General features: G+C 28.8%; 3 long non-coding RNA genes across 3 annotated transcripts; 2 read left to right on the top strand and 1 right to left on the bottom strand.

Moving 5' to 3' along the window:
- Window positions 1-39,808: 39,808 nt before the first annotated feature.
- Window positions 39,809-40,781, top strand: LOC136074718 (uncharacterized). The gene is made up of 3 exons (XR_010635369.1): window positions 39,809-40,003; window positions 40,462-40,486; window positions 40,597-40,781. It is a non-coding gene; the product is annotated as an uncharacterized LOC136074718 (long non-coding RNA).
- Window positions 40,782-41,923: 1,142 nt separating this feature from the next.
- LOC136074717 (uncharacterized) lies at window positions 41,924-42,793 on the bottom strand. Its single transcript, XR_010635368.1, has 2 exons — window positions 42,641-42,793; window positions 41,924-42,504 (listed from the first exon to the last, which is right to left on the bottom strand). It is a non-coding gene; the product is annotated as an uncharacterized LOC136074717 (long non-coding RNA).
- Window positions 42,794-46,412: 3,619 nt separating this feature from the next.
- On the top strand, window positions 46,413-52,700 carry LOC136074716 (uncharacterized). Its single transcript, XR_010635367.1, has 3 exons — window positions 46,413-46,639; window positions 52,374-52,398; window positions 52,508-52,700. It is a non-coding gene; the product is annotated as an uncharacterized LOC136074716 (long non-coding RNA).
- The last annotated feature ends 19,389 nt before the right edge of the window (window positions 52,701-72,089 follow it).

Here is a 72,089-nt window from a genome sequence, read left to right as displayed (position 1 = left end):
ACCTATTTAATATCACTACTGAACATGCGCGATGGCCAGATTATAAGTTGTTGTCCAATAGAATTGATCAAAACATAATGGAAACCACGTGATAGTAACGCTTGCCAAGTTTGTTTACACGTGGTGGCTTGTAAAAATTGCTCTGATTGGTCAAATTTCAAATAAGACAAAGAAACACGAGTACATCATTGAATAGCTAAAGAGGTCAGCTTTCTAACCATACCAAAATGTCAAGGTTATTATTGCGCTAGGCAGTCATGTTTATTACTGAAAGTTTTTTTTTTTTTTCTTTTATACATCTTCGCTTCCAACAAAGCTGCAAGCAGACACTAATTAAAGTTGGAAGTTACTGTAAGAGAAAAGATGAAGATTGTAGAGCAAGATAACGGTTGACGGACAACTTAAAAGATTGCAAGTTATATGAATTAGGAAAACAAGATGAAGGAAGCGAATTCCAAACAACTGATGTTCGAGGAAAAATACTAGACGAATAAGCGCTTTTGGAGCACTTAGGAACAGTCACAGAAAAAGGATGAGACTTAATTGAATGTCGAGTAACACGAGTATGAATTTTAGTAGATGGCACAAGAGACGCTAGCTCTTTAGATTGGTGCCCATTATAGTATTTGTAGAAAAGAGAAAGAGAAGCAACATTACGACGATGTGAAAATGGTTGGAGGTTGGCTGCAAGAGCAGGTCCAACTATGTTTACAATGCGTTTTTGCACCTTGTCTAAAAGAGAAAGAGCATCATTAGAAGATCCGCCCCAGATATGGCAACAATATTCCATACAAGGCCGGATTTAAGATTTATAGAGATAGAGAATAGAATCTAAAGTAAGAAAGTGACGAGCTCGATAAAGAGATGCAATCTTAGCAGATGCTAATTTTGCAAATGATTTGAGATATGGTTTCCTAGAAAGATTGGAAGTAAGAGTTAACCCTAGAAGATGAAGAATAGGTGACTCATCGAGTACATCACCGTTCATAAATATAGGAACCACCTTAACCCTAACCCTTACCTTAGATGTGAGAATATCTGGAAGATCGTTAATGTAAATTAAAAAGAGTAAAGGCCAAGGATAGAACCTTGAGGAACCCCTGAAGTTACATAATAAGAAGAAGAGTGTTGTCCATCGAGGACAACTTTTATGCTACGATTGGAAAAGAAGGATTCGATGATCTTAAAGATGTTGCCGGATACACCATAAGAAGAAAGCTTATGGAGAAGACCAGCATGCCAAACTTTATCAAAAGCTTTTGAAATGTCAAGAGCGATCGCCTTAACCTCTCCACCTTCATCTAATGCACGACAAAACCTGTCAGTTATTACTGTTAGCAAATCAGCTGTAGAACGAGAAGATCGAAATCCATATTGATTGTCAGAAAGTAAGTTATTAGATTCAAGATGAGAAATTAAGTGTTTGTTAATTTAAGATTCAAAAACCTTGCTTATGATAGGAAGAAGACTTATGGGACGGTAGTTAGACAAATCAGATTGCTCTCCAGAATTTTTGAAGATAGGGATAACAGATGCCGCTTTCCAGCAGGCTGGAAAACAAGACTCTGATAAGCACTTGTGGAATAGTTTTGAGAGTATAGACGACAGCTCCGGAGAACACTTCTGCAAGACAATATATTGTCCGGGCCACAAGCTGTAAAAGAGTCTAGGCAGGAAATCAATTTAGATACAGATGCTGGGTTGATATGAATGTCAAGCAATGGATCAACCTGTTTGTTGGCAATATCAGGTAGAACGCAACTAGTGGAATCAAGAGATGATATTGATAAAAAGTTTTTAGCAAACAATTCAGCTTTGTCTTTAGGTGAGGTGACAAAGTCTGAACCATACAAGAGAGGTGGAATTATAGATTTGCCCTTATTATTGATATTATTAAAGATTCTCCAGAAGTCACGAGAGCCTAATTTTTGAGATGAGATACGAGATTTCATGACCTGAGAATAGCGGGTTTTGGCATTAGACAAAACCTTTTTACAATTGTTTTTAGCAATAATAAGCAGACGTCTGTTTTCTGGAGAATTGTTTTGCTGATAAATATGGAAGTAACGGTTTCGATTGGCAATCGCAGCAGCACAGTGTGAAGAAAACCATGGAGGAGAGTGAGACTTGACCTGGAATCGTCGAGAGGGAATAAAAGCAAGCCTGAATCCACGAAGTTATATAAGAAGCACATTTGTCGACAGGAAGATAGAAGATTTCAACCCAAGGGCCATCACGAAGAAAATCACGGAAAGAATCCCAGTCAGCTTTACTGTAGTTTTAAGAGGTTCGATAATAGGGGGATTCAGGTGATGAAGAAGAGTGAGATATAAGTTTTAAAGAGATCAAACTGTGATCAGAAGCACCTAAGGGTGAATGTGGAGAAACTGAGCACTGACTAGGATCATAAACAAGACATAAGTCGAGTAGAGAAGGTAAATGATTCGGGTTGTCAGGAAAGCGAGTTGGAAAATTGACTATTTTAGTTAGGGATTGAGAAAGGCAAAAGTTATGGGCTTTAATGCCTGCCGAATCACTGACACTAGAGCCAAGCCATTAAGAGTGGTGAGCATTAAAGTCACCGACAACAACTATATTAGCTGATGGATAAAAAGAGAGGGCTTAGTCAATATGATCAGAAATAACGTCAAAAAGTGTACAGTCTTGAGATGAAGGAAAGCAATTTAGAACAAAGAGAAAGGCAATAAAGTAAAGTGGTGCTAAACAAAAGCACATGAAAGAATAGTCAGTGGATTCAAACCTAGTTTCACGACAAGTAAGTGAATTGTTACGAATGTAATCGCTGAGGCTAAGCATGTGACTATTAGAGTCTTTACGAATTAGAGGAAGATAACCATCAACACTAAGATCACAAAATAAGACAGCCGAACTCAAATTAGTCTCACAAAGAGCAAGTAGGTCTGGTGAACTTTGCAAGAGATAAGACTCAACAGATGAAAAGTTACTTCGAAGACCACGAATATTAGTGAATGATAGGTTTAGAGAACTTGGTGATGATGATGGTTTTTTGTGTTTTATAGTTTTTGGTACTTTATTCATTTTTAAATTAGATTGAATAACTTGACTTAAAGCATAGATAGTACTCCAAACACTGTTTAATAGCCCAAGCAATTGCCTGATTACTATTAATAAACCCTAAGCCGTAACAAAGGGCTCCAAATGTGGCCTCCGCAATGCACACCTAAAGTACAAACAGGGACACCATCCATGCGCAACATGGCACTGTTAATACTTTGATATTTTTCAGCTGTTGATGGAATCAGCCTCTCTGAGAGCTACCACAGAGTTCGGGAAACCTGACTACCAGCCAGCCTCAGAGCCATAAAACTGAGTTTTAGAGCTGTACCCTCATTAGGAGATAATAGAATGAGTTGCCTAGTCATAAAAACAGAGACACAAGCAAAACCCATGCATTGAGTCAAGAAGATCCAGCATTCAACATCCTAAACTGGAAACAATGTATTAAAAATACATCTGCGTCAGCCTAATAGACGAAAAAAGGGGTGCGAGGTTGGTCAACAGATGGAATCTGTTTACCCCTTAAGTCTTTCCCTAGGAGGCCTTCTACAAGACAGTAGCCGGGTGCATTTAACATCTGCCCAATGAGTATTTTTATCGAGACACCATCTCTAGCCTTTACTCAACCAAGAGCCCCAAGGCAGGGGGTGTTTTAAATCAGAGTTGGCATCTCCTAGCCTTTGCCTAAAAAGGCGTATCCTACAAGGCAGCAGGACATGAAGCAGATTGGACCAATTTAATGAGTATTCACAGAAATTTTAAGACAATAGCCTCACAAAAATCACCAAATTAACCATCAAAAAATTATTTTTTATTAAAAGTTAAGTTTGAATAGCAAAGAAAAGTTAATTATGTAAACAATTATGCAAAAAAATAAATAATGATAAAAATTGAATTTTTGATATGTTTTGATGGTTTTCTCAATATAACATAACGCGACATCCGATTACTCTTTCATTTATTCCGTAATAACTAAGTTACAAAGCAAAATACCATGATTGACAGTATCAAATGCTTTTGATAGATCGATAAAAATTCCTTATTTGAATTGAGATCTTTCAAAAGAATTGGAAATTTCACGTACCAACTAAATAATTGCATGCTCAGATGAGTAGTTCTTTTAAACTGATTGCTTCATAATAAATTATTTAAACTAAAATAATTAAATACTCTATTGAACATAATTCTTTCTAGCATTTTTGAAAATATAGATAAGATAGAGACAGGCCGGTAATTACTAATGTCAGATTTGTCACAACTTTTGAATAATGGAATAACTTTAGCAATTTTAAATTGATCGGGAAAGACTCCTTGTTCGATTGATGATTTAAAGACTTTCAAAAGAATATATTTTATTTGTGTTAAAATTATGTTATCATTGATTTCATTCGGTCCAACTGCTTTATTTTTTATAGTGTTTAAAGTCTTTTTTGAACTCATCAAATAATAACTCTTTATATAACTCTTCCGAGTGAATGCAATTATCCATCGGTACTAGGAAATCTTTAAATGAGGATTCAGTGTTCGGAATTGATATAGATAGTTATATATATATAGATAGGGCCTATTTCAACAAAGAATTTATTAAATTCGTGAGCTATTGTTTGAGAATTATTTATATTACGGTTATCCACTTTGATTATGTGTGGCAGGGAACCTGAGCATGGCATTGATTTACCGGTAGTTTTTTTTATTGTTTCCCAGGAGCGTTTACAATTATTTTTTGCTTTATTGAGAATTTTAGAATAGTAATATTTTTATAAATTTTTTCGAAGTTTTTCAAAAAGATTTTTGTAATATTTGCATATTTTCTAATTGGCAAACGATTTGTTTTTTAGATATTTTATGTATAATTTCTGCTTAACTTTTAATGATTTTTTTAAACCTTTGGTAACCCAGGGAGAATTAATGATTTTTTGATTTATCGTTTTTTATGTAAAAGATAATTGGTCTCATAAACAGAGTAAAATGTATTTAAAAAATTATCTTAAATGTTGTTTGCGTTATCACTAAAGTCGATGTTCTTCCAAAGAAGCAATGATAACTGTGTTTTAAATGCTCAACATTTATTTGGTTGTAGTTGCGTAATCTAATCTTATGATTTGGTTATAGTTGCGTAATCTAACGTTAATGTTAGTTTTAGTCATAATTTTAGAGTTGAAGTTAATAGTTAAAAAGATAGAGAAATGGTCGAATATGTCTATTTTTAAGATACCTTTATTTAAGTCACTGTTAAAAATATCAGTTGTTATCAATTAGAGTAGCTGATTTTGGAGTTACTTTAGTAGGGTGATTTATTAAAGGAATGGCTCCTATTTCGAAAATAGAATCATACAAATATTTACTTTAATGTCCGAAGAGTAATTGGTAGAAATTCATATTGAAATCCCCTACAATAATATTCTTTTTTTTTTAAGGTTGCCTTTTTTGGAAAGGTTTTCTTCAAAATACATGTTCATGTTCTCGGTAACACCGTTCGGAGGCCTGTAGCAACAGCTCAGTAAACTGTTTTTTTGATTGATTGTTAAGAATTTCAATAGTTAAAATTTCTTTGTCGCCGTCAGAAACACTTAAATCATTCCTATCATACTGTGCAATATTTTTCTTTACGTAAATAAGAATTCCTCCACAGCGTTTATTGATAAGTCTCTCTTGAGAAATTAACTCAAAGTAAGGAAGAATAAAATTTGAAGTAGTATTTAAATCTTTTTCAGTTATCCAGCTTTCAGTTAAACAAATTATATTTAAAAAATTGTTTGTTTCTTGTAAAAAATTGAGAAGATTTTCAACATTGCGGTTTAGACTTCTGATATTTATATGAAGAATTCTTAGTTGATGAAAAATATTGTTTTTTGTATTTTTATAAAAAAGCTCTTTAATTTGTTAGGATAGTAAGATGAACAGTCCATAATAATGTCATTGAAATAATTAATATCTGGATCAAAGTTTTCATCAGATGAGAAGTGTCTCATTTCTGAAAAATTACGACGAAACGATTTAAAATCATTTGTTTCAGACATTATGATTGTGTTATAAAATAGAAGAATTTTCTTAACACTGTACGTTAAAAAAAAAAAATTATGTTGTATGATCTCTACAAAAAACTGAATCAAACGTGAGAATTGCGTATTTACCTTCCTTTCTCAATTTAATCACTTTATCCCAGAGTAAATAATTAAACTTACAATAATTTAACTTATTTATAAACATATATATATATATATATATATATATATATATATATATATATATATATCTATATATATATATATATGTATATATATATATATATTCATATATATATATATATTTATATATATAAATGTATATATATATATTTATATACATGTATATATATATATTTATATATATATATATATATATATATATATAAAAAATAATATTGAGATATATTTAATGTAAAAAGTCATGTATTACAATTTATATTTTGAGAATACAAGATAAGTTTAAAAAAAAGTAAACCTTATTTATTTAGTCAAGGGCAACTTGCAGAAAGTTGTGTAAAATCTTGTTTTCGAGAACCATTTTTTTTTAAATTAACTTCATGAGATACTAATTGGTAATACAATTTATGACATTTTGTTTGAAATATCTTGATATTTTAATAACTCGTAGAAAATTTTTTTAGAATAGCTTTTAAGGAATTTATATATTTCAGAAGTGATATTGAATAATTTTTGGTATAATTTGTTTTACAGATAAAGGGCTTTCCATTAATTAAGTCAATATTTTTTTTGGCAATTTTTACCTCCCAATTTCCTTTGTCAACAACTTGTTAAACCTCAAGAGACTTCTTTATAAAATTACGTCAACACTCGATAATGCCCTCCCTTACCCTGAAGGAACCAACTGCGAGGATAGTGTTAAAAATTTATCATGATTTATGTACAGTACAGAGTCACAATCCCTTCATATTTCTTCATCCCTTCAATGGCCTACTGTTATTATACGGCCTGAGTCGTTGCATTTTCCGTAAAAAATAAAGAGGCCAGTTTTTTTACGGCTAATTTTTTAATTTTAAATTATGTATGAAAAGTTTTATTAACAACAACAACAACAATAACAATATATTTACCAGTGAATATTATACAAAGGTGTTGAAAAATATTGAATTATAATATTGTAACAATTACTATATAAATATTTGCTTGCATGCATTGGTTTATGCTTTTATAGTCATTTAATGTGTAATGTATTCTGAACTGATTAATATGTGAATATATTTTGACTGATTGCCTGTTTCATTATATTCCATTAGAGAGTGGAATAATGAAATAGACACACAGACAGTCTATTATTATTACTGTATATAGTCTAACTGCTTTTTTATGCAATGTTATTTAAGTGGAAATAAATCCAATAATAAATGTAGGTGAACTTTATATTCAAAAATAACTGTGTTACATTTTTTTGATTTGTTTTAGTAATAAAATGGTTAATAAATATGTTGCTACAAACTGTAAAACTAATTCTCTAATGGTCCAAAAAAGTTAACATTTCTTTTTCCTGAAGAATTTGATTTGCGAGAACAATGGATATACTTTGTTAATAGAAAAAAATAGGTTCCATCAAAATATTCAGCTATTTGTGTAAATCATATTGATGACAAATTTTATCCCAGTAAACACACGACGTCTTAAAGACGTCTAAAAAACGTTTTAAAGATGTCTAGACGTCTAAAAGACGTTTTTTAGACGTCTTTGAAACGTCGTGTGTTTACAGAATTAATTATGGAAAAAGATGCACCTTGAAATGAAATCTTCTTCCAGTTCCAACTATTTAAAACGACGAAATAAGAGGATCGTTAATTCTAAGGGTTCCAAAGTTGCCCCGAAAAGAACCAATTTTGAGATATTTAAGAAAAGTGAGTTTGAATATTTTCGAAGTTTTGATGAATCTTGATTCTTTGACAGAACAACTTTCTTCGCCAGGCTTTATATTTAAAAAGTTCATGATAGTGTTGTTTATTATAAACTATGTTTTGATAAAAAATCAGGCATACCAACTGTTTTTGAGTCAATAACTGTAAATAAAGATCTTTATGTTTCATTGTCATATAAAGGCTATCATATTTCTTTACCTGAATGGTTTTATAGTGGTCATAATTGCAAATTAACAAACTGTAGTATTTTAGAAAATATTTCTGTCTATATTAGAAATAAAGCCAATGATATGAATTCAAGGCAGACCTCCATATTCTGCATCCATTATACTAGGTACGTGGACTAAAATTTTTAAATTGAGGACATACTAGAACGTTATATATCATTAGAAAGCCCTTCAATACAGTATTTTAAAGATGAAAAAATTATCAAAAACGAACAATTCAAAAAAAAGTTATGACGTTTTTATTGGATTTATTGAATTGTTTTTTGTGGATTTATTGAATAACTGGTTCCAAAATTATTATTTTTTTCACTGAAATTGTTATAACTTTGTCAAATCTTATCCAAATGTCTATAATTTGGTGTCAAAAGATAAATGTAAGAGTAGGCTACAAGTTTATATTAGTCTATAGATATAGGGGGTGTCTAGAAGGCCAGAGGGGGTACGCACACTATCATAACCCTTAAAAAATACAAGTTTTTCATCTGAAAGATTGTTTTTTCTGATAAAATTTTTGATCTTTATACACAAAAATTTGCTTCCATTCCATTTTCAAATATTAGTGTTTTATCTTATATTAAAGGGTGTATGTTTTTGTTACGTTTTAACACCCTCATAGTGAAATGTTACATTCTTATAAATATTTTATTCTTAAAAATACTGATTATATTTTGTGTTCAAAAGTATAAATTATACTTTCTTACTCTACAGCATTTACAAGTGGTGTATAAATTGGCATTAGGGACGGGATGTGTGCCACGCCTAACTCCTCCCCCCCCCCAGTCTTCTTTAGTCTTCCAACCTAAAAAAAAAAATTTTTAAAGAGATTTAAAAAAAGGTTTTAAAATGAGTTTATTGAAAATAAGAAATTAGTATACAAGTTTATTTTACTACATTAGTTAGGAAAGGGGCGTGTGCCACAAATAACACCCTCCCCCTCCCCCCTCCTTTATATTCAAACTTGAAAAAAATGTCAACAGAAATTTAAAAACTTTTTTAAATTGTGTTTATTTAAAATAGAGACATAATTTCCTAGTACCCATGTTTGGAGGATGATAGGTCCAGCTGAATGATTCCCATCATTCCCTCCTAACTGGACCCATCACAAAAATGAGCAACTGCTAGTCGGTCCAGGGTGCTGTTACATATATCTCCGATAGACATCATATGTAAGATCTAATGACAATGAATCGTTAATTGATAAGTACTGAATGGTATTATGTAACATTTAATATAAACCAGCTATTTGTGAAAATTATTGGCTGAACAAATAAAATGAAAGACTAATAAATCAATTATAACTTCAAAAATGTAAAAATTTAAATACTGCTCTTTATTTTACTTCTACTGCACTTTGATGGATAACATAATAAAAATGTATTAAATAGTGTATATAAATAAAAATATTATGAATTTACTAGCAGAAAGTTATGCTGACTGTGGAGAAGGTTGTAAAACTAAATGGAAAAATAAGTTGAAATAAAGTAAAACTTTATTTGCAATCGATAAGAAAGGCATACACATATTAGAAATAACTGTTTTACGTAAACATCATAGACATACAGATTAGAAAATAATAGTTTTTTTAAACTTACCAATTGTAGCAGCTGAAGATGTAACTCAAGGTTAACCAAATTGTCATAAAAAATAAGTTTGCAATTGTCTAGAAATGCATACATATTAAAAAGTAACAATTGTTAAAATTACCACTCATTGCAGATTATATTTGTAATTCTATAATTAATACCAAAAATTATCTTATACAAATTTACCAGTTGTAGGCTGTGTAGATTGGACTAAAGATAACAAAAAAATTGTAAAATTACACAAAACACTATGTAATTGTCAACAGTAAGTAACAAAAGTAACAATCGTCAAATCAGTTCTGTGTAAGATAAAACCTTATTAACAAAATGAAAATAAACAATGAAAATATAACAGTAAAAATATTTAAAAAAATATATTTATAAACAATAAGCTAACATTAGGAATGTATATACTTTGGTTTATATTGGTATAATGGTATTTATTATACTAATGGTGCATACATTGTTTATATATAAATTATTTTAATTTGGTTGTGGTTATATATATACGATGTTATTTATACTTATGAAATCTTAAAAATAAGCATAATATTTGGTAGGGTCTAAACAATAAGTAAACATAAGGGATGCTAGTATATAGTATAATGATTTTAATAATAGTCCAGTTAAAGAAGTATACAATCGAAGTAAAAAAAGATAATAACAACAATATCATTTATCATAGTCAAGAAACACTAAAAAATATTTTGTTAAGAATAAACCAATGAAGTATCTGATTTGTATACTTATTTATAGGTGTGTATTTACAAAATTTTCAACTGATATTATCACTTAACAATCCATTCAAAAGCACGAGTCTTAATCTGAAACAATATTCTTTTTTATATGTAACATAAAAAAACAATAAGTTTTTACATTTATCATTATATTTTGTTTCAAACTTAAGTTAACTATAATATTATTATGAAATAAAAGTTTCCCCCCCCCCCTCCTCTAATCCGCCCCCGTATTTCGCTTACCGAAAAAAACAACAACAACGAAAAAACGAAAATAGGTACCAAAAGTTCTATACTAGTTAATCAATTTGCTGGTATTTATTTTTCGTTGAAAGTTTTTTTTTTTTTTTTTTTTTTTGTAGTTATTTTAGTTGCTCCCAGAAATATTCAAAAGTTTTAGAAATATTCAAAAAGTAGAAAACTGAGAAAAATAACTTTTCAAATAAAAAAAGTTATAAACTAAAAAAATCAGTCATTGAAAACATCAAAACTGGCCAGCACAATACGATTGACCACCCTCGACCTCTTGCTCTTTGTCAAAATTTGATTTGAAAAAATCCTTTTTTGAGTGATCTTAATGTCTTTCTACTTTTTATAGTTCTTTCACTTGACTTTAATTAAATATTTTTTGACGTTTTTTGTCAAATCGCTGTGCATTAAGATTGAAACAGTATCCTGGTGAAATGTCTAGCAATTTAAAAACTTCAGCAAGTCCTAATATTCCTTCATTGTGTGCAATAACAGCAGAGTTTACTGCAATTTCAACAATTTTTTTTGATACAAAGATATTTTTTGGACAAGGATTCCAAATTAATTGATTGAATGACTCGTTACAATTTTGAGTCAAGCCATGCAAACACTTTTTAAGATGCTCCACTTTAGACAAGTCTTGAAAAATTGGTTTTAATTTGCTCATTATAACTTCTGGCAAATTTACTTAAGGGAAGAATATCCCCTTATCTGCCAAGTACCATCAACAGAAACAGAGCAATCAACAAGACTTGATGAATCATTATTTAGTTTTAAAAGTCTTTGTCTTACTTCCATAGCAAAATTTGTCATATTATAAATTGCAGCTTTCTGACATGCGATATGTAACTCGTCATTACCTCTGTTAATATTTCGATAAGTCATAGGGGGTGGCATGTTCATAATATTTGCAAAATGTATCATTGATTCTCTGCCACATCCTATTTCACGAAATGCCATTAGACTACGAATGTTGACTTCATGAGGTTTATTTCCACACTTTTCATTGTTTACTACAGGAGACGTAAAAAAATTATTGATGTTATCACAATGAATACATTTAACTTTTAAAGACAAAGAAAATCCTTTACGCAGCAGCATATTATGTGATATTTCCAGCTTGCTGGTACAAATTTGACAACAAGAGTACTTTTTAAAAATTAATTTCAGCTGTTTAAAATGCATTATAAAGTAAAAGTCATTTAAATCATAATATTTTTGTATATTTTTGTTCATGACTTGAATTTTCTTTACACCATTAGTGTCACCAGTTGAACAAAATTCTGATACAACTTTGTTAGTGTGAAAGTTCCCTCGAAATTTTCTCTTTTCTTTTCTGTTGTTGTTTTTTTTATTTGCCATAATTAATACCAAACTATAAAAATAATTATCTTGACAATTATAAAAAACTTGGAAGTTTATTAAAAAGAACAATTATTAACATGCATGTTTAACTAACTAAAATAGCAAATCACATTAAATGTTGTTTCAGTGTATGACTTATCTCTTCGTAGAAGCAAAGAGCTCAACTGAATAAGTCATTTTTGAACTTATATTTATGGACTTTTTGAACTTATATTTATTTAACTTATATTTTTGAACTTATATTTATACTTATAATTTATATTAAATTAGGGCTAAAACATAAACAGACACAGTTGCTAAGGTCGTTGCTAGGGATTCGAAAATTACCTTTTTGCCTTTGAATACTAATTTAGGAACTTTATATTAATTTTTAAAGAAAAAAAAAGTGATACTCATGATCCAGGATGTTCAAACTGCTGAAATTTGAAAAAAAAAAAAAAAAATTTATTTTTTGATGTTTTTAATAGGTAGTACCACCTTAAAATGTTCATAATTAAAAACAGTTTAAAATGATATAGAAATATTTAATTATTTCCTGTCTCATTGTATCTTTACAGATAAAGTTCTACGAACTTTCCTAACGACCTAAGTCAAATAATCATTTGCCGTAAAATGCAACAAATCAGGCCGTATAATAACAGTAGGTCATGTCCCTTATTATTTTTATATATAATTATATTTCAAAATAAAAAAAGGAACCCATTTGTTTTTGACTTTTGGTTTCTGTTTTTCTAATATTCCTTTTTATTATTATTCTATTTACTTTTTGAAATTGATACAACTTTTAAATCATTTGTTGCCTATTTTCAATGATTGTTGATTTACATAAATCATAACAAGATGCCATTAAAAGCCGCGATAAGAGCAGATCTGATAAACAAAGATCTAGTGTCTCTGTATTTGTTGCTATTATATTGAAACTATAATTATGATCAGTCATTAATGACGCACTCTCTATTAGCTAAATTAGCTCATACTTTATGACTTATGACAAACTATAGGTTGATAGGAATAGTTGTACTCCTCTTAAACCAACCAACACTTTAACAACGTGACTCGGTTTATCGTCCACTGAATTATGTCATTCAAAAAGAAAAATTTTGATGATCAGCAAATCTTGCAAGGAAATTAGATTTTGATGCAATTATATAAAGTTTTGCTAGCAAAATTAGTATTTTTTTTTTTTGCAAGATGGATATTTTGGTTATTATTTTGGTTATTAATTTAGCTTTTTTGACCCTTACTAATGATTACTTGATCCTATTTAATGATTACTTAATTCTATTTCTCTCCTCCATTTTTCAACTTTTTTTCAACACTTTGGCCTAAAGAAACTTACTAGTCGTGTTGATTTTAAACAGCACATAATACCACCCTACCATGTTGATTTAAAAAAACACGTCATATCACACTACTAAAGAAAAAATAAACTTAAAACTAAAGCTAATTTTTGAAATAATCCTTGAATATGTCAGTGTTACCTTGCATATGTTAGTGTTACCTTGCATATGTCAGTGTTAACTTGCATATGTCAGTAATACCTTGCATATGTCAGTGTTTTACCTTGCTCATGTTAAACTTTTGTTGACTTCCAACAAACTATTTTTGAACACTGTTAATTTTGCCCTTCCCATTTTTGCAACTGATGTGCAACAACAACACTGATCAGGTATGTTTACAATGACATTTCTTATTTTCATCAAATATAATACCCTTTAGTACTTGCCAGTCACCAGTTAATAACAAAAAGTACTTGATTCATTTATGGCTAATGAGGATGGGAATATTTTAAATATATTTTTTGATTTAGGCGAGAGCTGCCTTATTTAAAATACTTGCATTTACTTTGGAAAAAAAAATGAACTATGACTATATTTATCTTTATAAATTTCTAGTCAAACGTCTTATTTACTCCGTTTCGACACACTTTGAAAGTTATTTGTCAAAATATGCACGTGCACTATTGATTTAAAGCTTTTGTGCGTAATTTTTTTTTTCGATGATCTAATTTCGTGTTCACACAGTACTAATTGCACTGGGTAAACTATACTGCTTTAGGTTATACGGTTTTTTGCGTTTAATACGATGGGATTAAAAATGCAAATAACAACATAAGTTTAGCTTGTAAGATGCTGCAAGCATGATACTACAGTAATTTAACAAAATAATAGGAAGTTTCCTTTATTTATAATTTATGAATAAAATTTCTAATTCCAATAAATGAGATTGGAATTATAAATTATTCCTAAATCAGTGATAAAGTTAAAAGGTTGAAGAAATAGTTCAGACGCAGTTTAAAAATATATTTTTATATATAATTGTTACTAAGTATACTTAGTAACAATCATACACCAAAAAATATATTATTTAGTTCTTTTTAATCAATAAAATAAAAAAACGTCCTAATAGTTAAAGCTTTTAAATAGTTTTTTGTTTGTAGAATTTCAGTTTGCCAGGGTAATTTTAATCCTATTGTAAATTTTGAATGAACTGTTTAAATTTTCACTGTAAAGATGAGAATAACTTTAAATCAACTTTTGTTGATTCTACTGAGTTTTACTTTCAACCAATACTTTTAACTATAGTTTTTACTAAGTCAAATTATGGTTAAAAGTATTGTAGGCTTGTCTGTTTGCATTTGTCAAACCATAAATGTTTTCTTAGTTAGGACATCTTTGGTTAATAAATTTTTGTCGTTTAAATGTTTAGTAAATTATTTGTTATTTATTTAAAAAGTAAAAATAATTTAAGGGTTGTTACTGTCACGTGATCAAATTAATTGTTTGAATTGACTTTCTGGTTCTAACGACAATATCTTGTGGTCTTCTTTCAGATCCTAGTTTATGTTTAATTGTTAGCAGTTTATCTACACATTTGTAAGTGTATATATGCTTACATTTATATATGTATATATATGAGTGTTTTTTTTATTTTAATTATGCTAATATTGGAATTGTTAATTGTAACAAGATATATGCAGAATATATATAATTGAACTGTAACATTTTAATGTGAGTGAAATTTAAAAAAAAAAAAAAATTCTTTAACTTTTTTTTGACTGTTTATTGTAAGTAGGTAAAAAAGTTTCTGCGACCCGTTTGCATTAAATAAGACGCGTGCTATCACGTCATAACTTTTTTAATACTAGATTAAAAAAAGTACGTTTAAAACAAAATGCACAAATTTTTTCTACAAAGACTTTTTATTGGCTCAATACTCAATATTTTAAAATTCATTCTAGTACAAATTTAAAAAACATTATTACAAATTTATTTTTTAAGATAAAACATAATGTTTCAAAGAATTCTCTTGGAAATAAATGAATAACATAAACACATGACATGCCACAACAAAATTTGAACTAAAGGATATTTCGCATCAAAAAAAGAATGTCTCAGAGTTATATTCATCTGTTCTTTTATCACAATATGGATCAGGATGGTCAAGTATTGAAAAAATCCCATTTGTAATCTTTGAACCTGTTAGTAATTTAAATTCTCTTAAATCTTCTAAAGCAAAAAATTCTTCACCCGGGTATTTTTCAGTTAATTCGTTGTAGGCGTATCGATATGATTGAATAGGACTGGATACGTTAAAATCAGACATAGGATTTAGAAACGTATATTTCACTTTTGATTGCTCTAAAATAAAACGCACTTCTTTCATAATTTCTTTTCCAAATCAATCGAGGCATTTATGAATATAAGGTAGTGACTTGTTTAAATGATTCTCCAGCTCTCTAATGTAAAAGTGATATTTATCTAAAGGAATATGCATAAATATATGTTTTACTTTAATCTTCTGAACGCTCTCTTGAAGCCAATTGAAGTAAAGTTTATGATAGCGGCTCAAACCTTTTGGAACAGTTATGGATTTTACTTTTGTTCCTTCCTTTATAAACTTAAATACTTCATTTCTTGTAATACTTAGCGAGAGTGCTCTTACAACGCCCGGATTGGATAATTTTTTTTTGTTGTAAAATTCAATTTTCCAACGACAGTCCCAAAGACATACTCCAGAAACCATATGATCAATACTTGATGGAATTTTTCCGTAAAGTCCCTCCCATAAAATATACGATGAATTTCTAAAGTGGCGAGATGTTAATAAGACATTTAGAGATTTATTGATAGCATTGTCATCAGATACTTCAAACCCAGCGACTTTAAGTCTACTTTTATCGGTGTGGTTGATACTCATTTTCAACTGTAGATAAGAAAGTATAGATACAAATAATAAAGCATAAAATAACAAAAAAATACTTAAGTAATAAAGTAATTAATACAGCAATAAAGTAATTATGTAAAATATACAACAGCAATTAAGTAAGTATGTAAAATATACAACAGCAATTAAGTAATTATGTAAAAGATAATAGTTAGTAAATTAAGAAATTTGGTAAAAAAATTCATCAGTAACAAAAACCTAATAAATAACTAGGATGTTAAAGATATTAAGAAAATTTAAAACTTGCTTGACATGATTCGGGGAAAAGCTTGTGTTTTAAATTAGATCAAATGGATAGTAATAGTAATAGTAATAGTAATATATTTAAATAAGTCCTCGTAGATAAAATGACAAATAATTAAAAAACCAAACAAACAAAATTATACAAAAATTTATGGTTTGTGAAATATAAACTTTAAGTAAAAAAAAAAGCAATTGTTATTCATAGCAAGTAAGTTGATATCAAAATTGGGAAAAGGGAAAAAGATTGCTTTTATTTAATTCAAGTTTACATCTATGACAAATAGTATCTAAAAAGCCAATATTTGTAGCTGCTAAAGCACGAATTAATTAATAAACGTGTAGCTCATCTTCAGTAAAAGATTTACTGTTTGCAGCTGGAGAAAAAAAATACTTGTCAATTCTATTCTTAAATGCGTTAACTGACGGAACCTTTTTGCATGCTGACGGCAAGTTATTCCAATCATTGACAATACGATTTGTAAAAAAATTGTGACGAGCATTATTATTTGTGAATTCACGCATTAGGACGTTGGAAGATGATCTGCGAATTGGTGGATTATGCCAATTGATACTCTCAAAACCGTTTTCTAGCTTAAACTGTTGGATTAAGTCGCCACGTCTCCTGCGAGTTTCCAAAGTAATAAAATTGAGCCGACTACACCTTTCAGCGTAAGGTAATCCTATTAAATCATGAGGTACTTTTGTTGCTTTGCGATGAATTTTTTCGATTTCTTTGATGTCACCTTTTAAGTAAGGACACCATACCGGAATAGCGAATTCCAGGTGCGGCCTAACATACGTAGTGTATAACTTACTCCAAACTTTCATATTTCTTGATCTAAATGTATTTTTTAATAGGCCAAGTATCATACTCGCTTTACGTGTTGCAACCTGTATGTGTTGATTCCATTTTAGATCATTAGATATGAAGATACCCAGGTCCCTCTCAATATCCGTTGCCTCAAGAGTAAGTGATGCATTTCCATCATTCATTACATATTCATGATTACTATTTCCATAACCAAGGTGCATAACTTTACATTTTTGAACATTTAACTCCATCAGCCATTCCTTTGACCATTCTGTGACAATGTTTAAATCATTTTGTAGGATCAGGCAATCAGCATCGTGAAACTCAGGTCTTATTTCTTGTAACAGTTTAGTATCGTCAGCATAGATTTTATGAACTGATTTTAACTTATCCGTTAAGTCGTTTACATAAATGATAAATAATGTTGGACCAAGTACAGACCCTTGAGGAACTCCGCTTAGAACATCGGTCCAGTCGCTAGAGTGTTCACCTAAAACAGTTCGCTGTTTTCTACTAATCAAAAATGACTCAATCCATTTTAGAACATTGCCATTAATCCCATATGCTTTCAATTTATGAAGTAGTCTACGGTGAGAAACTTTATCAAACGCTTTCGCGAAGTCCAAAAATGCAATATCGACAAAATTTCTTTTACTTAACGCTTTCGTGATGTAGTCGACACTCTCCAATAAGTTAGATGTGCATCCTTTTTTGGACATAAATCCATGTTGATTATGTGAGATGCTGCTCGTTTTTTCAAGATATTTAGTTATCTGTTCCCTGATAATCTTTTCCATTACTTTACATGGAGCTGATGTGATAGACACTGGTCTGTAATTAGCGGCATCAAGACGACTTCCTTTTTTAAACAACGGTGTGACGTGTGACTGTTTCCAAGCTGTAGGTGTTGAGCCTTCGGACAGTGCTTTATTGTAAAATAAAGTAAGAGGGTAAGTCATTTGAGCTGCGCATTCTTTAAGTACCTTTGGACTAATGTTATCAGCACCAATAGATTTATTCGGGTTCAAACCTTTCAAATAAGCTAGCGTCGCTTCAAAGTTAATAGTTATATCGCCTAAGTCTTCTTGATAATGCCTTCTCTCAAAAATAGGTAACGGACTACTTTTACTATCATCTACAAAAACTGATTTGAAGTGCTCGTTAAGTCTATTTGCGATATGTATTCCCTCTGTTAACGTTTCACCTTTTGCATTAGATATAGCACTAATAGATACATGAACATTCTGTTGCGCCTTAGCATAAGCGTACACCCTTTTAGGATTACTTTTATCTGATGCTAGTTGTGCTTCAAATACTCGAACACGACGTTTACATGCTTTCTGCACTTGACTTCTTAGTTTCCTATATTCACGAATCAGTGTCGCTGATCGCCAGTTAGTTGCAGATAAGTAATTGCCCAGTTGTTTTTTTTTGCTTTATCATAGCCAGTACCTCCTTATTCATCCACGGCGCATTACGGGTGGTATGGACTTTTTTTAACGGAATAAATTGCTTGCTGAGTTTATTATATTTATTGCAGAAAAGTTCATAGCACTCATTAGTGTTTTTATTTTCAAATAATTGCTTCCAGTTAGTTTCCATAATCTTTTTACCGAAATTTATATAGTCACCTTTATTAAAGTCATATTTTTTGTTTGAGAAAGTAGTCTCATTTTTAGAAAGGACAACATAATCCCAACTCAATATGCGATGACCTTGTGACGAATTACCTAACGGCAGAGAGCTAGATAAGTTGATTACTCTTGTTGATAAGTCTGTAATAATTAAATCCAAAATGTTTTTTGCTTTACCATTAGATGCTTCGAATGTTGAGAAATCAACTAATTGTTCTAGGTTATGATTAGCCAAAGTATCAAGAAAAACACTTGCCGCACTATTTTGACCACTTAGTAATTCGATCCTGTCATCATTGTGCCATTTGATTTCCGGAAAGTTGAAATCACCTGCTAGTAACATACAACTATACGCTTTTCTATCAACAGCTTGCTTAGCCAATATAATTGTTTTATTTATATCATTTATATTCGATAAAGGTGGTCTATAGACACAACCAATAAGAACAATTTCGTTACCGATTTTAATTTCACACCATATTTGTTCGGAGTTGCTGTTGAATAAGATCTCTCTTAGATGACGATCAGATACCTCATTCACGACTAGATCACGCTTGATAGGTAGATAGCAACACCTCCACCGTGACTAATTCGATTTTTCTTTACTAGTGATTAGTTGTTCAATTGAGAAGCAGATATTTCAGTAAACCATGTCTCAGAAATAAAGATTAAATCATACATGTTTATGTCACAAAGTGCAGATAATTCGTTCATTTTATCCGGATTAAGGGAAGTTGCGTTAGTATAAAAACATTTTAAAAATGTATTTTTAGGGTTAGGTTTAGCAGATTTTATTTTTGTATTTAATGCATTTAAATAATTATTCGCAGGTAAACACTTTGATTCATTGTGTTTTTGCAATTCTGGCTACATGTGCATCTTTCCACTTGATGAAAGGATGCTTTTTACGTCCATTGATTTTAACTTCCTGTGAGACATCAATGCATCGCAATTTATCGCTGCGGATGACAAATCTAAAGAGCTTGTCAAGTTTTCCAAGCTTGTCAAGGTCAGAATTAGCTGCTTTTCTTTCTGAGTTTAATTTATTGAATTCACTTTGCTCTGCTGCTGTGCGGTCAGGACGCATAAATATATCTTTAAAATTGCCCGATGCTAATTGTTTTGCCGATGCTATAACGTTGTTTGATAGATACCGAATCAACTTCAATTATAAGAGGAGCAGGTTTACCAGAATTAAAGTTCTTATTTTTTTTGAAACGTTCAATTCTGACTATATTGACTGATTTATTTAAGGATGCCATAACCTTTTTGAATTCCGCGGTGTCATCTTTAGTTATATCGCTTGGTTGAGTTTTTACAGATTCAGGTAGACCAAACACAACAATTCTCTTCTCTCTATTAGTCACGTCCCTATTATGCTTATTGAGCGCGCTCACTACAGCTACGTTTGCTAATGTACCGGGTTTGTTGACTTGTTCAACTAATTTAGATAACAAAGGCTTTTCACTACTTTTGCTATCTTTCAGGGACTTTATTTCAATATCCTGCAAATCAATTCTATTAGTAAGTTCATCAATTCTGGCAGTAAGTGATTTAATTACATGAAGAGCTTGTTTAAGCTCTTCTTTGGCAATTTTATCAGCGTTTTCCAGAGCGTCTTTAAGCTGTTTTTGTGTTACCATTTTTAGCAATTACCAGTGGAAGCAATTTTAAGGCGTATGTATATATGATTTCTTTTAACTCGATAAATACTCTTTGATATAGTTTGTATCCTTTAAGTTTCAATAAACTTTTTTTTGAAAACTTATTACACAGGGAATAAAAAGTTTCAGTATGTGTTTTTTTCCGTAGAAAATAGATAATTAGGATAATTACGATTCAAAACTAAAAGATACCTCCTACAATGCAGTTAAGTCTTATATCCTAAACTAAATATGGTGTATTAAAAATAACGCAACTAAAATCCTATTATTTTAATTTTTATTTTATTAAAACTATATTTCAATACGTATTTGTTTCGTTGACACGCAATTTCAGCGTATAATAAGTGTGACCATGCATTATTACAGTAAATGTATATTAAAAAATTGGGCTCATTTTCAATTTTACATGGTTTACTTGGTAATTTAAGTAAACCATCTACTTTACTGATGAAATACTCTATTTACACTTGCTCAATTTTTTTTTTAACATTTAATAGGGTAGATTAGGGTAATATGAGCACCTTGGTAATATGGGCATACTTAAATATTTCTTAGATGTAAGCAGTGAAGTTTAGATTGCTTTGTATTATTTGTATCGACTTTATGTGGTGATAACAGGAATCAGTACAATTAGCGTAAATTTATATACATTAATTAGCGGCTATCATCTAATTAAAACTCTGTTAAATTTTTTGCCTTGTTAAAATAATATCATCACGCATGAGTAAATCTGTGGCGCGAAATTTTGGTGCTAAAATAATGAAATTAACTTTTTCATGAAGAAAAATATCTAAGCTAAAAATCAAATCCATTTTCGTTTGAAAAACAACGCATAGAAACACTTAGTTTTGACTTTATTTAAAGATGCCGTTTTTGTGTAATATGAGCATGCTCAAACTACCCAGTGTTTTTCATTAAAATTACCTAGTTTAAAGTCCAAAAAATAGCAGTGGTTTTAATTACTTTTTTAATAAAAACAAAACATAGTAAAAAATTTTAATATTTCAACAACACTAAATATTTTTCTGTAATTTTTTTTACATTTTATTTTAATGATTTTTTTTTTAGTTATAAGTTTGCCGCTTAAAATAATTAAACTCTCGTATTGGTAAAATATACACATGGCGCGGGCAAGAAGAAGACAAAATAGTCTTATCGCCAAGCTCCCAAAAAAAAATTTTAATTTAAATTCAAAAAGTTTGAATTTTTATCGTTCAAAGGTTTGAGTTAATATATAATATAATAATAAATTGAAAAAATAACGAACAATTTTTTTGTTGTTGTTGCGGAACACATAGTTTCAACAAAAAGTAGCTCAAACCTTGATTTTTAATAAAAAGTTTTGTTAATAACAAATCATTATATGCTAAAAATTAGTTCTAATTGTCAGGATGGTACTTTTTTACTTAATTAATGTTATTTTTTTGAGCTAATTTAAAGTGCTTATATTGGCAAGTGGTCTGGGCAATACGAGCACTTTTGCTACATTTTTAAAACCTCTGTGTTTTTAAGAAACAACTTATTTGCAAATTTTTTTGTTTATTCGCAAAAATTTTTGATCCAGCATAATTATTTTTGAAAATATTCCGAAAATCGCTTAAGGTGCTCATATTACCCTAATCTATTTAATACATTATTTAATATATATTTAATAAATATTTAATATGCATGTAATATTTTTTTCGTTAATTAAAAAAAATATAAAATACAAACAATGCCGTGCCAGTGATATCCATATGAGCGGGGCGAAAAAAGATATTGTTTGCCTTATTACAAAGCCTTGAAGCTGTGATGTGTTTCATTGTCTTACAATCATTAAGAGATGAAAAAAAAATTACAATTACTTTTACCATTAAAAAATTATAAACATCTTTTGTTTAGATTAGTTACTAAGTTATATATTAAAAAAGACATTCCTAATAATTATAACTAATTAGATTATTTTATTAAAAAACTAAAGCTAAGTTAATAAAATAATTAAAAAAAAGATAAGACACTAATAAAAAACTTAAGCAAGAATTTTATTTCATTGACATTATTAAAAAGTTTTTTTGTTTTTTCTGTGCAATTAAATATTTCCTAATTTAGGATTTCTGATAAAAATATGGGTTCGATAAAGACATAACTGAAAAACCTTGATTATGTGATGGTTTTTAAATAGGTCTTAAGAATCGAATTTATTCAGACAGCATGTTTTTTGACAACCTTGCAGTTAACCTTAATTTTTTTTTTCTTACAAGCCTTAGTTTATATTTCAATGTTAACAAATCTATAGTTTATATATAAGTGCAAGTTTTCACAAAAAATACACACATAAATGTCACGGTCGTTTAGTGTCGACAAGTTATTATATGCAAGCGCAGTAAACATTTAAGAAAATAAAACTTTTAAAAATGACTATGGCTTGTAGAAACAAACTTTTTTAGTTTGATGGTTGTTTATTAATATATATTTCCATATAAATCACCACCTTTAACTCTTTTTATGATTGAAAATATAATTGGCTTATCTTGGTTGCATAAGAAAATAACTCAAAAAAGATTAAAAATATATTTAAAAGTTAATGTATGTATGTATGTATGTATGTATGTATGTATGTATGTATGTATGTATGTATGTATGTATGTATGTATGTATGTATGTATGTATGTATGTATGTATGTATGTATGTATGTATGTATGTATGTATGTATGTATTTATGAATGTAGGTATGGATATATGTATCGATGTGTTTAGGCATGTATGTATTTATGAATGTAGATATGTATGTATGTAGTAGAAATTACAGATTCTGGGCCAAAAAAAAAGCTTCATCATAACCATAATCTATATATAAATGATGGTTACATCGTAAGCATAATTTCTAAACTAAAATAAAAAATAATTTTTGAGCAAAAATAAAAAATAAAGTTATGGTTGTATAACAACCAAAACCTATTAATGTATTATGGTTACATCACAACCATAAATTCTCAGCTAAATTTTGTTTGTTATACAAACATAATTTCTGAGCCAAATAAAAAAAATTACATCAGTACAATTTTTTAAGCGTAATAGTAAAATTTCCAATTAAAGCATAAAATTTCCAGATTGTCCAATTGCTCATCCCCAGAGTTTAATGTAACTATTAATCTTCTTCCATTAGTAACGCTGGTCATAGAATCGGATTAAGTATAATTTCTGTCAAATGAGATAGTTGTTTTAGAATCAATTGTTTCTTTTGATTGATACAATAGTCCAGCTGATTTATTATTAAATGAGGTAATATTAGCACCGTTCCATGAAGAAAGATAAAAATTTTCTAAACCAGATGAGCAATAAAAACATTTACTATCAACATCATTTCCAGGAAATACTGTATTATTATTATAGTTATATGGTGTTCAAGGTTGTATAATGAACTTAGAGTTAGTATTTACAGGAGAATTGAGTGCGTCATACATGCGTACTCTTGATTCCAACCAATCTCCAGTTGTGCCAACAATATAAAATCTAACATATTTTAAATAAACGTCATTACCATTGCCTATAGTATTCAATAACATATATTTTCTTCTATAAGTTGTATTCAAATATCTAAATATTGATGAGTATAATTTAAGAGATGAAATTGATTGTGGTATTGATGTACCTGTTGTCGTAAAAGGTTGTTGCCAATATGTTAGTGTATTACCAGTTTTGAGCAACTGAATTGCTAGATCGGTTTTAAATGGTAAATCAAGTGTAAAGTATCCTCCTAAATCATTATTAGTAAACACATTACAATCTTGTAAAGAGTTTACATTAAATGGTCCACCAAGTGGAGCAAAAAAAAATCAGCGGTTAAACCTGTATTATTTATTCTGTTAATATTTCTAGAAGAAGAAGAATTTCCTATGCAAAGTGTTTTATCTGCGTATATTTTAATATATACGTTACCTGGTACACTTCCAGTAGTCTTTTTTCCTGAAATTGCTAACCACAATCTTCTGAGAATACCAGGACCAGTAGGTTGAATAAAAGTTGCTGTTCCATCAGTACCTGTATGAGGAGCAAGAGTCTGTAATTTTACTCCAAGGCACGTTAAACTTAAATTTGGTATTATTTTTAAACTTGTAGGATTAGATATTATTTTATCAACATAATTTTTTGTAGCAGCGTCATTTGAGTTAGTAGTTTTTGCAACGTTTATTTATTTGTTTGTATTCATGTTAATATTATTAGTTGCATTATTTTGTTCATCTCTTCTAATAAACAAGTTACTAGCTTGAGATATTGTTAAATCATTTGCTACTTGATTTGTAGTTGAATTATTATTGCGTCTGAATTTATTAACAGTCATATTTATATATTTATAGAAATTTTTTAAAATAAAAATTACCATAAATTATTAATAATATTCTGCAAAATCACATCCTTCATCTAATTTTTTTAAAACATAAAGACGCAAGTGTCCACAGAATAAGGTATTTATAAACTGAACTCATTCGCTATTATAATAAACAGGATTTTTTAAATAATAAACAATTTCAATTGGTGGTGGTTGTGCATAAGAGTCAAAACCAGCAAATCCAATGAAATCTTTTTGTACTTTAATCCTGTATTTAATATTCCACATTCTTTTTTTTAATGTATTTTCAGGCAATTCATCTCATACAAAAACACCTTTAAAATGTTTAACTTTTTTTTTTTTTTGCCCATATGCTAATGTTTGTATGCTGTTTTTTAAAATAACTCTTTTATCGTCTTCTGCGCTTAATTCTTATTTATTGACCTCTTCTGTGTAAATTTCATATAAATGGGATCTTATCACATTCATTTTCCTAATATGATTTAATAAACAATCTTTGTAATCTCCTTGTGTTATATATTTTTAACAACATTTTTCTATATTGCCTTATATTTTTTGTTATCTTTTCCGAGTACTTTGTGAGAATACAAATTTGATCTGAGTCCTTTAAAATCTTGAACTTGTGCTACTGCTGATTCATCTTTAAACATTCCTATTACTATCTATTAGCACCAACTTTAAAACCTACATTTTTAATTGCTGGGTGGTTTGGGTCAAATTCACTTGTATCAAATTTGCTTTCAACATCATTAGAAATATCTCCATAAAAGTATTCTGCTTTTATTTTGTATGCAAAAGAATCTGCATCTGTGAATAATAGTTTTGCTCGATGAAAATATTTATTTTTTATGTAATCATAGTGAAATTCGTGCATTAGTGTTTTGCTTAAATCTAATATACACATACCTTAGTAAATTGGTTTGTTATAAAGTAATTTTGTTCTTTTCATATGTATTGCTATTAAGTTTTCATCAAATATTTTTCTACTTTCAAAGTTTAGTTTAGATGCTAATTTAACAGCTTAATCTCTGTTTGTTACTAATCTAATATCAACTCTGTTTTCAATATTCTCCATTGTTTTTCCAAATACTGAATTATTCATTAGTTTAAAAATGTCCTTTTTGGAAGTCATTAGTTGCTTTAGTTCTTAGATTTATATTTAGTTCAATGTATTTATTTAACCATGCTCTTTCTTCAAAACTTTATACCTCTATGAATTTTTGTAATCTTTAATCCTAACTCTCATACAATTATAGATCTTTATAATGAGCTAAATAATTTTTTTTATTATTCAAGTTAGGTATTAATTTTTCAACATTATCAACGGTTATTCTTTCGGGTGCAAGTGGATAATCATTATGATCATCGTGTAGGTTTTCAGGATAATCTAAATCAACTTCTAGTATACAGGAAAATGATTTTCAGTTTGTTAACTCGTTTTCATCCATCGATTTAAAACCATGAGTAGGAAGTGGCTTACTCATTGCCCACCCATATAAATTATGACAATCTAAATACTGTATATATGTTGATTGTTTGCTGTGGTCATACAATCACCCATGTACTTATTATCAGACGCTCCTAATCTATTAGATATCAAACTAATTCCACCTCTTTTTCCTTGCTTTATCATCAATATCATATCATAATCACTCAGCAATTCTAATTATATGATTATTTTCTTTAATGCTGCGTCCCAAGCTAATCCTGGGGATGTATAATACCAAGCAGGATCTAATTTATAACAATTAATACAAACATCTCAAAAATTTTCAAATACATTAGTTAGTAACATCACATCTGAAACGTTGTACAAATCATGGTCGCCTCTAAATGTTTCATAATTAAACTCATACTGTATAATGTGTGCATGTGAGTAATCATAATCACTTATACCTTCATCGTTTAATTTTGAAAAGAACGATTCTTTCGGTGGTAATTGTGTTTCAGAAAATTTATTAATAGAATCAACCTAATGATATGGGTAAACAGCTTTTCTTAGTAATAAACCTAATTTTTTACCTGAATATAATTTTCCAATATTTTTACATTGATTTTTTGTTAAATTCTTTGACAAACTCAATCTAAATTAGAATTCGAAGGCATAAATCTTTTACTATCTATGAAACGGAGGTCACGCTTAATTTCAATTTTCTTACTATCTCTAATAACTCACCAAGTTCAATTTCTTCAGAAAAGCTAATATACTTTCTTAATTGTTTGGTATACAACTCAATTTTCCTCCAGATAACTTCTGTATAAATAAGTGAGAATCATAACCAGATAAACTATGAAATATAACTGGAAAGACTTTTGGAATTTCATATTTTAAATTACAACCTTGATGAGCAGCACCTCTATATTTTCCAGTAATATGGCCACGTACTTTATCTTTTTCAAGATCTTCTCCACAAATATGACATGATATTGCAGCATTAAAATCATCATTGTTTTCAGGAGTAAATATCATCCTTTTTGGAAATTTTTTCGTTTCAAAAACTTTCCTAATATCTTTTTCTAAGCTGTCAACAAGTATTTGTCCAACATTATCCGTTTCATTACTTGAAATAAATGTGATTGCTTTGATAAATACTTTCGTCGAAATATTTAATATAATAACAGAATGAACTTGGAATATGTCTTTAATATTGCTTAGTATAGGAATCATTTGGATTAGTTTCACAAGTGTTAACTGGTTTGATGACACTTTCAAAGTCGGTATATACTACAAACGGTACTCTCATAGATCTGTTATGATTATTGAATTGCATTGTTGAATTTGGCTTTGAAATTTCAATACGTACTGAATTATGTGCGTCATAATACAATTTATGATTAGATAAAGATTCTTCAGTATTAAATCCTAATAAGCAATTTGTGCAATAGTGGATAGTAGATCGTTTCTTAGATGTTTGTGAAAAAAGTAATCTGCTTTATTATTAACTTTTTATTAAACAATAATGATTAGTAACACCATTTGAGATTAATATTAAATCTATTAAATGTCTACGATTTTTATTTTTCAACAACGTAAAATATGAACTGATGAAGTTTCATATCCTCATAGCCTTGTTTTTCTCAAATTGTTTCAATTTTGGTTTAATGATACTGGAAATTCTACTTATTCCCATTTTATTTTTTCAGCTTGACTATAAGCTCCTTATCTACTCTTTCAGGATGATTATCTGTTGGATTTAATGCTCTTGCAATACACCACTTAAAATACTCATTGTCTTTATTTTTTATATTATTTATTGTCTTTTTAACTGCTAAATTTTTATCAATTGGAATGTATGATTTAGCTTTAATAGGATTATACTCAATAATATTATTATCCATCTTTTTAATGGAAACAAACCTCTAACCTGACCCTTACTGTTGAAATGATGATAAATTTTTGAGAATTCTCAGCTTAGATATTTCATATATATCATTCAAATCTGTTAATTCTGATATAACTTGATTCTTCGCTGCAAATGCAGCAGTTGTGATTTTAGTTTCTCTTGTTTTAATATCAGTGCGCTCCATTTCACAAGATAAAACTATATAAACCTTTGATTTTCAATTTTCATTTAGTATTTTAATAGCACTATTTATTACAAGATTCATAAATGATAAAGCATCATAAACTTTTTCACCAGTAGCTGTAAATTGTTTTGTAACATTCTTAATAGATGATTGTGTTAATTTAAATTCTGTTTTTCTAATTCCAAATTTATTGTAAAACTTTACAACTTTAGATTTTATTGCCTAAATCTCTTTATCAGATGTTCTTTTTATTGTATCAGTAACAGACGTAATCCAATCTGGAATAGAACTATATATATTAGTTGATTCTTTTTGAGATACTGCATATTAGTTGCAATAAAAGGTGTAGGAGTTAAAATTGTTGAAGATGCTACATCCGGAATCGGTTCGTTTAATATATTCCGTGATATCTGCTCAAACGAGTTTATTATGATCTTACAAGATCGCTTTTTTGCATTCTATAATAATATTTAATTTTTTTCTCTTTAGCGATTTGTTTCAATTATTTGAGATTTTTATTTTCCATTTTTTATATGACAAGATTTTTTTTTTATTAATTTTATTTTCATTATATTATTTTCATTATTTTTTTCCTTATATTAAAAAAAAAAAAAATCCTTACAATATAAATGTAAAGATTTTATATCATCTCTGCGGATATTATTTTTTCATTTGTTTTTTCAGAATTAAATGCCTCAATTTTAACACCATTATCAATTTTTCCATCACGTAGTTCAAAATATCTCTATCCATTCTTAGTTCCGCTCATAGCACTATATAATAATGGATATATTGTAATTTCTCCTGTTTCCATGTTAGTTATTTTAATAGACACTGGTTTATTTCTAATTAATTGTAACCTTTCATATTTTGGATCTGTAATTTTTTCTGCTATTTCACGATTTTTTCTTGGTCTCCCAACTGGATTATTCACATTTGTTTTATTTACTGGATATATTCTAGGTCTACCAACTAGTCTTTTCTCATTTATTTATTTCACTTCAGTCATAATAGGTTTTTTATTTAATAACCCATTATCCATATCAATCATTAGCAATGTTGCGAGATTGTCAGATGTTTTTGAAGTATTATTTACTTCTAATAGATTTTTTAAACTTTTCTTTGTATATTTCATATTCGCTTTATTATATAAAAAAAAATTAACTGATTTTCAAAAAATTTTCAATGAACAATGATCATTTTATTTCAGTCTGATTGAAATTGCAACAATCTATCAGATAATACAATAGCAAATGCTTCAGTATCTGCTGGAACAGCTGCATTAAATGTTGCTATAATTTGTACATCTACTACTGATGATTTTAATCTTTCTGATTGTTTGCTAACATCAAAAACCATAAGTGGGTAAAAATTTTTATAGTCAGAAGGAGATAAGTTGCTGTGTGTGATCAATTCATTAATTCTATAAAATTTTTTACTAAACACATATCCATCTATATAAGCACTTAAAAATTGTTGATTTGGGAGTGATAAATTATAATCAACAGCAGGATATCTTTCCTGATTAAGCATAATATAACATATTTTTCAAGTCACAATGATCGAATATTGAAGGATTAGGTTATTGACTTCCATCCTTATTTGTTTGAAACCCAACAATAATGTATCTTGGTTTTTCAGGAGATGTCTTTACGCTCAGTCTCCAAGAAAATGTAGTAGATAGGAACAGATATTGTATCACACTGCCGCGCGCGAAAAGTTACTGAAAGTGTCACTTTTGATTCAATAGTTATATAAAGACTAATCCTTTCTACATCTGATGGGATCACATGTGGTACAAACAATGATATTTTATCAAGATTAACTTTTCCTGTAGCTGCAGCAGCAAGTCTAAACACTGCATCATCATCACTTTTTCTTACAAGAGTTAGTGTATGTTTAAATCCATAAATAACTATGTTATAATCATCACAGAATCCTAAAATGTGTCTTAAAGGTATGCAAAATGAAAATGTTCCTTTTGTAGTTGGTTTCTGAATTAAGTATGCTTGTCTTTCTGCAAACCTTGGGTTATCAGCAAGTACTGCTGATATTGTAGAATCTTTGTACCACAATTGATTTAATCCTTGTGCTAATTGAAAGTCGTTTGGGTATTTAAGCATTCCTAACATTGTAGTTGCTTTACTTGGATGATAAACATCTTTTACCTCTTGGTTTGATAATTGATATGTTATTTGACTAAATAAACATTACATCAACATATCCTAAATTTATTTATAAGCACATATGTTCTTTAAAGCAATAAATTAAGGAATGAAAAGTGATTTAATTTAAAATTGAAAAAAAGACCTAAACTAATGCACTAAATTGTCTGCCGTTTGTTTGCTAAGCGGAAGCTTAGCTTACCAATAGCAGATAATTTAACAGACAAAATCGTCTTCATAAAAAACAAGATATTCCATTAAAACTTCCTGATATTTTTATTGATAACGCATTATTAAAAAGAGAGCAATCAATAAAATTTTTAGGTGTGGTTCTGGATGAAAATTTAACCTGGAGGGACCACATAGGTCTAATTGAAAATAAAATATCAAAAAATATAGGTGTTTTGTATAAAGCCAAGCAGTTTTTAAATCTATCTTGTTTAAAAAACTTATATTTTTCTTTAATTCATTGCTACTTAAATTATGCAAACATTGCTTGGTGCAGCACAAACGCAACAAAAGTAAAAAAACTGTTTAGTAAACAAAAACAGGCTATAAGGATAATTACAAACGTAGACCGTTTCTCTCACACTCAAACATTATTTAATAAACTTAATATTCTAAATGTATATAAACTAAACCTTTACCATATTCTTATCTTCATGTTTAAACTTGATAAAAAAATATCACCAATGTTATTTAATTCACTTTTTGAAAAAATAAACCACATATACCCTACCAGATTTTCAAAAAACAATTACATTCAATCCAAAACACATTATTCAGCAACCAAATTCTCAATTGCTAACCGAGGTCCTAAGCTGTGGAATACAATATTAAATAATGAGCTGAAATCTAATTATTCTTTAAACCAGTTTAAAACAAAACTTAAGCAATTACTGATGATACATGAAAATGAATTAAAGTTCTTCTAAAAAGCTTTTTAAACTAGCAAACAAAAACAAAAATTAACCTACTAATTACTCTTTAATATTATATTTAATATTCTAAACAATAGTCTGCTATTGTAAATGTATTTCTTATCATATAAGTTTTGAATTTACAAACGATTTTTTTAAGTTTTATTATTTGAAATACTAATTACTAAAAATATTGTAAAATTTTATAATTTCAATTTTTATTTAAAAAAGTTATTGTAAATTCTTTTTGTAATATTAATACTTATATATCATCTTATTTTACTAATCAGTTCTTAAATATAAATACTCTTTGAATTACTAAATATTTTAAACGTTATATATTTTATTTTTTGCATTTTGTTAAAACATTTTATTTGATGAATATGCATTTTTTTGGGGGGGGCTTAATGATAAGATGAATTTTGTCTTCTTCAAGCCCCAGTCATGTAAATATTTGTTTTTATAAATTACGAGTGTAAATTATTTTCAATCGGCAAATACAATACTAAAAAAAAAAAAAAAAAAAAAAAAAAAAAAAAGCCAAGAAGATAAATAACATCAATCTAAAAAGCCGCTATATATTTAGCTTAATTTCCATTAAAGTCTTAATACAAAACGCTCAAATCAATACCCACTTCTTCCCCAAAAACATGCCTATGTCTTCAAGAAGGAGAGTGTTCCTACTTACACCTTGCCTTAGTTAAGCCTCTGCCACATCAATTTCGGTTTCTAGTTAGGCATTTATTAAATAAAATGGTGAAATGATCTATTCAATATGCAATTAGCAATAACTTTAAAAAGCCGCAAATTTCAATATTATGACATTTCTTTATTCACCTAATATTTACGAACTCGAAATTTCATAGTAGCTTTTTAATATATCGAAGGCTTGGAACCAGAACGGCGTATGTACACTTTTCAACAATTTGGGATAAAGCGATATGAAACCATACATCAAAAATCTAATTCTAATTATTACATATTAATATTATGTCAAAAAACATAAAATTTTGCGAAGAATTAGAACTTTGAAGTATGATTGTTTGTTTCAAATCGCTTTTTCTTAAAATGTTAAAAAGTGTACATATTTTATTCTTGCTTCAAGCCCTCGATATGCTACGAACATGGCTCTTAAGTATCTATTAGTCGGACACGTGTATTTGGAAAAATATATAAGAAAATAAACTACTAATTGAGGGGTGGGGCATATATATAATATATAAAGACTTGGAGGCCCTACCTGCAAATGATAATCACAAACGAAGATGTAATTTGTATTTTGCTTTTGCTAACATTCAAGTTGTAAGATATTCTTACTTTGGAATTATCGTTTTAGTTTTTAAAATCGTTTTCTATATATTAATTGAGTATTTATATATCTAGATACATATATAGACCGTGGCTAGGCTACTACGAATTTATGGAGTTTTTTAATAACACCAAATAGAAAATTTTTTAAAATTTTAGTGCTATAATGAAAGGTTCATATATAACATTTTGAATGTTGTACATAAATAGTCAATATTTAATCTGTGTGTGCGTAAGAAAAAGGCAGCAACAGTTGAAATAACAAGGGTGATACTTATGCATTGCCCGTAACTCAAAAATTGTTTCATACCAAATATGTTTTTATTTTGTCTGTGGCTATGAAAATTGTTGTTTTTAATTTCTTTCTTGAGGAGAGTTCTTTTATTTCATATATTTTATGACTATGTAAAACCAGGTCAAAAGAAATATTTTAATTGACATATTGACACTTCTTTTTCAACAGAATAAAATATTAGATATTCAAATAAAATTATGCAGAGGTTCGCTTTCATTGCTACCATGTTGGTTGCACAAACTACTACTCTTCCAGTATTTAGAACATCCAATATTAAACTTTAGTCTCTGCTTGAAATGAATTTAGCAGCCTTGATTATAGACAGAAAATTGCATCGTTGGATGCACCAGACATAACTTTTATGTGTCTTTTGATAAAAGCATTTCTGTCTTTTACAGTTGTATTTGATGCTTGGTTACTGCTTACATAAGCTTTTGGAGTAAGTAAAAACAAAACTGGTTAAAAAAATATTTATGAAAAATATTTAATTTATAGTTATAATAAATTTAGAAATTAAAATTAAAAAACATTATTCCTCAAGATCCTCCACTTTTTAACTCAACTACTTGTCCACCATCTTTATACATGTCAATATCTTTAAAGGTATTGTTGGCAATAACAATGGGGCTGTTTGTGATATTGATTTATCAATTCAGATACTCTCTAAAGATTAGTATGTAAACCATATTCTTTCAGTACGTTGAACTTTTTTTTACATTTATTCTCAACAGTTAACATATTTAAAAAAGAGTTTGTTTCGGTCACCAAATTTTTAGGTAATATAAGCTCTTTACATTTTGGACATAAAACTCAATGAATAAGTTTGTTTACCTTTAAATTTTCTATCAGGTAGATATGGAACATGATATGAAACACTTTTTCATTTTTGTTTTGGTTTGCTCCAACAGTGTAATTTATTTTCTGAGCCAAATATCTACAAACCCTACAAACAATATTTAAACTCTTGTTATGGATCTCCACCTAACAAAAAGAAAAGTTTTTAGGTAAGTGTATTGAATAATTAAGAGGCTTTAACTTTATCTATTAATAGTGTTTATATTCATTAACTAAATTAAAATAATAAACTGCATGCAAAATTGAATATTCTATTTAAAATAAAAAAAACATAGTTAACTTTTTTAACATAAAGACATTTATTTTACATAAAGACATTACATAGATCATTAACTAAAATGGTGTCACTTTATGGCAATGGTGAGATGTGATTTTTGAACAAGAAAAAAAATTGAGTGCCAAGATCAGTTAAAAGTAATAAAAAGATAAAAGAATTATAAATAAAATTTTCATAAAATAATTTTCATAAAAATTTTCATAAGATTCATATAAACAAAAATTTTAAAAAGTTTTAGATTTTATCGATTAAAAAGAAAGTAAAAAGCCTTAAAATTCTATAAACAAAACAAAGAAAGATTTTTTTTTAAGTAAATCATTCATAAAATTATGTTCTCTATTTATTTTTCTTACTTTATAACTAAATTAAGTTACTAAAACACTACTGATAGCCTAAAAACTGGTTATCTTTGTGGAAAATGATAAAAAACGCTATGAGTAATAAAAAATTGGTCGTCAACTGCAATTTAACTTTGTGGCGAAGGCCCGAAACTATTTTGAAAGTCCAAAAAATTTTATAATCAAACTGCGCTTGCATACAATAGCATGTCGTTTATTAAGTGAGTATGAACGACCGTGATGTAACTGTACCACACATATTTAAAATACATAAAGAAGTTTAATAATAGCGTTTTACAGGGTCCACCGTGGTTTGAATTTTTTTGATTTATATAATGGCTGGCTATATATTTAAGAAATGGATGCAACTCTTTCGTACCATTGTTTTGCAAGGAACTTGCCCGTCTTTGTTGATGAAATTATATAATCTATATAATATATATATATATATATATATATATATATATATATATATATATATATATATATATATATATATATATATATATATATATATATAATCTACATAATCTATATATAATAGGATATAATAGTAGCAAATTTACTATTATTTTTAACCATTGTTTTGCAAAATGCATTTCTGTATGGGATAATTCGTAGAAAACTAGGGAGTCTTTTCGTCGAGTACCTTAATTTAATGGTTTATTTTTTCAAAATTGCAAAGTAAAAAATTTGAAAATGCAGTCTAGTAACTTGTTAGGGCTTTTCTTTAAATTTAATTTTATTTCAGTTTATTGCGCATAGTATTTGTTATGAAAAAAAGTTTTAGAAAAAAATCAAGAAAAAAGTCACAAAAACTTTTACAAAGCAAAAATTGTTTCAAAACCATCCAAAAAACACAATGGGTAAGGGATATTTTGGACGTCTTTCTTTTGAACGTTTTGGACGTCTTTTGAACTTTAAGTTTGTTTTTTTTTTACCATATAAATAACTTATATACTACTGTGTTAATATTTATATAAAATAAAAAAACAATTTTGTTTGCATTTCGTTCAAATATTTTTAACAAAGAAAACATTGTTAACTTTGAGTAAAAAAAAAAGTTAAATATATCATTTAAAACTAACGGATCAACCTGTATCATAAGCCTTAAATTATATATCATTAAACACCTGAGATCGTGGTTTATAATCGGTTTATATAAAGTATACGCAGCCTAATGTAGTGCACTTTTATATTCAATTAACTACGTCAACGTTTTTCGTGTTTGAGTTTTTTTTAACGATTTCAATGAATTTAAGAAATTTAAAATAAAAAAAGTTTTACATAATAATAATTTTTATTATAAACTTGAGTTTCAAAATAAATACCTAGAAATTTGATGCTTTCTAGTTACTTTATAGTATTCGCATAATAAACTTTTAGATTAGAACCATTATTCGTCATTTTAAATTTCATTATAAAAATCTTTACTAAGTAATAAAAAATCAAAAACTGCAAAAAAAATTATGTAACTTGTACCTTGTACAAGTTTGAAAAATTATCAATATTATTTATTTATTAATTATTTTATAATTGAGTAAACAATAAAATTATGCATAATCGAAAAAAAACGCAATAACAACCAAAATGGCGGCAGCAACTTAGTTACCGGCTCGTAAAAAAGCCTATTTATTACATAACATTTTAGTTTACTTTATTTCAAAATAACTAACGGTCATTTTAAAACTAATAGAGGATTTTTGGAATTATTTAATGTAAAATAATTTGCTGCAAAACGATAAAGATTTACACGCGAAGATTTTAAATTTTGTTCCCAAAAGCAATTCTGAAGAACCTAATAATATTTCGTCAATTATTTCGAAATTCATTTACCAAGCTGAAAATACAAAAAATAAAAAACTGAAAAAATGTACTATTTGAAAAAACAAACAAAATTTAGACAAAAATATATTTGACTGGAAAAAAATAAAAACTTGAAACAAAAACCTGTGACCCCAAAAATCTTTACCTTTTTTTTTAAGTTTTTTAACGTAAAATGAAAACAAAATTTAAGTTAGAGTTGAATATAAACGTTCAGAGTTGAATATATAAGTTAGAGTTGAACGTTTAAATACCAAACTTATTATTTTTATAGGTTTTCAGCGATTACTTTTTTCTTACCAAAAAATTTGAACAACCAAACTTTTAACTTTTTCTGTATGACATTTTTGTGTGTCTCTTTTTCATAAAAGTTCTCAAAATATTGTTTTTGGCACTATTGTTAAGCTGCGCTCTTACTTTTTGCAATAAACAAAAAAAATCTTATTCTATTTAAAGCCATCGGTTGAACGACAAAAGAACATTAACCTCAAACTAATGTGTCGGTGTAAAACATCAGATCTTTTTTCCTAAGCCGTGTTTTACCAATTATCAAAATCACCCCTTCAGTAAGGCTGTTAGAAATTGCAAAAATACTTGCCCGGGTACCCGTTGAACGAACGGGCGGGTACCCAGGTTCCTGTTAAAAAACAATATTTTTTTATAAAAGCTGTACTTATAAAAAATAAAAAACAATAAATATGTCTCAATCAATGATGTCATTCAATTTTAAAATTTCATTTAATTCTAAACTTTATTTCACATTAAGAGTCCATGTAACACAACTCCCAATTACGGTTAAGAAAAACTAAAATGTCTACTGTTTCGGATGTCAATGATGCACGTCGTCGATTGACCACATGTCCAGTAGTTGAAAAAGCGCATTCTGCTGGCACCGAAGTTGCAGGTATGCACATCTACGTGCGAGCCAAAATAGAAAGCTTTGAGTAACGTTTTGTGTTATCTCGCCAAAAGTCTAAGATATTTCCGTTTACAGTCAATAGCCTTTCCGAAAGGTAAGACGCCAATTCATCCAAATGTCCAAACCCTTCGTTGACTGTGCACAGCAATGCTAGTTCACCAATAACATTCTCCTTCGGCAAATTCGGTTCTAAATGACCCCATGCTCGCTTTGGCATCGATTCATCTGCTACTACTTCTATATTTCCTCCCAATACAGACATAACAATAGTTTCCATTTCAACTCGAATGGCGGAGTATGCTTCATTTCAAATAGGGTCTTCTAAAAATTTTAAAAGCTTAAAACGTGGATCTAATATAAATGCTCTTGGTCCAGGTAGTACACTGATTCCTTCCGAATAATATTGCTTTGTTATTTCAGTAGCAATGACATTTCTGCAATTACTGGCAGAAGTGCATTCGTCTGGTTTTGCTGCTCAAACATTTTTTAGAACAATAGACAACAGTGGATAAACTTACGATAACGAAGAATATTTCTGACCAGATGACATAGTTGTTACCTGCTTTAATGGTTTCAGAATGGGTATAATGGCTTGCGTAAGCAATCAGTTTTCATTCGTCATTTGTAGAGTCGATGCGTTTCTTTTTGTTGTAAAATTTCGGGCAGACAGCACGGCTCCAATCACCCAACGTAGCTTCACTAATTGCTCTAACATGTGCAACGAAGAATTCCATCGAGTAGAGCAGTCTATGATGACTTCCAATGTTTTTTCATTACATTTAGATCTTAGTCCGGCTTGTTTGTTTCGCAATTCTTGCATTGCTAACGTACTTCGCTTGAAGTGTGCCGCCAATTGCCTTGCAGCCCGAATCATATTCACAATTGCTTGAAGTTTTAGACCAGCTCCAATGGCTAACTGTAGCGTGTGAGCAAACAGCGCTGATCCGGCCATTAATATTTAAGCCATTATCATGGACTGTAACAGCGATTTTCTGAACAGGAATTCGCCACTCGTCAGCAGCATCCTGCAAACGAATACTTATGTTTTCTCCAGTGTGTCGTTCAGGACATTCTCGTGTCTGCAAGATTGCAAATTTCAGCTCCCATTCCGTGTTAACCCAACGCGCAGATACACACATATATGCAATGTTTTGATTACTAGTCCACAGGTCTGTTGTAAAAGCTACAAACTGTGTCTTACCTAATTTCAGTTTCAGTGACTTGACCGTCTTGTTGTATCTTTTTTTTATCAGTTTTGTGGTAGTCGAACGAGTTTTAAAAACATTGTCTGGATCTGTATATTTCAACAAGCTAAGGAATCCATCACCTTCAACTAAACTTATTGGGTGTGCATCACGAGCTATAAAGTCTGATATTTTCTGATTCAAAACAAGTTCTCTTTCTTTTGTCATTTTAGGCCGTGAAGCTGTAAAGAAAGACAAAATATTTGGTGTGCCCAAAATACCAATGCCATCAATATCTATATGATGTGTTCCAGTAAAATGATGTCGGATAGTGCTTGTGTTGCCACCTTTCGCTGTCAAAATCGCCTCACATTGTTTGCACTTCACGCTGTTTTTATCGATTGGTCTGCATGAGACCACACTTTTGATATTATACCCATTTCTTTTTTCTATAAAATTAGTGTTTTATAATGTTTTTAGAACTTAATTAATATGTTTTTAAAAGTAAAGCATAAAGAAGAAAGAACAACAACTAGCTTTTAAAAAACTTTAATTGGTTACAAGTTGATGAAATTTTATTATAACATTTTATTTAATTACAATAAACCTACTACGCGCACTTAAAAAAACTTCGAAAAACTGTATACCTTTTTAATAAGAAACTGAAAACATTTTATTTATAATTTGCTAAACTGAAACTTGGTTTTTTTTGAAGGTTTTCGAGATAATTCTACTCTCCATCTTCAAGGCTTTCATAAAATTTTATCGTAGAGACATAGCTACACTAATTTACGTAAAATAAAACATTGAACATAAAGTTCAGAATGGTGGGTGATTAAAAAAAGTTGTGGGTTAAAAAAAGGTGGGTTTCCGAATCAGAAACTCAAATAACTTTACGAACGTTTTTGTTCAATTTTTCAGAAATTCTAACGGTGGTAAAGAAATCAGAACTATTTCTTCAAAAACTTATTTTACATATTAATTTTATGTTGTTGAATTGTTTTATTTCAATTAATGATTGAAAACTTAAAAAAAAAGTCAGAATTGATAATTTGTAAATTGAAACATTTTGTTTTTTTGCATACACAACGGTTATTATTGTTTTTATGATAGTTAAATATTATTAAATTGTAAATAAATTTTGTTGATTTAAGGTGGACGCTCTTTGGTTTTGTTTGAAGATGCGTCTGCCCGAACAAAAAAAGTGCATAGCTTTTAAGCTTAGACAAGTATAATTCATAAAAACTTTTGAATGTAGCTGGTAAAAGTTTAAAGAGAGATAGAAGCATTATTTGTTACAAAAATATGCAACAAGGAATTATCGACAGGATCAATTACGTCATAGCGCTGCATTTAAGAAATGAGCATTTAAGAAAGGTTTATAAGTTGGAGTTTTCCTACTTTTAAAAATATGAAAAAATTATTTTCTCAATAGATAATATGAGCAAGTTCTTTTGATCTTTTTTTTTTTCCTTGATGAAATTTAAAATATTTGGTTATGTTTTTTATTTTATTGTTAAAGGGTGTTTTATATTTGAGATACCTAATTATCTACCATAAATACGGTTATATTTATAAGGCATGTTTGTTGTTGAAATTTGAAAACGATGGTTTGTTGTCGTATAGTTTTCTATTTCCGTTTACATTAAACGCAGAATTTTGTAATAAAAAACGTTTAGGAGGCGCGGGGGAAAAAAGAGACTTATTTTTAATACTTAATATTTTAGAGGACGCCTCAACCCCACCCACACTCTATGATAATAAAAACGTCCTTAAAATTAAACTTTTGACTTAAATACTACTAGCTATAAAACCTTTTTTTTTTTTTTTTGCAGATTAAAGATGAAACTTCTAATAAAGGTAATTTTTTTTTGTTTACTTTATTTTCAATGACTTGGTAGCTGTGGTTTTTTTTTTTCGTTTAAGTATTTTAAATATTAATTAAATAATAGACTGGTTTTATTATATAGAGAAAATGAAAAAGTTAAAGAAAAAAAAGAGGAAGAAAAGACACTCCGAAGACCGAATAGTCTTTATAAGACTCCGAACCGTCTTTAAAAGACTCCGAAGACTCCGAATAGTCTGTAAAATAAACCAATAGACTTTATAAATATCTCTTCGGGCATTTTGTTTTATAAAATAAACGTTCTAAATGTCTTTTAAACGTTTTTTAAATGTCTTTTAAACGTTCTTTACGTAAAAATGGTAATACTTTGATGCAGAAACCGCCGATCCGTTACTGCTTGTCGGATTGTGCACCGAATTATCTATGCTGAACGGTTCAAATTACTTACGGATTGATATGATCCGAAAGTAATGTATCGGAAATAAATTCGTTAAAGTTTTTTCGGAATAATTTTTTGGACTGCAATCCGATTCGATGCTTCCAGATCGGATTGCAATTCGAAATTTGTTTTTCGAATTGGAATCCGAACCGATATTATTTTCACGGACTTATACAAATTCAGAGTAAAGAATGCTTTTGAAATAAGATTCATTTTTATTTATTTAAAAAATTCAAATATACAATGAAATGAAATGATTTTCATGTTAAGAAATAAAAAAAAGTCAAAATCACACCGAAAATGAATCATTTTCCAAATTCATTTCCTTGTTTACAGACTTTTTATTGAAATATCTGCCTCAATATTTCAGAAATATTGAGGGAGTATTATTAAAAATATTAGGCAAATATTACTTCCTTGATATTTGCCTTAATAAAACGTGATGCATGCAAACAGTTTCCGAAAAAATACTAATTATTTAAGTTATTTGAAAATTTTCCTTAATATTTGTGTTAACAATAAATTATATTTTAGAGGCATGTTTTCAACAAAAGAAATAATTATTTGCCTTAATTGTTGAAATGAACGTAACAATTTTTCAAACTAGTTTTTATCTCTATTTCTATTTTTATTTCTATTTAAGTAGAAGAAATATTACAATTTTAAGTTTAAAAACAACGCGACAAATGATGGAGTTGGCTGAATTCAAGTAATTTGATGTTACTTTTTATCAAAAAAAAATCATAAAAATTTATTTCTGATAGTTATTCTCAAATATACCCATTGTTTGACCATTATAAAAACAAAAAAATTTTACTTAATTTTTTAAGGATAGCTAAAACAGACTTTATTGAGGTCTGAAAGCAAACCGCACTTTTCGCAAAGTTATGAAAAATGTAGTTAAAAGCGGGATTAGCTGTTAAAAGAGTACATTTTTAAACCTAGGAGTTCTTGTTTTAAAAACTTATTTTCCTAAGCCAATTAATTCATTGCATTGCAAAATAAAGCCAGATTTCGATTTTGGAATATTTAGTCAAAACATTTAAAGCTTAAGCATTTATTTTTTTCTGTGCATACAGTTCTAATAATATGGTGTTAAGTTGTTAATAAATAAACACTCACCAAGTCTAATAAAATAATTCATGACCAAATTTGAGTTTAAGTTTTTGAATTAACCTTGCTTTTGGTAGTAGAATTATTTTATAGCACTTGAATCTATAGTCTCTTCTCTCAGTAAATAAAGTGTTTGAATATACAAATAGCTAATTGAAATCTTTTGAAAATTTGTTTTTATTCCCATTTAAAACTGTTTTATAATCAGTTGGTTTACTGATAGGTTCTTTAAGTAGTAAACTATCTTTGTACATCCAATTGATATCAGAGACATACTCATGCTAAACCAGACAAACAATTGCTCCACTCAAAATTTTGATAACGTTTACAAATTCTTAATTTATTGAACTAAATTTTTACACCAACTTGATATGAGATTTATATTCCATTCTTTAACCAGCGAGGAGGTATGTAGAGCAGAGGTACTGCAAAGGTAGAACTAACTTCTGGTGATAAACATCGAATGGATATGTAATATATCTATAAAAAAATGTTACATATAATGAAGGACAATACATTTTTTAAATTAAATACACAAACATACAAGATCGTACCCAACCAACATACCAGTTGCTCTGATCACAAGTTAATATAAAAAAGCTAGATTTTTACATACATTTGATGCAAGACTAGTATTCCATTCTTTAACCTGAGCAAAGGTATTGCAAAGGTATAAATAACTTCTGAAGATAGGAACAGAATGGGCACCTACCTAATATATAAAATCAATATATTAAAAAATAATATTTTAAACTAACATTACACAAATATTAGATTAAGTATCTTATATATAAATTAAAGATCTCATATAATTTATCTTACTTGTAAATAGTTTTTTTATTTGTTGTTGTTTTTAATTTTTTAAATTTTTTAACTAAATTTGATGACCACAAACAAGACAAAGACCTTGTCTATGGTGGTCGCGTACATTAAGATGAGTAAAAACCTCTTCAATATAAGTTGTCAAATTCTTGACCATCAGTACAGATACTAAACAAGGTGCTTTATTCGCAGATGGATAAAGTAACATGGACTTCACAGTGACATGTTCTTTATTGACATGCATTGTCCGCATTTCTTGTTCTTGTCTTATCTTGGGCTCAGATGGGAGAATCCTTGCACCAAGATTACACAGAATACGTCTCAGTCTACGGAATTCAGCCGTGGGCATCCTTAATTGGCTCTGTAGCTCTACAGCATCAACTAAACCCAACATATTTGCAACACAACAAAATATTGACTTTTCACAAGACATAGAATCACAAAACAACATAGACAAATCACTTTCTAAATCTGAACAAGCTAATAATCGAAGGAATATAAAAGCAAGTTTAGATCGTCTAGCTGCAGCATGCCTACCAAACTTAGAATAAGATTTACTATTTCCTAACTTAATGTAAGTATATTTTTTACTAACTGTTGGCTTTTTAACTGATATATTCTGTGGATTACTTAATTTAAACCCACAAAATAATTCAGAGGAACCAATGTTGTCGTAGTCTAAATAAGAATCAACGACAACTAAATCCTTATCGCTACTAGCAAAACATTTGCAAATTTGGCAACTGTTCTGGCTTAAATCACTAATTTTTGCAATTTTTTTTTTCAATATTAATTTTTTTTAGCAATCTTACATTTTTGGCACGAGCAGATGCAAATTTACGCTGTGCTGTTTTAATTTTTTTTTTTTTTTAAAAGTTGGAACTGCTCCTCCTGTTTTAGCCTGATACTCATAGTCTCTAATTGAGAACTTAATGAGTTACAATGTGTGTTGAGAGCCCTATTTTTAGAATTTAAATCTGTAATTTCAGCTTCCAACTTAAATACTTGCATTTTAAATTTTTCTATTTGCTCCATATTTGTTTTATTTTCAGAAGTTAATTGATTAATTTGATTCAGTAGCTCCTGACTGTTATCATAAGTTATGTTAAGTCATCTGCATCTGCTGATTTTTTTTTTGTGTGTGGAGCTTGCGACAGTTGCATTTTAAAAAATTCTTCGTTTTTTATAGCTTTAATATTTTTTTTATATTTCTTTTTTTGGCGTGTTAACTTTAGGCACATTTTATCAAACTCGTCATTACTAGGCATATCAAAATCAATTGGCAAAAGAAAACTCATAAAACTAAATAAATCACCTCTTATTTTAAAGACTGTCATTAAAATGGAAATGACATTGTTACTGATCTTATCTCTCCTAATTAATCGCTTAACAAAAGGAAAGTTACACCTGTCTTCCCAACCATTTTTCCATCCAATATGTTGTTTTAGAGTTTCCCTCTCAGTTGAATACATTGTTATCAAAATAATATTGACTTATTGATAAATATAATAAAAACAAATATAATAATATTATTTAACAAATATATGCACTAGATAAAAGTGGATTTAACAACTTATCTGATATTAGTTTGATAATCCAAAGAGAAAAATTCCGCGTAACTTTGTTTACTTTTATACTTCAAAAATTGACTCGCCGAAACAGTTGTTTGGAGAATATTCGTTAATAAATAGTTTGGGACGTAACGCATAAAGGTTACGTCATCGCAAAAAAACGTCAACACAAATGTACGCATAAAACTAACAAGATTAGTTATAAAACATGACATTTTTGAAAACATATTTCATAACATAGCTGAAGGCACGTAAAATAATTTTTTTATTTTCATTTGCATAAAAGGTTGAAATTTTATTAACTTACGTCATCCATCAAAAAAGTTACGTTTTGCATTTAAAAACGATCAATTAAAAAATATAAATGCTTTAAAAGCAGTCTTTTTGTAAAAAATTCTCTAGGATGACGCAGGAATCTGATAGAATGGACATTTAGGGTTAAGTGTTCCAAATTTCCAACATCAAGCACAAAGCTATGTTATGAAATCTTAGTTTGGCCAACTCATGTTTTCCGGAAAACATGCGAAAATTAGAAAAGTGGTTCTAAATTATTTCAAATATTATGGCAATATTTATTTTTATACCAATTAATGTAAATATTTATTTAACAAGGAAAGATAGACCTTTTATATTTTTTTAATTGCAAGTTGAAAGCATTTATATAAAAAAGTTACTATTAATTTAAAGTTTGTGAATTTTTATACTTTTTATGCGGAACTACTTTTTTTTTGATAAACTCATGACGTCACGCTCATTTTTATATTGAGTGAAACAGCCGTATTAGAACTATTGCAAACGAAAAGAAAACTTTTCTCGCTTTGTGAAAAAGTTATTAACATCGTAATTTCTTGTTAGTAAATTAATTTAAAAAAAAAACATCTATTAATTTGTGCTTTTTAATGAAGGATTAATAAGGATACAATAGTAAATATTTATATGAGGTTTTTAGTTATGTTATTATGTCAAATCAGGGCCGTGGCAAGGCTCCCTCACTCCCTCCCCCAATTAGTGGGAGGGGCAGCGGTATAAGGGGTTATTTTTTGACCTTTTTTGAGGTGGCGAAGAATATTCTGACAACATATTCGTATACCAATATGAATCAAAACTCTTCTTATTCTATTTTGGAAAAAATGTTCAACTTGAATTCATTTTAAAATCTCATTAATATCAAATTATTTTGACTTTTAAACAACTTATTAGAAATCTTATAATAAGAAAAACAAAAAAATGTTTCATAAGGCTAACATTTAGAAATTCTTTGTGTCGAGTGTGAAAATTAGGCGATAAGCTTAAATGGAAAAAAATTATAGAAGATTTTCAAAAAATTATATGATGTTACTCAAATCACGAAATAATAATTCTTCACAATTGACGCAAAAGCATTTTTTTGCATAACAGGTGCTGAATTTATCTTTGGATGATTATTTTAGCGTCATTTAAATTTTATTCTTTGAAACCGCAATTGACGTCAAAAATTTGAAATTTATTAAATAAGAATATTTCAACCAGTTTTGGGGGAACTGGGAGCGTTATGTAAGTGTATTATTTGTATAACGAGCTGAACAAGAATAAACCGCATTACCTATAAAAATCATTCTCAACTCTAAGTTCTATGCTCGAAAATGAAAAAATAGTTTTAGCTTTAAAATATAAAAAATTATAAAATCAAAAAATATAAAAAATTTGTATGCTATATGTACAAAAAAAAATAAAAATTAATATCATTAATATCAAAATTTATACTATATATAAAAAAAATATTTAATTTTAAAAGTTTTCTTTTTTCAGAAAGCAGTTGGCATATTAAGATATGCCAACTGCTTTTTCATATAATTGTAGCATTTATTTATTTTTTAAAAAAATTTAATAAAATTTTAATACTAAAAAACTGCTGTTGAAAAACTGTCCAAAAAAAAAAAAAAAAAATGCGTCAAAAAATTTTGATTTTAAAGCGTCAAACAAAGAATTTGAAGTTCACCTGATTCGTTTTTTCTTTTCAATTAAATAAGCAGTTTAAACATGCATTCAATCTTTAAGTTGTTGTGGTCAATGCTGGTCGACGTATGACGTATTTGTTGGCGAAAGATATATTATAGTGCACAGTTAGAATTTTAAGTTGATCAAAAATGTCACATGAAGCAATATGTTCACTGGTTTACTCTTGGTTTTTAGAAAATGATCTGAAAGAAACAGCTAGAACTTTTCAAAAAGAGTATTGTAAAGTAAGGATATAGGTTTTTGTTTTTGTTACAGTTTTATGGTTTTCCAAAAAGAGTATTGTAAAGTAAGGATATATGTTTTTGGTTTTTATATATAAGAAAAACTCTTATCTAAAATATCAAAAATGTTTTTTCTCATCGATATTCTAAGTCAGAGTTGGCTTTTCCTAGCCTTTGCTTTAAAAAGCTTATCCTACAAGGCAACGGGATATGAAACAGGTTGTACTGGGTAACATGTTACCAGTAGCAGGATAACCTCACCTGACAAAAATCTTAGAGTTACTTATAATGCAAACAAATATGATATAATTTGAAAATTACACATTTTATATTCATACACCTTTAGTACATTGTGCGGCCGTGGCGCAGTTAGAGCTTTATAAGCAGGTGATCCAGGTTTGAAACGAGCTTTGGGCATATTTTCGCGTCACGGTAAGGAAGGAGGTGTGAACTTCCTGGTTTAAGGAACTTCCCCGGTGTTCTGTGACAAGACCGTTAGGTCTTTTTGGGGCACCTAAATAACAAAAAAAAAAATGACACTCATGTAACAATAAAATGTTTACTCCTTATAAATAAATTTTATTAAAACAAGTAAAGTTAGTATCCAAAATACAATCAATATTTTGTTTTACAAGAGTTTACATGCAGGAGTAGTGTATACATTGATTTATGAGAGGGTATATTTTCTAAAAAAGTGTTAAAACAAAAAAATTAATAACCGAAAGAAAAGCTTCCAAATTAAGACTTAAATTTGGAATTTGAATGTGCCATAACTTAATTTTTTTTAAATGGGAGAGGTCTTTTGTTTTCTTTTTCTTAAGTTTTACTATTCTTGCATCATACATAATTTAAATAACTAGAAATTAAATGTTTAAATATTTTAAACAATTTTTAATCAATATTGCATAATTTATTTACAGGAGGGGTGACATCTATATGCGTGAAGGTCTCTGAAGGCCTTCTGAGCTTACACTTAGACCCGCACGACCGCATAGCAAAAACGGAAGACCTTCGCAGTTTTTTGAAAGACCCGCACGACCGCAAAGTAGGTCTAGAGGCGCAATAAAAATATTTGGGCGTGCGGCAATTCTCCGTGTATTTACTAAATTAAATAATACGAAATCTTTAATAAGAAGCTTGTTATTCTGGAAATTAATATTAAATTTTAAATAGTTTTATAAGAGACCAAAATTATAAAAAAAGTTTCATTCTTAATAACCTTTTTGTTAACCTGCCATAACTAAAATCGGATTTGCAAGTATACTTGAGGGCATTGTTTTTATTTTTATCATATAAGTTATTTTAGTTTAAAGTTACAAGGTTTTTTCAAGTTGAAATAAATTAAAGGCTTTTTAGTGTTAACAATTATATTGTTATATTATGTTGCATACAATAACTTGAAAGTTATAGGATTATAGGTTTTATTGTTGTTTTTGTTTTGGTGAGTTTTTGTTGTAGGAGATATTTTGTGATAACTTTCGTTCTAGGAGATAATGCTAGAAGAATACTAAATATTCTGTTATAGGTTTTGAAACTTCAAACTTTTGTAACTGACGCAACGATAAGTCAAACCAGGGGTCGGCAACCTAATTTAAGTAGAGAGACATTTTTTAAATATTTTACATAATTAATGATCTTGCTAACGGTATAGTAAAACTCTTAAGGACTGCAAAACAATCCTTATTAGCTCTTGAGTTTTTTTCATTGTGAAAATTTAGGTATAAATAAAACCCAAAACTAATATCAGCTTCAAACTAATTTTGCACTTAGAATAAAGGGAAGTAATTATATATTATATGTATTAAAAATATAATTATTTTTATATAGTTTTTATATAATTTCGCTTCTTTTGAGTACCAGGTTGACCTACTTTAGAAGAACTTCTTTTTTATTCAAAGTTTTAGGGGCCCGTCATATTTTTAAGGGTCTATCTATATATTTTAAGGGTCTACATATATTTTTAAGGGTCTTGAGCTAAAAATATTTTTTATTTAAAAAAAATTAAAATCAGTTTTCCATTATTATATTCTACATATTTAGATATTTTTCAAAAATCTTTTTATAAGGGTCACCCTATTGTATATTACTATATATGTATATATTTATATATACATATATATATATATATATATATATATATATATATATATATATATATATATATATATATATATATATATATATATATGTATATATATATTTATATTTATATATATATATATATATATATATATACATATATATATATATATATATATATAAATATAATATATATATATATATATATATATATATATATATATATATATATATATATATATATATTTGTGTGTGTGTGTGTGATATAGATCAGTGAAGTTAAGAACTTCATCTTTTCACTTATCATTCTAAAAAAAATATATATATATCTTTGCTATATAGTTATGAAATAAATATATACAAAAAGTAATGCAAAATTATTAATGGAGTACCAAAACGAGTTTAAAAATAAATCAAAAAGAAACTTCAAAAGGCTTTAAACAATTTAATCAGCAGCATGCCATTTAGTTATATCATGGCAATCAATTTTCATAATTTGGTTTCTTATGGCTTTTGCAACATGATTATCATCTATAAAAGCAACTTCATTTGTTTTTTCATCCAGAAATGATAATAAAGTCTTTGTTATCCATTTACTTTCATATGATACACCATCTGTGCAATATGAAACAACATCAAAATTTGGATGTCTTATTAAAACATCATAAATGTGATTATTGAATTTATGATTACTTTCATTTGTACTTTGGGGATGAATACATAGAAGTTTCATTGGTGTCATTCCTTCAGGACAGTTGTGAATCATTATAACAACTGCTTTAACTTCTGTTGCTAGATCTATTGCACTGTCAATACCACTAAGTGTTTCATCATTTATTGTCAGTATATGATTTGGTGCAACCTTTCTAACAATACAATTAAACTTTACACAAGTTAGAAGGGCTGGTATTACTTTGGTAGCATCCATAGATACAGACACAATTAGTTTATTGGTTCCAGGCATTATGTCATAAATGTTATCTAATCTTTTGTTAAGGCCATCTACAGAAACATCAAGAATAAAACTATTTGATGTTTTTGCAGTGACGCGTTGTATATGTCTCAAGGAAACACTAGGGAGATTTGCAGCAACAAATCTATGAACACATTTACCAAATGTTCGAAGCATTAAAAAAAAATCTAACATCACAATTTGAAATTTTTTATTCGTTTTACCACTTGCTTTTGAAATTACACAAGACTGCATTGCATGTAGTAGAGTTCCATTTTGTTTAGGATTTTCTTTATAAAGTTTATGAAATGATCGGAAAAAGGAACCATATCCTGAAATTTGATTGGTTTCTGAAACAGTAATTCCAATTGCCAAAAGTTCTTTTTTCAGATTTAATAATGAAGTAATACCTTCAATTTTTAAACTGACCTTTGCAGCTAACAATATTCGTTTTTCATTACACCGTGCATGATTAAGTTTACAGCTTGATACAAATTTTTTAAGAGCTTCCAAGTCTGCATCATGAATTTCAGACGATTCTATAATTTCTAAAACATCTCTTATTATCTGCATTGCTTCTAATCGGCTAGTGAATGATCGATTTCTACATAAATTAATGCAGTGATCACATTTTTTGATGTGATTTCTAGTACATTGAATACTATGAATATAAATTTTATCATTTATTTTAACAAATTTTGAATTATCAGTTATCATACTATCCATAATGCCATATGAGCTAAAAAGGATTACAAGTTCTCTCTCTTAAATACACCGTCGCATGGTTTAGTTAATTTTATTTTAGCTTCAGGAATAATACTAAAATCAATTTCAGAATTAGCCACAATTTCTAATTTCGAATCTTTGGGAAAAACAACTGGAAAAAACTGATGTATATTCGTTTGGGAATGCCCGGCTTCATTTTCTTTACGAACACATAGCTCGTGTGAAATGGATTTACAATGTTGATCGTACTCATGTGTAGTAAAAGATCTCCCCTTTCTGACTTTGATTCCAACATTGCATAGCAAGCATTGTATATTTTTACCATATTGATCCAGCTTAACGTATTTCTTTGATTCTAATTGTACTGCTTTATCAGACCATTCAGCTTTCCTGCCATATTTTATGTTGCTTTGAATTATTTAAATAAAGCGCGGGTCTTAAAATTCTAACGCCCTAAATACATTATGCGAGTCCTTCCGTTGTAGGCCTTCTAAAATGGAAAAATGATCCGCATACCCGCAACCGAAGGCCTTCGGTCGATAATTGAGACCCGCATGCCGACAAACGGAAGGCCTTATTTTTTACTAATGTCATCCCTCCTTTATTTACATATATTGATATTGAATCGCGTAATATTTTGAAAATTAACAAAATGGTTTTACGTCTTGAATTCGAATAACTACTTGAATAAAAAACATAAGCATTTAATAAACGTTTTTACTTTCTGCTATTTAATAAGCGTTTTTATTTACTGCTATTTTAATTTTAAAATTTTGATTTAAGTATTTACAAATACGTTCATTTAACTTTTACTATAGGTTAATAATAAAAGTGAGTTTGGGGCGTCTTTTAAATTAGAGGTAATTAGAGGAGAGAAATACGGTAAACTTTTAAAAATGTTTTATTTTTTTGATTAAAAAACATTATATTTTAAATAATATATTAAATTTTTTTATTCATTTAGTCTAATTTAAAAAACTTTTGTTTAATAAGTTACATTTACTATATATATATATATATATATACATATATATATATATATATATATATATATATATATATATATATATATATATATATATATATATATATATATATATATATATATATAGTATATATATATATATATATATAATAGTAAATGTAAGATAAATATTTTCTTTTTGCTAGATTACTATATTTTTGTTGTGTACTAGAATGTAAAATTAAAAATGAATATATTTTATATTCATTTTTAAGGTACTTAGTCTTAATTTTTTGACACTAGGCATAATATCTATAATATATATCTGAATAACATATTTACCATTTTAATGTGTTAAAGTAAACTGTTCTTGATATGTTATTTTTTTGTTTTTTATTTTAATGTACTTGCTAGATATTATCTTTATTATAAACTTTTTTAACTGATTGATACTGTTAACAATTTTGCCTCATAATTCTTTCACAAATTAGTTTGCAAGAACTATAATATAATATTAAATACATGTACGGTCTATAATTTTTTAAATATTTTTAAAAGTTGCATCAATCTTTAGACTAAATATATTGGGCACATACTTCATTGATTGTTCAATATTTGTTGATAATAAACAGAAAAGTCACAAAATGTGGACATACGGCATACTCTTGTTTCTTGGCTGACGAATTGTTGTCGAATTTAACTGAAAGCCAAAGGGTGTTTTATATTTGAGATACCTAATTATCTACCATAAATACGGTTATATTTATAAGGCATGTTTGTTGTTGAAATTTGAAAACGATGGTTTGATTTCCGTTTACAATAAACGCAGAATTTTGTAATAAGAAACGTTTAGGAGGCGCGGGGGAAAAAAGAGACTTATTTTTAATACTTAATATTTTAGAGGACGCCTCAACCTTACCCACACACTATGATAATAAAAACGTCTTAAAAATTAAACTTTTGACTTAATTACTACTAGATATAAAACCTTTTTTTTTTTTTTTTTTTTTTTGCAGATTAAAGATGAAACTTCTAATAAAGGTAATTTTTTTTTGTTTACTTTATTTTCAATGACATGGTAACTGTGGTTTTTTTTTTCGTTTAAGTATTTTAAATATTAATTAAATAATAGACTGGTTTTATTATATAGAGAAAATGAAAAAGTTAAAGAAAAAAAAGATGAAGAAAAGACACTCCGAAGACCGAATAGTCTTTACAAGACTACGAACCGTCTTTAAAAGACTCCGAAGACTCCGAATAGTCTGTAAAATAAACCAATAGTCTTTATAAATATCTCTTCGGGCATTTTGTTTTTAAAATATACGTTCTAAATGTCTTTTAAACGTTTTTTAAATGTCTTTTAAACGTTCTTTACGTAAAAATGGTAATACTTTGATGCAGAAACCGCCGATCCGTTACTGTTTGTCGGATTGTGCACCGAACTATCTATGCTGAACGGTTCAAATTACTTACGGATTGATATGATCCGAAAGTAATGTAATGTATCGGAAATAAATTTGTTAAAGTTTTTTCGAATTAATTTTTTGGACTGCAATCTGATTCGATGCTTCCAGATCGGATTGCAATTCGAAATTTGTTTTTCGAATCGGAATCCGAACCGATATTATTTTCACGGACTTATATAAATTCAGAGTGAAGAATGGTTTTGAAATAAGATTCATTTTTATTTATTTAAAATATTCAAATATACAATGAAATGAAATGATTTTCATGTTAAGAAATAAAAAAAAGTCAAAATCACACCGAAAATGAATCATTTTCCAAATTCATTTCCTTGTTTACAGACTTTTTATTGAAATATCTGCCTCAATATTTCAGAAATATAGAGGGAGTATTATTAAAAATATTAGGCAAATATTACTTCCTTAATATTTGCCTTAATAAAACCTGATGCATGCAAACAGTTTCCAAAAAAAACTAATTATTTAAAAGTTATTTGAAAATTTTCCTTAATATTTGTGTTAATTATAAATGATATTTTAGAGGCATGTTTTCAACAAAAGAATAATTTGCCTTAATTGTTGAAATGAATGTAACAATTTTTCAAACTAGTTTTTATCTCTATTTCTATTTTTATTTCTATTTAAGTAGAAGAAATATTACAGTATAAGTTTTATCGGACCAATCTACTAATTGAAGCAATCCGCAAAGCGAATTAATTCGCCAAAGAATTTGATCCACAAAAAAAAAAAAAACCCCCGCAAAAACTGAGTTTAAAAAATTCTTAACTTTTATCTTATTATCTTATTAACCTTTATTTTATTATCAAAATAACATAATAACAGCTTACCGTAATAAATGTAAGCGAAGTAGACTTGTTGATCTGTTGAACGAATTGTTGTAGGTTAAGATTTCCAAATAGAAACGATTGAAAATAAAAAAGAAATCCACTATTTATAGGACGCGCACAATAAAAATGTAAATTATTTGGACCACACCATTTAATGGTGACACGAACGGAACGCTATTCGTATAATTCGCTAAGGGAATTAAAGTTTAATTGATTCGTAAAAGTTTTTCGGATTAATAATCCGAACATCAAAAAAAAATCCGCAAAATAAAAATCCGCTAGCAGTTCGTAAAAATTTTTCGGATATCCGAACAGCAAAGAGAATCCAAAAAAAAAAAAAAATTCGCCGTTAGTTCGAAAATTATTTTTCGGATTATGGTTTGTAAAATATTTAACGATCGGACTGTTTTAATACGCAAAATAAGTCGATCTGACGTTTTGCTGACTTAAGGAACTGAATTGGTGGTGCCAGCTTTGATGTGGGCAGTGTTTGTGGTAGGGCATCGGGAAAGAATTTTTTTTTTCACGTACACGATAAAGGGTAGTTCTATTATAATTAGGGTAAAATATAGTCAACATGCCGTTATACCAGTAGTGTGCCCTGCCGCATTAATGCTAATAGGGGCTGCTAAATAATCATTAATTTTTAGATTCTATTTTTGTTGAGCAAAAATAGGTTAGTGGTCATAATGTAACTTTGGCAGGGGAGGGGAGAGGGGAAGGAACATAATTTCTAAGCTATTTAAGTCACTTTTCGTTAGAGCGCGTTATTTCTCCATTTTTTGTTTTTTTTGTTTTTGTTTTTATTGCTATTTCAATCAAGTATTTTGTTATGGTAATATGACGCAAGATAATATTTTTGATATCCGCAAGGACATCGGCTGCAAAAACAGTTTTCAAAGAATTATTGGGGAAGGTTGCGTATGTTGAGCATGCTAACAGTGTATTAGTTTTTTACAGCTGAAATATTAAAATAATTATATTTATTTTTGCAGATTATCATAATTTAACCTTTCCTCTTAAAGAATATAAATGAATAGTTCATTTAAAATAAAATTTTTATACCAAAAATTGCGTTATTTTTAGCACACACAATCATCTCATCTTAGGTAACCAATTTCCTAAGATTAGCTTTTTTTAATGAAACTCAAAATAACAAAAAAATAATCACACAAAAAGTAAAATAAAATTGAATCTTTAAGGAATATACTTAAGTAAAAAGTAATTATCTCAACCATAGAAAAAAAAGAAATTTTCCTATCTTTAAAAAAGTTAACGATACTATTTCTTGAAAAAACTTTCACTCTTAAAATACCAAAATAAAGCTCCGCGGAGAATAACTGGTTGCCTATAATTGCACCTTATTTTGAAATTTCATTATTTTGAAAAAATCATAGAATATGACAATTTTGATTTTCAACCTGCAAATTTTGATTTTTCATACTTACTACTTATTAAAACACGAACTAATAATTTTTAAGCCTACTGCATTTTTACTCTACTGAAAAGGAGTGGGATATTTGCATAGTTAAGAGCAATTAATAGAAAAAAGTGTAAGTGGCGCCAACTGTGTTTATTTTAGATTACAGTAATCAAAACTCACGTTTATAAATAATTTGATAAGTGGCATGAACTTCCAATTAAATGATCATCCGCGGTTCTGTGTGATAAGACCGTAAGGGGTTGTCCATATAGTACGTACGTCAAAAAATTTTGAAATTTGACGTTCCCCCTCTCCATGTTGCCATGCGAACTTTATGTCCCCACCCCACCCCTCCTCCCAACGCCTTAAAAAGTATGTGCGTCTCTCAAATACCCCATCCCCCTCAACTTTTCTTAAAAAAAATTTTTTTTTTACTTTTTTTCACTTTCTTTTTTTTTAAATAAAAAAGTTTACTTGGAAAAAAAAAGATGAAGGGTACCTTAGATACTTTATACGACCCCAAAGCCCATTTTAAAAAGTGTCTTTAAATATATATGCAAATTTTAATTATAATAAACCTAAACTCTTCCGCATTGTCACGTGTGTTTGGCCGAGAGGTTTATGCGGAGGGATTAGTCTGCGGAGACCCAAGTTCGATTCCCAAAGAAAACATATAAACATTTTGTTGTTTTATTAAGGAATCAAATAAAAATAAACTATACTTAAGGCGGACATTTTTTTCAGGCACCCCTCTTTAGTAAGTAAAAAACGAGTCTTACGCGAGATCAGTAATATTGAAAACAAAGGCTAAAACCCAGTGCCCATACCCCTTAATTGGAGGGGAGGGAGGGGGATAAAGCAAATTTTGTATCCTTTTGCTAATTTAAGAAGCTTTTTATATTAGCAAAACCTAGCGGTCAAATTGGTTGTCCATAAGTTTGCATGGTCGTCCATAAGTCCGCACATAAGCCATTGCATCTTGAGCATATTCATGCATTTGCCAAGGACTACCAATGAATGATGATGGCAGGATAACATGCTGACCAATATTTGTTGCATTTGTCAGCGCATCACCACGAACTGCATTTACCAGGTTGATGTATTCAGTTGCTCAAAGTTGTATCTGATTCAAGCGGATCCACTTCAACCAGTTGGATTCAACCATTGCGTTAGCATCAACCAAAACAAAAAAATATGCAGTTGTGGTATATCTGAAACCTGAACCTTGTGACTTTGACAACAAATCTCTGGTGACTCCTTCTCAAATCGAAAAGCATCACAGTAAGTGCAACGTTTGTCAATGTTGCCAATTGAAACCAGGTTTTTAGCAAATAATGCTTGTGGATGATAGTGGTAGGCTAAATTTCGAAAATTATTCCATGTGGCAGCACGACAGTTAACCTGACGCACTTGTTCAGTTTGTCTACGAATTTGTGTAGCCAAAGGGGCCTCAACTGCTCTTTGACTTGCATTTCGAATCTGGTTAGACAGTAGTCGGGCCTGCTGTTGTTCAGGGGCCTCAGCTGCTCGTAGATCAGCCTGCCATAGTTACTAGGAATGCAGCCGAGTCTGCGTTTGTGCATTTGTCTCAGCTGCTCTCCGGTCACGCTGGGTTTGTAGTTAGTCCTGATGTTCTTCTTCAGTTTGAGAAGCTTGAACTGAAGCCATGTGACGTGTAGTAGGTGACCCCCGCTACCCAATGCATGATTTTCTTTGGTCGCATGATGACAAATCTGAACAAAATTTGTGAATCAGTTGAGCTTGTAAAAGAATTCAGTGAAAACAGTAACTTACCGATGACCAAAAGGTAAACAAGTTGTTTCAAAGGCAGTGGAGTGGTGTTGTAATAATGTCAGAAGTCCAAATTGGTGATGGGATTACTTGCAACTGTCCAGCCTGAACAAAATAGGTGAATCACATGAGCCTGCAGAACAGATTGTCAAAAGAGTTGCTTACCGATGACCAAAAAGTGAAAGAGTTGTGGCAGTGATGGTGTTGCAGTGTGGTGGAGAGGTGTGGCAGTGAAGTGGTGTTGGAGTAATGTCTGAAATCCAAAATGGTTTAATATCACTTGGAAGATGCTTAGGAAACTCTGGGATTGAATTCAGACTTGAATGTTAACAATTCGGATGTTCGCGGAAAATCGCACTGAAAATCGTAATTGAAAATGGCGGGAAATTTTGATAATGCTTTTTTGAAAAAAAAAATGATATCGCTGTTTTGGGTCACTTTTGAGGGCTGAGGTGTTGTTATAGGGTTAAACAGGCCATTTCTAGGTGGTTTATTTAATGAAACTTGTCTCTATCATACATTGTTTCTGAGATACATGGTGGGGATGCCCTCCTTGCACTACATAAGGGCCTTGAAGGAGGGGCCGCTAGTGGCCCAAACCTGGTTAACACCACTGCTCAGGTCTACTTAGTATCTGTGCTAAGTTTGTTATTGATTGATCCAGGGGTATTGACGTCTATAGCTAACATCAAACATACAAACATTGCCTTTAATATATATAGAGACATTTAGTGTTATTACTAAGCCATTTTTAAAAATTGGTTTTACAATTAGTTTTACTGTGAAATAATATTCAACCAAATATTCAAATATATTTAATGAAATAATATAATAAAAGCTCATTCCAATATAAACCCAGTGTTTATAGTGGAACGAGGTCTGAGCTACATATATTTTACATTATGTAGAGAAAGGAACTATACAAAAAGCATACAAATAAATACAAGGTGTACTTACTTAGGTGAGTAATTTTTACATATTTTCAATGTAAAAATGTGCACACATTATTTGTTTGTATTTTAGTTATTATTTTATAAAAGACATCATATTTTTTATAAAATTTTTTTACGAAATTTGGATTTATTTTAATTTTATGTTTTGTTGATTTTTAATTATTTTCTGTTGATTTTTAATTATTATTTTGTTGATTTTTAATTATTATTGTTTTTAACTATGTAAACGTATTATAAATATCATATGTTTTGTTTTTGTTGTTGTTTTGACATTATTTTACAATGTACATATTCATTATAGGTTTAAGTCAATTAAAATATGCTTTGTTTCAGAAATAGAGTGAATCTATTAATCAATATGAATTACTTAATAAGAATTTTACAGATTACTGTTTTCCTCTTCCGTATCTAGGTATTGGACGAGTTTTATTGGCACAAAAAAGGTAAAAAAGTTCATGCAGTTATGTTTTGTTGTATTTTAGTTATAATTACAAAAACATTAAAATGTTTAATAATTAATATATTTAGTACTTAACTTGTAAGATACTATTTACTATGTTTAGCAAAATAAAAGTAAAAGTGTAGTTATATTATTGTTAGAGGTGTAGAATACAAACTAAATTTCTAAAAGTCTAAATTTGCATTGTTTGAAAACTTTATCATTATTTACTTCATTCTTCCCTTCATCATCCACTGCTTGGGTGTGATCATTTGACAAATCTTTTTAAGCATTTAGTGCTTGTGTGTGACCATTTGACAAATCGTTTTATTAGTAGTAGCTATCTTGAGAAAAGCAAGTGAAAAGTGTAAAAATTGTTTTAATTATTTTCAGATTATAGTATATATAATTAAGTATTATACTATGTATATATATTTATATTATACTATGTTATATTCTATATTTTATGATATATTTATTATATTGTAAAATATTTTATTATGTTACATGTATTCTACTTAAATGTATTGTTAAATACATAAGTAATATTTTATAACATAAATGTAGAGGTGTAGAATTTAAATAAAAAAAGTTTAGATGAAAGTTGTTAAAGTAATTTTTAAAAAAAAATTTTTTTTTTTTTTAAGAGCTTCTTTAAAAAATGTTCAAAAACTTTAATTTCAGTGATGTCATTAAGCAAAAGTTGAATCAACTTCCAAATTTTCAAATAATTTGAATCATAAAATGTTCAATACTTTTAACTTTAAACTTAGCGCAATATATCATATATTAATTAAATATTATCTAAGAAAATGTTGCATACTTATATTATATCTTTATTTTATATTTATATTTTATCAGAGTTGTTATTATGGCCAAAAATAGCAAGGCCAAGGCCTCAAGTTACAAGGCCAAGGCCAAGACCAAGACCAATAGTTACAAGGTCAAGCAAAAAGCAAATAAAATGTTGAAGTCATTGGAAGACAACAATGGAAAACTTACTGCTGACTTTCAAAAAATTTCTCATTGACTTTACTTATGTGTAAAGTTTGTATTTGTTGTTGAACCGTTACATCAGATGCCAACTTTTAAAAACTAAACAAAAAAGGAATGTGCCCTGAATGAAACAGAAATAACAACTCTAACTGTTCAGCAAAAGCTAGAAGATTAAATTAAATACTTGGAACACTAAAAAAATCATTTCGCTCTAGAGGGCAAATTTTATAGAAAATACTCTATACAACATACATTAGACCTCATCTTGAGAATGCCGTCCGTGCCTAGTCTCCTCACCTAAAAGATGACATAAAAACAAATAAACGCATTTAACAGCAAGCAACGAAGGCGATAAGCAAGATTAAACACAATAGCAAGTTAATCAAACTAGCAGAGTGAAAAAATAAAGCAACCGAATTCTACGGTATAAAATGGCAAACAGAATAGAAGAAGTCAATTTTGAAGTTCCGCAAATAAAAGCGCAATCGGCCACTGCCAGTATTATGATAAGTAATTTAATAAGAGTCACCCTGTAAAATGTTCTCATGCTATAAATAAATTTCAAATAATAAAAATTTTAAAAAAATGATGACTGTTTAGGGATTTGAGTTTAAGTAAATATTGAATCATTTGTTTAAAGGTTGTATTTTCGAATTTTACGACGCAAATAATACATTTCTACCACTCTCTCATTTATTTGTTTTGAATTCATAAATAAGCAAGTATTGTTTTTTTAATACTATTATAGAGATCATATAAAACACATAAGTTTAATAAATATAACAAAAAAGTTTATGCTATTTAGATATATAAATAAATAACAATATGGAATTAAACAATAAACAATGCAGAAGAATGAGCTGTAAAAAAAGAAAAATTTTAGATAGGGAAAAAAAATTAAAAATATGGTAAAAAACCCAAAGAGACCATTGTATCTATAGAACAGACCCATTTTAAAGCTTCCAAATACCATTTGCCCACAAATGGTGACAATTTAAGAAGATATTGCCATATTACTTCCTTAAAGAAAATAAGATTTAAGAAAACAAAATTAAATATTGGTTGCTCCGTGGAGAAAGGAGGGTATCAACTAAAATGTCAACTCCCTGGTGCAAAATGCGAGACAGGTATCAAAGATTGTCTTGTCAATTAAGTAGTAAATATCTGGTGCAGAGCAGGTTTTCAAACCGAATTCTTGATGAAAAGTTGGACTATTAGAGATAAGATTATAAATCTCAACAACAAATGAAGAAAGCAAAAAATGAAGAGAGCAAATTATATTAAAAAGTAAAACTCTATTAAAATGTTTACAATAAATAATAACTTTTTTTTTAATTTCAACTGTCAACCTCTTTTAAAGTTGTAAATGTGTAAATAGTGTCTTTTTTTTTCACGTTAGATTGAATTTCTTTTTTAAAGAAAATTTTTCGGTTTATAGATCCAACTATAAAAAAAACTTTTTGATATAGGGCTGCAAAAATATTTTACTGAAAATCAAAGCTGATCGCAACAGATCACCTAATGCCATTAAAGAAGACATTGAAGTCTTAACCGACTAAATGTCGACTGAACCGACTAAATGTCGACTGAACCGACTAAATGTCGACTGAACCGACTAAATGTCGACTGAACCGACTAAATGTCGACTGAACAAAATGTATTTAACTAAGGACACAATTTACCAAAACAGAATTGAACGAAGGAATGAGTAAAAAAAAACTTAAAACGTTCAGAGAGTACAAAAAGTTATTTTAAAATGATTTTGACTCTGATTCTGATACAGAATCCATATATTTTTAGTCAAATTCATCTAATGACTCATATTTTGATGTATCAAGTAAAAAAGATAAAGTTTTCTCTGTGCCATTAACTAGAAAAAAAAAGGATCTGATGAGCTGCACCTGTCAATATCAGGGGACAGATTAAGAAAAGCGACAAGTAAAGTCGCTACAAGATTTTCATCTTGGTGCAAAATTTGGTAAAAATCAGGAACCAACAGAAAAAGACTTCATATCATCAAAAACAAATGGGAAGAAATTAAAAAAGTTATCAAAAAGTTTAATTCAGTAAAAAAATACTTTCTTCACTTCGATGGTAAATTGTGCAATGAATAAGATCTTAAAAATAAAAATATTACTGTTAAAATGGAAAGGTTAAGTATATTATCATAAAATCTAACTAAAATTTTGCATTTTTTTGTTTATTTAAGGTATACAACCAGGATGTGTTTTGAACCGTTTGGCTCTGTTAAAAAGTTGTATTTTTGAGACACCTTAATGTATATACGTTATACTTTTATTTAAACTAGTTTATGCTTTGCATATAAAATAGTATAACACATATAAATATATATATATATATATATATATATATATATATATATATATATATATATATATATATATATATATATATATATATATATATATATATATATATATATTTATTTATATATATATATATATATATATATATATATATATATATATATATATATATATATATATATATATATATATATATATATATATACATATATATGCATATATCTAAGCGGATAAAGCATGCATTATGAATCTCCTTTAAACAATGTACTTTTTGACTGGTGATATGGCAAGAAAACGTCATAATTCTGGACTTTGCCAAACCATTTGACAAAGTGCCACATCAGTGAATGCTTTATAAACTTAAAAAGTATAAAATTGAAGGGAATCCTTTCAAATGGATAAAAGCTTTTTTACTCATCAGGTCTCAACGAGTGATCTTTGGTGACATCTAATTGAATTTGTTAAAAGTGACAAGTGGGGTTCTGAAAGGATTAGTCTTGGGCCTAACTATATTTTTCATTTTTATCAATTATCTGCCAGATGTAATAAGCAAAAAAAAAAAAACAGTTGTAAGACCTATGTGGATGACACTAAAACTCTGAGCATTATCAACTCACTTGCTGCTGAATTTCAACTCCAATCAGACATTTACCTGATTGTTTATTGGACTAAGACTTGGCTCAGGGAGCTTACAAGATAAAGTATTTCATTTGCCGAATGCAAATAGCTACAAAGCGTGGTTCTAACTTTTGCTAAGGAAAGCTGCAAGCTGTAGTAACATCGGTGCTTTATCAACTGTTGATTGATCGGTAAAGATAGATCGTAATTCATTGGCTGACTCTGTAGCATTAATCGTTTTTACACGATTAAGTCGCCAATGGATGACAAAACGAAAAGGCTAATCAAGAGTTCCAAGTATATTCAATATACTCAATTACTTTAAAATACTTCAATATTGAATATTCTTGGTCTTTTTGTTTTGTCATCCAACGTCGACTTAACCGTGTCAAGCCGATTAATGCTACAGAGTCAGCCAAAGAATTGTGGTCTATCTTCAACAATCAATCAACAATGGATAAAGCACCAATGTTACTACAGCTTGCAGCTTTCCTTAGTAAAAGTTGCACTATCAGCTTCACAAAAACTAAATCTGACATTCTAAGATTGTAGAGATATTATTTGACATACACAGAGCTCTCACGGTAAGGGCTGGGTGGGCCCAAATTAGGGTTTTTTTTGTTTGCAAACTCCAATCCCGCAATTCTCTGCAAATCATTTTTATTTGGCGTAAGCATGAACATAAAACAGTTCGAAGTTAACACATGGCCCGTAAGTGTTAAAACTCAAACATTTAAAAATTTAGTGTACACCGCAGATATATATTTTTTTTATATATAAGGGCTCAAATCGCGATTGCTTTCCACACCTTCGCGATTAGATTATTCTTAAAAAATATATTTTCGCAATTTGTTTGTTTTTCCTTTTTTTTACTTAAGCTTTTTTTAGGTATTCTTAATAGAAATGTTGTCTAACTTTTCTATCAGAGGTCATAAAGTACATCACGCTAAATTTATCTTTTGAATAGAAGTATGATCTTTGCTCTCTTGCGGGAAGATTTTATTCAACAAGTTATTCAAAATCTCTGCGTGGACGCCAATTTTATTTCAAAGTTATTTTTAGTTTGATTTACTGAGTTAATAAAGTACATCACAGTTAACATACCTTTTAAATAAATCAAAACAACCAGATAATTACAGTACCAACTACAGTAAATTACAGTTACTCAACTATTAAATTTACTTAATGAGTCATTTTCTCATTCTGTCTACTCTGTTACTGAAATTTTGTCCTACAGCTATAAAAACGCAATTCTTGAACAAGTAACATAAAAAACAGCACTGTGGGTAGTAATACTTATCGCTAATATAAACTACCATTTTATCGGATATTTCCAACTAAAATTTAAAATTTTGTGTGCACAATTGTTAATCAAAAATGTCCACTCCGTAGATGTCCTACATCTAGGACTATATTATATACTCAATAACTTTTTTTCTTTTGTAAGGCTAATCGGGGACATAATTTGGTGCTTTAGACATGCTAATATATGGTATTTTAATACATGTATTTATTGACACCTTATCCTGTTGTAGCTCTTGTCAAAAACTTGCTGTCCTCACATTCTTTGTCCACTCCGTTATTACATTCTAAAATAGTCAAAGGTTTGTAATTTTTACTTATTTACTAATTAAAATAATGAAAAAAAGTCCAGTTCTATGGAATTTATTAACATTTAAAGCTTTATCGTGCTGCAAGCATTATTTATATAAAAAATAAGAGCCTAATTACCTTATTTTTAAAATGATATTCTTATTGGAAGTCTACTCGTTAAGCTTTTTTATTCCGTAAAATTACAATTTTTTATATGGCGTGTTTTAGCACTCTTTAAATCTTTTGGACAATATAGTAATACAAGATTTTAAAGATGTTTTCCAATAAGTAATAATGAGATATTGTTAATTATGTATAATTATGTCTACTCCGTTACTGTCAACTCCGTGATTTCCTCTTAATAACGGAGTTAACAACATAACAGAGCTGACATCACGAAGATAAAAAAAATCAAAAGCTTAAACTAAGCTATTTTCTGCATTAAATAAACACGTCAACCATCAGGGACTTACTGCAGCGATGAAATATGATTACCTTGCAGCGTTAAATATGATTACCTTATGTACGCTGCGTTCTTTTACTTTTAAGTTATTGTAAGAGTAATTTGTAAGTATTTTAGTATTAGGATTTTATTTACATTTGACTCTAATACGTTTGGCTTTTAAAATAAATGTAAATCTTGAAATATATTTTAATAATAATAAATAAATAATGAAAAAACTTTTGGTGTAATAACAATTACAGTTATTATACTATTTTTCCAAAAGAAATACAACTAGGCATATAACATGAAAACTTCAAAGAAATCTCGTGCTGAAATTCAGAAAGCCCTTCCGGATAGACAATTAAAAAAAAAACGCAGACATATTTTGTGAAAAAGAACGCAAACGTTTGCATATGCGGCGTGAGCAGAAGAAGGTTAAAGTGATATCAAAATTATCAGAAAGAAAAAAATGAATTGTTCGTCGTTGTTGGCGCGTCCAGAAAGCAAAACTTAGAGCTGCAAAAAGAAAGATTGAAACATTGTTATCAGAGTCACCGGAACGCGAGTTGAGTAGGAGTAACGAACGCAAACAAAGAGGTGGTGCAAAGGTTGCTTACCGAAAAACAAAGGTTTATAGAAAAATGCAAACATTAACGGACGATTTGGAAACGGCTAATTGTTCAGCCCAAAAATACAAAAAACGTTGGTTAAGGCTTAAAAGTTTCCTGCCTGGTTTACAAGCAAATTCACCTACAACCACTGATAGATCATCTACTTCTTCTTTAAAAAACGGTTTTCTTACAAATGAATTAAGCAGGATGTCAAATTTATTAACAGGTAATAAAACCCCAAACTCTTCTTTTTCATCAAAAAGTTCAACTCCAAACAGCGAATGCCATCGTGGTAATGCATCGCTTGATTCTAAAACACAGGATTTGATCAGAGAGTTTCTTACACGTGATGACAATTCTAGAATAACAACTGGTAAGAAACAGACTGCAACAAAAAATAAAGTTAAAAAACAAAAACGACTACAACTCGATTCATTAATAAACCTTTATGAAAAATTTAGCGCAAAATATTCAAGAAACAACATTTCATATACAACGTTTACTCGTTATCGCCCATTTTTTGTCCGCAAACCGTCGGCTAAAGATAGAGATACATGTCTGTGCCAAAAACCTACAATTACTTTGTGATAAACTTATTAACCTGCGTGTTTTGGAAGAAAAAATATTGAAGAAGTAGTGAAACAAGTTTGTTGTAGTACTGATAAAAGAGAATGCATTTTCAGAGAATGTAACATTTGTTTTAAGTTTCGTGTTCAATTTCAAGCAAAAGAATTGCTTAAAGATGAAAGTATTATAGTTTGGTTCCAGTGGGAAAAAGAAAAAAAGGAATACGAAAAGATGGGAGAAAAGAAAACAATAAATGTTATCAGGAAAAGTGTAAAGCGTGGAACACTTAAAGATCTTAAGTTAAAATTCTGTGAATCAATTCGAAACGAGCTATGTAAGCATGTTTTTATAATAAGACACCAGTTCAGAATGTACAAACAATTAAAAGAAACAGTAAATGTGAACGAAGCTGTTATACATAAAAATGTTTCTGAGAACTATGTGTACAAGAATTTTGCTGCAATTCAATTTTGGAGCAAGTAACAAACAAGCTACATTGCATACAGGAGTAATTTATAAAATGGATGGACATCCTTCATTTACAAATACATCCGACTCTTTGAGGCACGATCCTCCTTCTATATGGGCACATATGGAACCCGTGCTAATTGAATTTAAGATAGATAACCCACAAATTACAGATCTTCTTTTTTTTTCTGGTGAACCAACCAAACAATATAGGAATGAGCAAAACTTCTTTTTATTCTCTTCATTGATATACGAATCAAAATTTAATTTAGCCAGTTGGAATTCTTTTTGAAAGTGGACATGGCATGGGAGCACCAGATGCGATAGGAGGATCTGTGAAACGTCAGGCAGATCAATTGCTTAACATGGGTTGTGACCTTCCAGATACAGAAAGTTTTTATAATTTTCTTAACAATGGACATTCATTAATAAAGTTTTACTATATTGAGGGATCTAAAATTATTTCTTTTGACTCAAAAATGTTCCAAAACATTAAAGGCTATTACAGGCACTATGAAATAGCATCAGCTGCACACAGACAAAAAATTTAATGTTTTGTATCGAGATTTAAGTTGCTTCTGTAAAAGGGCTACAGTTTTCACATGCTACAATTTAAAGCGATATATGTTTTCCAAAAATGAAAAAAAAAATTAAAGTTGTTTTTTCGATATTTATTTAAAAAATTTGGAGAAAAAAAATTTAGTGTTCTAAAATTCTCTTATTTAAATAATTTTGCGATTGAAATTTTAAGTTAAAAAAAAAAAAAATGCTTAAAATTTTTAACAACCAATAATTATAGTATTAATTTAGCGACAGAAGTAATGCCTATTCCGTAATACCTATTTCGTAATACCCATTCCATAATACCCAGCATAGTGAGAATCGTTGCTGAAAGTTTCTAAATCTGATATTGTTACTGTTGCCAGATATACGTTTAGTATATCAAGCTACAGTAATAATATCAGATTTAGAACATAGTGCAAGTGAGGAAGAAAGTTTTATTTAAACTGTAAACGTTTTGAATAGTTAATTATATTTTGTTTCGTGAAAATAGTTTTAAAAGTAGAAACATTATATCTGAAACATTAAACAAGTGATTGCAAAAGTTAAAATAAAAATTAAATTATAACAAACTTAAATAAAAATTAATAAATTATTTTACTTCTGCTAATAGAAAATTAAAAATTTTTTTTTTTGCATCTTCTTAAACGTAAAGGAAATTTAATTCGATTTATTAAACCAAATTTTTTTGTTTCACTTTTTACTGCAAAACAATTTGAATGAAAACATCCACAAACCATTTTAATTTGCTAATTAGAACAGCACTATTTAACACCCGAAAATAAAGTTTTGGACAAATTTTAATTGCATTTATTATGTCATTTATTTCATGCACGCAAAAAACCTTTATACTTATTTGAAAGAAGATTTTATAATCTATTTAAATTCAATTTATTTAAATTAAAAATATTATTTAAATATAGAAAATAAAATGGTCAAAGTAAAGGATCTTGAAAAAATTATGGAAGCTTTTTTTCCAAAAAAATTGAGAAAAAGGTAAAGCGTTTGTTGCTAAGCAGTTTATGGAACCCAGATCAACTGCTTACGATAAAATCGTAAAATTGGAGAATGGATGTCTGAAAAGAAAAGTTGGAACTGGTCAAATCGCTAAGGTAGCTACTAAAGAAAATATTTCAAAGATTGCTGCGTTTTTTGAAAATGAGTCAAGGTTCTCCCAAAAGAAAGTAGCTCAAGTTTTTAACTGTAGTTAAACTCGAATTTCCCAAGTATTAAAATTGACTAACATTCGAACTTTCATAAAAACAAATCGCTAAGATCGTAGCCATCAGCAAAAGAAAGCTATGCGTCTTAAATGTTGTAAATTGTACGAAAGTTATAAACACTTGGATTTTGTTATCGATGATGAAAGCTATTTTACCTTTAACAATAGCACATTAGCTGGTAATGATAAGTTTTATGCCGCTGATCCTTCTCAATGTTCTGACCAAGTAAGATACAATTTGCGTAAAAAGCACGAGGAAAAACTCTTAGTTTCTTGTTTTATCAGCCTCCGTGGAATAAGCCCTCTTTATAATCATCACAGTAAGCATGCAATCAACCTGAACATTTATAAAGAGATACTAGAAAAAACTTTACTTCCTCTCAGAGTATTATAAAAAAGAAAATGAGTTTATCTTCTGGCCTGATCAAGCTCGATCACATTACGCAAAAACGGTCATCGACTTTTTAAAATTGAAAAAAATCAAAGTTGTACCCTAAGATATAAACCCAGCTAACGTTTCAGAAGCAAGACCAATTGAAAATTTTTGGGGTGATTTAAAACGGCTAGTGTACGAGAATAATTGGAGAGCTGAGAATTTGGAAGAACTTGAAGCAAGAATTAGATATTGTTATTCAAAGATGAATAAAGAAATTTTCCTTACTAAAATAAAACATCTTTCAAAAAACTTTATAATATTGCTGAATATGGTATTTGAAATAATTATTTTAATATATTTATAAACTACGTATACTAACATATTAACAGTTGAAATATTAAATAATAAAACTTATTAGTTCTGATAATATTAATTTTTAAATTTTGTTCATAATTTTATTTATGAGGTGTTATTTACACAAATTATAATTGAGGATACAATATTTTATTAGTGTCTGCCTTGTTCATTTTCTATAATCGTTACTTGCTTCTTTCGAAATATAATATAATAACAATAACAGTTCAATTGAAAACTTAATAACAGTTGCTTTAATTTGTTACGTAATTAATATTGACGTTAAGACCTTTCCTATTTCAGTTGCTGAGTAGAAGACAACATTTCATTCAAGAAAAGCTTTTCTAACACGGAACAGGAAAACTTAGACAAAGAACTTAGCCCAGTTTCAAGCCCCATCAAGAAGAGACAATGTGGCAATTTATGAAGCACCTTTGAGCGAATAGAGTCGCATGTCTCTGAAAAACCACGTCATTGAACGTTTCAAATTTCTTGAATCCACTGCCAAATAACAGAGAGAGAGAATTGCTGTAGAGCTTAATGACCTATGGAGCAAAGTGTTGAAATTCTTGCATGTGTCTGATCGAGCCATTTGTGCAAAACTAGCAAAACTTCTGAAAGACTACAAGCGCTGCAGAAAATCACATGTGGTGCAAACAATGATATTTTATCAAGATTAAGTTTTTCTGCAGCTGCAGCAGCAAGTCTAAAAGTTGCATCATCATCACTTTTTCTTACAAGAGTTAGTGTATGTTTAAATCCATAAATAACTTTGTCGTAATCATCACATCAAAAATGTGTCTAAAAGTATGCTAAATGAAAATGTTCCTTTTGTAGCTGGTTTCTGAATTAAGTATGCTTGTCTTTCTGGAAACCCTGGGTTATCAGCAAGTACTGCTGTTGTTGCAGAATCTTTGTACCACAATTGATTTAATCTTTGTTCTAATTGAAAGTCGTTTGGGTATTTAAGCATTCCTAACATTGTAGTTGCTTTACCTGGATGATAAACAGCTTCCACTTCTTGCTTTGATAATTGATATGTTATTTGACTAAATAAATGCATAATTCCATTATTTTTAAGTGACACTGCATCTGCATTAGCATGAGCTGTACAATCAGCTTTAAGAAGTCTTCCTTCAAACAATAGAAAGGCCTCATTATTATGCTATTTAGATATTAGATTAGCTACTGGCTTATATTCATGGTATTAAAATCTTTCAATTCCTTCATCAACAGTTGCGATATCTGTAAAATTTAATACTTCAGAAGTTGCCATTTTGTTTTTTTATATACAATATAAAAAAAAAAAACTTTTTTCTCAACTAATAATTGTAAAAAAAAATTACGCAATTCTAAGACCTTTTTTAACTAGATATTTTATTCCAATAGCATTTTCATTTGAGATTTTTTTCTATTGATTTTTTGAAACAGCCCCCATTACTAAATTATTTATATTTATTGTTTCTTCATCAGTTCCATTATTTATTTAATTTTAAATTATATCTTAACTTTTTTTAATAATAGCAGTAATTGGTTGTGAAACTAATTTTGAAGATGCTTTATCAATTAATTGTTTTCCTTTTTCAACTGCAACATCTCTTGCAGGTTCTATTGCTAATGTTGAAAGTTTTTTTTTAATGCAGTTTTTTCTAATCCACTAGCAGCCAACCTATTCAATAAAGCTGATGATACTCATGTTGCTTTTGAGGCTGCTGCTCGTTTGAATAAATTTTTTATACTGTCGAATATGCCACTTCCACCAACAACGTGTTTCTTATTATGAACGATTAGCATTTTTTGATGTAATATATTTTTTTTGTAAGAGAGTAGAAAGATGCGGACTTTCTACTTTTATAAATTATTTTGTATTGATTTATACTTTCCAATATTTATAACACCTTGCCGTAATAATTCATCACAAATTGCAACAACTTCATTTCTTGATCCAGTATTACCTGCTTTCCATGCAGCTATACGTAATTCAAGCATTTTCAATTAGCGGGTCACTAGGAAGAACTACCGCTTGTAACTCTATTCCTTTTGATTCGCGCTTTCTATTTTGCGTTATATCTCTTCGAATTGGAGCTATTATTTTTTTGTATTTTTCACTCCTTGATAACTTTGGTTTGTATGGGTTTTCAGTATTAATTGCATCTGTTTTTTTTAATATATTGTTGTAATTTTTAATGATCATCTTTATTATATTTTTATAACTTTTTTATTAGAATTGAACTTTGTTACCAACTCCTAAAGACCAGGAGTTTTTCCATCAATAGTTACATCATCATTATTAATAAATATTGGTTTTTTTCCAATGAATAACTAATCATTCCCAGAATGTATTCCAAATGTAGTATTTGTAGACTTTTTACTATTAGTATACGATCTTAGATAATCTGTTGCAATTTTTCCGAGATTCAAAGTCATAATTTTTTCATGACAAGGCGTTTTTTCATAAGAAGGCTTTATTTCTTTATATGAAGGCCCATCCAATTTTTTTAGGAAAGTATTTGAAAAAGTGAGTTCAAAATTAGCTTGATCTTGCAATTTATATATGTTTTCTTTTATTCCAGCTTGACTATCGATTATTGGCTCGTACAATTTTGTCAAGTCTGACTGTATTTTAGCTTCACCCACTTTCTCATATAAATTATTTTGCTGTATTCTTTTTTTATTATCTAAGCATTTTTTAACAATTTGAACTCTCTTATCCGGATCTTCAATTTTTAGAAATGAAAATAAAAACATAAATTATTACGGTGTGTTTAACAAATAAAAGACGTTGCAATGTGCGTTTTATTTTAATAAATTAATTAGTATTTTTACGTTGACATTTTTTCTAAATCTATTTTGGAGTATATTAACTCCCTCACCTCTTCCTTGTTAAATTAATAATTTCTTAGTTTGTTCATCAATTTCAGTTTTTATTTTTGTTCTAAATTGTTCAAGCATTGCTTGAAATTTTTCGAATTCACCAAGTATTATTTCATATTCATTTTCATTTATATGCCCATCTACTAAAGCTTTACATTAATCTTTTTATTCTTTTCTGTTTTTAAACTTAATTTTTTATTAATTTCTCCACCTATTATTGATAAAAAATCTGCCACTAATGCTATACCTTCACATACAATAACTATTGGTGCTGCAACTATTGTTGTCAAAAAACTAATTCCAATAATTCCAAGTGCCATAGTGCTTGCTAGTATTGCACCATCAATTGTTGCTATTACTTTTAAGTCCATGATACTTTTTACTTAATATAGTTCTCTTTTCTCTCTCACGCTCTATTTCTTTTCGAATCTCATTAATTTTTTGTTGACGATATACACGAGTTTGGTTTTCAACAGATGACTGATTTTCATCGGGTGCATCTGGAAGAGTTAGGTATATTTTATTATAATTATATTCCATTTTTAAGAAGGAAAAAATAAATATTTTTAAAAACTATTGCAATAAATTAATAAAACATAATCTCCTTTATTTAATAAATACATTAGAATCAGAATTATTAACAACATTTACTACAATATCAACAACAGACTCTGATATTACAGAATCTTGTAAACTTAACATTTTTAATTTAAGTTCTTGTTTTAGTGAAACTAACACAACACTTTTATTAATTGTTACACCAAACTTTAAAACATTATTTTATTGTGACAGAGATTTTATTG

Source organism: Hydra vulgaris, chromosome 01 (genome assembly GCF_038396675.1).
Source record: "Hydra vulgaris chromosome 01, alternate assembly HydraT2T_AEP".
Taxonomy (NCBI): domain Eukaryota; kingdom Metazoa; phylum Cnidaria; class Hydrozoa; order Anthoathecata; family Hydridae; genus Hydra; species Hydra vulgaris.
The sequence above is the reverse complement of the archived record's forward strand: the minus strand, read 5'-3'. Positions and strand labels throughout refer to the sequence as shown.